Source organism: Nelumbo nucifera, chromosome 6 (genome assembly GCF_055504915.1).
Source record: "Nelumbo nucifera cultivar China Antique chromosome 6, China Antique-T2T, whole genome shotgun sequence".
Classification (NCBI taxonomy): Eukaryota; Viridiplantae; Streptophyta; class Magnoliopsida; order Proteales; family Nelumbonaceae; genus Nelumbo; species Nelumbo nucifera.
Window position 1 is genome coordinate 51,581,548 of NC_142654.1, and position 72,089 is coordinate 51,653,636.

At 38.2% G+C, this 72,089-nt stretch overlaps 1 protein-coding gene across 1 annotated transcript; it reads left to right on the forward strand.

The window, feature by feature from the left end:
• The first annotated feature begins 43,556 nt into the window (after positions 1-43,556).
• On the forward strand, positions 43,557-55,850 carry LOC104587713 (DnaJ/Hsp40 cysteine-rich domain superfamily protein). Its single transcript, XM_010245422.3, has 3 exons — positions 43,557-43,895; positions 54,586-54,847; positions 55,612-55,850. Exons 1-3 carry the CDS (start codon positions 43,737-43,739, stop codon positions 55,677-55,679), a joined length of 489 nt encoding a protein of 162 aa, XP_010243724.1. The 5' UTR covers positions 43,557-43,736; the 3' UTR covers positions 55,680-55,850.
• Positions 55,851-72,089: the final 16,239 nt, after the last annotated feature.

The following is a 72,089-nucleotide window of genomic DNA, read 5'->3' on the forward strand; positions in this document are numbered from 1 at the left end:
CATGCAAAACCAAGAACGTAACCTTATCCCCACTGGTCTTCCTATAAACACAGGGTTCATCTGGATTTTGCTCAAAATCAAACTGTTTGGCTGTAGAGTCAACCCGGATGTTCCAACTCCTAGAAGGCTGCTTCAGCCCATATATGGATCGGTTAAGTTTATATACCATGATTCCTAACCTATAGCAATGAATCCTTGCGGTTGTTGCATATAAATATCTTTAGTAAGATTGATAGCTATGAATATAACCCTAGCAAGTGCACTAGTTATCAAGTAGTATAAAAATATCGTTCCCACGAGGATTTAACAAAATAAGTATTAGAACTACAGCCTTCCTTAATATTTGGACAATCGAAATTCAGATTTAAGGCTAAGAACTAATGGAAAGCGGAAAAAGAAAACAAGAGCAGAACTAACCACTACTGAAGTATGTAATGATTGATTGAATTTGCTAAGACTTTTGGTCCACCTAACCATTCCAATGAATATTAATGTATGAGATTACCCAAGACAATTTGTCACTCCCATAAGCTGAAGTCTTTCCAATTTTATTTAATAATCTCTCTCGAGATATACTAAAACTACTTCTATCATGTAACCCCTCGATCTCTCGACTAGAGTTCTCAAGATAGAAGTGCATTAAGTTCAAGGAAAAACTATTATATTCAGATGAATCGTGTGTATATACCCCTATATACCATTCAATTCACACCATGAATTTTGTGGTCAGCTATATGAATTCCTCTCTCGATTCATTCACATACGCCTAATCAATTAAGAGATGGTCACTCCTAATATCATTAAGCAAGATAACTCATAGACTATATGGAAATCACGATCTTGGATAAATCAGAATAAAAATATATTCATTGTTATGATTAGGCTTTCCATAGTTCTAGCTACAAGTAAATCAGTTCATACAAGAGGAAATAAAATAAACAAGAGGAAAGAAAGAACTCATGGTGTCGCCCTTAGAACTGAGGTCTCCTCTTCTCCTTGCCGCCACCTTCTTCTTGCAGTCTTCTTGCTTTCTTGACTGATTGCTCCTCCGCTTCTTGATGCCTCTCTAGTCCGCCCCCCATCCCTTTATATAGCTTAAAGGGGAGGGGGTGGTCTCCAACTCCTTGGAGCTTATCTTTCAAAAATATAAAGTCCTAGTCTAATCCTACTCTTATCTCTTTATCTAGTGAACTCAATCTCTTTAACTTTCTAGGTTACATCACAAATTTAAATCTGGTAGGAATCTTCTCAGTTCCTTGTTCTTGCATTCGTATTAGGCTTCCTCTACGAATCGGGCTGCTGCAAGGCTTTTCTGCAAGTTGGGCTTCAGCTGCGAATTGGGCCTTCCTATGAATTTTCCCCGACTTCGGGCCCAGATTTGACTTTGATGCAGGCCGAATCTGTGAAAGCCCAAAACATGAAAGTTTTAGTTTTCTCTCTTACCTTTCCAGTGAGTCTTGAATAAGCCCAATCGGATCTCGGATACGAGAGTTAGGCCTAGATTACTGAACGGTGTCGAAACTATGAAAAATCATCCGATTTGCCTTGCTTTTCTCCTGATGCCTTCTTTCATGCCCTGAACCAAAATACAAGAAATATGAGTCCAAATAAGTACTAATTCAGTATAAAATACTGAATATTTAGGGATAAAAATATGATAAATTTTATTATCATCAAAGATCTCCATTCAGGAACGAGGTTTTCACATCCATTTGCCAAATCTCGTAGTTATGGTATGCTACTACAGCTAGCAAAATCCTAATAGACTTCAGCATAGCCACCGGCGAAAAGGTCTCCTCATAGTCGATTCCCTCTTTCTAAGTGTACCCTTTCGCTACAAGACGAGCTTTATAGGTCTCAACGTTACCATCTGGGCCCTTCTTCCTCTTGTAAATCCATTTGCAACCAATTGCTTTCACCTCAGGGGGTGGGTCTACAAGAGTCCAGACCTTGTTGGTCTCCATCGAGTCAATCTCGGATTTCGTGGCTTTCATGGCATCTACCCACTTCAGGGAATCTGTGTCCAACATAGTTTCCGTATAAGTCATGGGATCCTCTTCATTTGTCGTGGCTTCCACCAAGTAACTTTCTTGGTCATAGCCATAACGAAATGGAGGCCTGGATACCCGGGTAGACCTTTTAGGTTGAGTATTAACTGGAGCTTGTGGTACATCTCCCACTACTCCTAGGCTCTCCTCATCAAGAACAACTTCTTGCTGAAAATTCTCCAAGATGTAATCTTCTTCTAAGAAATAGGCATTTTGACTACAGAACACCTTTTGTTCTTTCGGATCATAGAATAGATAACCTACAAAGCCTTTTGGGTAACCTAAAAATAGGCAAACGATTAGTCTTAGATTCCAATTTGTCTGCACTTTTCTTTTAATGTGTGCAGGACAACCCCGAATCTTCAAGTGTCTCACACTTGGTATCTTACCGGTCCAAAGCTCATAGGGAGTCTTCAGAATGGACTTGGTTGGAACCAGGTTCAGCACGTAAATCACAGTCTCTAGTGCATATCCCCAAAAGGATGTAGGTAATTCTGAGTGGATGAGAAGTGATCGGACCATATCCAATAGGGTCAGGTTCCTCCTCTCCAATACACCGTTTAACTGTGGTGTAGCGGGAGGGGTTAATTGTGATACTATCCCATTGTCCTTTAAGTAGTCCCAGAATTCGTCAGAGAGATATTCACCAGCTCGATCTGATCGAAGGGCTTTAATTTTTCTCCCTAACTATTTCAAAGGATTCAGACTTATGTCTCATTAGGTACACGTAACCGTACCAAGAAAATCCAAATGACCATCATTTACGTGTCCTAACATTCAGGGGACCATATACATCAGTATGTATCATGTCAAGTGTGCATGTAGATATTTTAGGCTTACCGGTAAATGGTTGTTTCGTCATCTTACCCTAAAGGCAAGGTTCACAGGTTGGAAGATCTTCTATAGTTAGAAAATCCAAATGACCATCATTTACCAACCTTGTGATACGATCTATGTTAATGTGGCTAAATCAGTAATGCCACAGGCACATAGAACTAACTGTATCACGGATTCTTTTCTTAGGGTTTATTTTTTATGTAGTTTCGGTAATGTTGGTTTCCAGAGAGGGATAAAGAAAATAGAGACCATTCTCAAGTTCCCCATATGCTATGTTATTCCATTTAATAGTAATCACATTACTAAAAAAATAGAATAACCATCCATGCACAACTTTGAGAAAGAAATCAAGTTTCTTCTTAAATTAGGTACGAAAAGACAATCTTTCAGTACAATAATCCCTTCTCTGAAAACTAATTCTAAAGTGCCTATGGTCGTAGCTGCAACAGTTGCAGAAGTCCTCAAGTAAAGTGTCACTTCTCCATCACTTAGTCTTCTACTTATCTCGAACCCCTGTAGTGAGTTACACGCATGAGTCGAAGCCCCGGAGTCAATACACCAGGAAGCAGAAGTGACCAACAGATTGGTCTCTATGATGAAAGAACGAACATACCTTATTTCTTAGTCTCCAGGTATTGAGAACAATTCCTCTTCCAATGGCCGGTCTAGTTGCAGAAGTGACAGACATCTGATGCCCTGTCTTTCTTCTGCTTTTTGGTTTTGCTACCCTTCTTCTGAGCCTTCCTTTTAGCCTTCCGCTTTTTCTTGCCCGATTTGCCACCTTCAACAAGCATGGCTATGAGTTTATCCTTCTTAATTAGTTCTTCATCTCTCTGCAACATATTGCTGAGTTCCTGAAGGCTAACATTTAGCTTATTCATGTTGTAATTCACAATAAACTAATTGAAGGACGGAGGCAAGGAATTGAGAATAGCATCAATTTTGGTGTCATGATCTAGCCCTAACCCGAGAGCCTCTAGTTCATGATCAATTTTGGTGTCATGAACCAGTTGGTTCTTGGTCATTTGTGCGGTCATAAACAACTTTAAGACCTTCTGCCGAGTAAAACGATTCTGCTCTTCGTACATAGTCTTCAGACTATCCAATATATCCTTGGACACTTTGATTTTATCGAATTGTCATTGTATTGGATTGTCTAAAGAGGCTATAATATAACACTGGGCAAGAGAATTTTTCTCTTCCCATTCTTGATACTCTCTTCTTCAGGCCTCAGAAGCCCTGTCACTCAGACGATCTGGAGCAGGGTTCTTACCAATTTTGTCCAATTTCTCGGACGTCAGAACCAGCATAAGGTTTTAGAACCAATCAACATAATTAGGGCCCTTGAGTTTTTCATCATCCAACAACTTGGTGAAGTTTCCGTTTGCATTTCTACTAAAAGCAAAGCAGATTTATAAGTCCACAACCTAATTGATTCATGTCATCACATAGAAAAGGCTTTTAATCTATGCTCCATTTCCATTTTGGACATCTCTGGGATTCCCTCCAATCTTAGTGACGGAGACAGTTGTGTCTCTGAAAATGTGGGAAACCACATGGGGTGCATGGAGCCAACTGTTTCAACTATAAAACCCCACCACCTTCTGTGAAGGATCTCATCCACTCATCTTATGAGCTTTCCCTTTGGCCTCTGTCAGACAAGGTTCATAGTCATTTTAGGTCAAACCTTTCTGTCCAGTAAGTGCTCACTCATCATGTTCGTGAACGCCAAGGTACTATGAGAGAGTCTTCCATTTTAAGATAGGCCCCTCCCACATCGGTCTATGACACCCCTATCATCTTATGAAGCAATCCAGCCAACTACATTAGCAGATAGATAGCCCAATTTTATGGTGCATCTCCACCCACCAATACAGCCAACCTTCATACTAATGATGGAAGGCCTTTAGAGAATTCATCATATGAAATTCCCTATCACATGCACTTATATTTACTAGAGGGAACGAAAAGAATAACCCCCTAGATCTGATTTAGGTCAAACCAAAGTGGCTCCCGTTGACTTTCTCAAAGTCAGATTCAAAGTGGGCCCAAAACGGCTAGGGTTCAGGGATGTTCCTCTTGGGGAGAAATTAAAGTGGGCCCCACTGAGAAGGGAGATCATCCAATGATCTTTAAGGACACCATGGCAATGATGTGCATTCAGCCATGGTGTTCGAAAGAGCCACTATCGAATTGACATGGGCCAATTGCTTATGGCCCATGTATGTAGTACATCACATCACATACATTACATGCATGAACATCCACAATTGATACAATCAATTAAATAATTGTAAAACCCATAATTAAAATTTAAAACCTTTTCAGCCCATTTAAAGTCCATAATATTATCAAATAATATTATCTAGGTATATGGGCTAAACTGCAAAGAGTAGTTTAGCCCATATAGCACTTATGCTGAATTGGGCTAAAGCAGTTTTAACAAATTAAAACAGGGTTTAATAGAGGTGGGCCGAATTGCATCTTGCAATTAGTCATCAAACCCTTGGCCCATATATGGAATTTCATAACTGTGAACAGCCCATATTGAACCACAGATTTGGTCCAATCTAGATCGAATGGGTCTAGGGTTTGGCGTTTAATTCAAGATCCAATTCAAGAAGACGATCTGAAAACTAATCATGGATGATAAATGACAGTCAATAATCAGTAAATAAACATATCAGTGGTCTGTTCGTGTGGATCCAAACCTACAAGAAAAAGATTAGTCGTTGCTTGCATATTTGATTTCTGCAAATGGTAGATTGCAGATTTCTCATTTGCACAAGTGTCCTCTCCTCCACGTGAACCAGCTTCTTCTTCCAATGAAATAAAATAGAAAAAGCCTAGTTTTTCTATTAATTTACATCAGAATCAAATCATATACATTCCGTCTAAAAAATAAAAAATAAATTATTTACAGACCAAGAATGAATAGAATACAGCAATTGTGCAGATTTATTGTGCCCATTAAAGATTTCGATCTCCTCCGCACAAACAGCCCAAAATTTAAGAAATATAAATAGAACAATTCTAAATATATTGCAGAATAATAAAGATTTAATTTTTAGATCATTCGCCCAAAACTAGTAAACGATTTCCAAGTGAAACTACAAACTGCGCAAATCGGGTAGAACGATTTCTACCGATTTGTGCAGATCAGATCTGGTTTATTTTTGGTTCAAGAATTGAACCTGGCTCTGATACCACTTAAGGGATGGGAGATCCATCATATGGATGGCCAAACCCTGTAGGAAGGTTAGGCAAAATTTCAAAAATTTCTTTCGCTCCCATCCGGGAATCGTATTCCCGAATTTAGAAAACTGCATTTTCAATGTTCGTTCTTGAATCCAAAACCAGACCAGATCTGAAACCAATAAGAAGTGAGGGATATACCTGATACGAAGTAGAAGTAACCCCCAACGCAGGTGTTCACGCCCAAAGAAAAGACCAAAACCTACTTCCACTGAAGATGACACATTGTGGAATGAAACAGGATCAATAGGATGGTTCTTCAATAAGAACCCGAATTCTTTAGTAAGAGTCGAGCAAGGGCTGGTGAGCACGACTTCAGATTGGTTCCTTTACAAAGAAGCAAATTAAGAACTCTTCTTGATCAGATCCACAAGTGGAGATTGAACTGGATAGGGGCAGCAATAACTAGAAAGAACTCTGTAGTTTGTTGTTGTGTAAATCTAAGGAATTCACCCCCTATTATAGCCTTCTTGGATCAGCCTCCTAATCTAATTAGGAGAGAGTTTCCTAATCCAAATCTTATATTTGGATCTGGACTCTTAAATGGATAAGACTTATCTTATCTTTCAACTAATCCTAATAAGTTCAAAACTGAATTCGCCCCCTTTTAATTAACTAACTTAAGCCTAGTTCGAATTGGGCCTTAGGCCCATTAAGCTTATGTGCTCACTTACTCTTTAACATGCTGCCCAGTTGGCTCTCTTTGTATGGTGTGAGACCCTAACATTGATCTACACATCAGCCACATGGGTTCAGCCCAGCCTTTGTTATAAGGCCTGGCTGAATTCACTGTAGGAGACAGTGAACCCCCTGAGTCCATCACCATGGGCTCTTAATGGGCCCAACATTTACACTAAATGGTTCTTGGATCCAGCCACCTTATGAAAACCCAAGAACTATGGGCAGATGCAAGATTAGCCCATCAAGTATTACCCTCAATGATCTTACACTTAAGCTCTCAGCCATTAATGATCAAAACTGCCCGACAAGAGAGAACCACTCCCTCGGCTACAAGGTGCAGTGATTTACTCTCTACTCACATGGATCCCAGGAATTAAAACCTTTTGTAAATATTTTGAAACCATAATATATATATATGTATATATATGTATATCTCTATATGAATATATTTTGCAAAAACAAATTTCAACATTTGAAATCAACTGCCGGTAGTTTAGGTTTCCATCAAAGAGAGTGCATTACCCGATCATTCACTTTTTTCCGATAAAGGGGCTGATTTTGTCACTATGATCACCCACTTAGGTGAATTCTCAGACTGCCCCAACATACCCTGGTTTTGACCCCCTCTAAGGATCTCATTGCTTGGCATATCAAAGACAGCCCAATCTGACACCTAGTGCAATACTACAATCGAGTATAGGGGTCAGGTGTAACATTCCAGTTTTGCCCATCTATCTCCAAGGTAGAGGGCAATACTAGAATTTGGTCCGATTCAGGGTTTCAAGAAAACCCACACTACATGTCCCTCAGGTCTCACCCTGGCAGTTGAGACAAACCACCCCAACCAACTTGGCGGCACATCAGTGTCAGCCTTGGCAGGATAAATCTCCCCAGATCTATCCAATGGCTGTGAAGATTATAAACTAACACGAGTCTCATAAGTATCCAGTTTAAGAGTATTACATAGAAACACACCACAATGACTTGAATCAATTATGTACTTTATTCATTTAAATAAATGTCAAAAGATACATCAATATGATTGGAGCTAAGGGCAAAACTGTCTAACAATCATATGTTCAAAAAACACATTGACTGTGTTTTGGGCATCAGTCAGTTCTTCAAGGGTAACCTACTAACCCCTTTTCTTCTTTTTCAAAACTAGAGTGCGAGGAAGATTTATAAATTATCTTAAAATCCAAATAGATGCATTCGATAAGCTCTAAATCTTTGAAGCTGATCTCAACAGACCAAAAAGCTTTGAACTAGTAATCAATGGCTGCATAGGAGTCTTTCACAGCACATCCCATTGATTTGAAAAGGAAGACTCCACTAGACATTGTGCTTAAAACATCAGTAGAGGGAACACTAGGCATTCTCAAGGCGTGTCTAAATTGCAAGACGGTGAAAAGAGTCATTTACACTTCCTCTGTCTCAGCTGCTTTTACCATCAACAAGGACATCCAAGAAATTGATGAGATAGTGTGAAAAGATGTGACAAAATGATGCAAGCCTCTGATAGAATGACACAAGCTCAAGTTTGAATGAAAAATGATTTCGTATTCTCTCTAATTTCTGATTTACATATTTATATACATATTATGTCAGTGGTGTGATAACCACTTGCCAATTTGCTTGCCACGTGGGCAAGATTAGTTACAATGGACATGTTTGTCCTTTCCTAACACCCTCCCCTCAAGTTGGCGCATGGGTAATGCCCAACTTGCCTAAAAGAGATCGGAATTGGTTTGCTCCCAATGCCTTTGTTAACAAGTCAACAGGTTGCGAAGTAGTGGAGATGTGGCAAAGAGTAATGGTCTTGTGGAGGACATGTTCCCAAATTTAGTGACAGACGATGTCGATATGTTTGGTTCATTCATGGAAAATGGGATTGGTAGCAATGTGAATGGTTGCTTGACTTTCATAGAATAGCTGAACTGGTTATGGATGTTGAATTCCAAGATCTCGAAGTATTCACATCAACCAAATGACTTCGCTTGTGGCAAGGGCCATGGCATGATACTCGACCTCTATAGAAGATCTTGCTACTGTGACTTGTTTCTTTGTTTTCTATGAGATAAGGGAATGCCCTAACATGGTGAGGTAACCTATGGTTGAGTCACAAAAGGCTTGAAGTGAGAAATCATTTGAGGCAGGAAAAAAATTCCTTAATGTGGTGCATTCTTGATGTAGCAGATGACGCATTTGGCAGCTTGCATATGTTCTTCCCTGGGAGCACTGAGGTGTTGAGTAAGAACATGAATAGGGTAGCTTAATTCAGGTTTGGGATTGGTAGCAATGTGAATGGTTGCTTGACTATCAAAGAATAGCTGAACTGGTTATGGTTGTTGAATTCCAAGATCTCGAAGTATTCACATCAACCAAATGACTTCGCTTGTGGCGAGGGCCATGGCATGATACTCGACCTCTATAGAAGATCTTGCTACTGTGACTTGTTTCTTTGTTTTCTATGAGATAAGGGAATGCCCTAACATGGTGAGGTAACCTGTGGTTGAGTCACAAAAGGCTTGAAGTGAGAAATCATTTGAGGCAGGAAAAAAATTCCTTAATGTGGTGCATTCTTGATGTAGCAGATGACGCATTTGGCAGCTTGCATATGTTCTTCCCTGGGAGCACTGAGGTGTTGAGTAAGAACATGAATAGGGTAGCTTAATTCAGGTTGGGTGATGGTTAGATAAACTAATCGGATGTGAGACTGGTTTACAGTCGAGCATACCCGTTTCAGCCATTATGTCAATAGCATATTTGTGTTAGAAAACAGAAATTCCTGAAGAATTCCTTGTGATTTCCATGCCTAGGAAGTAGTGGAGAAATCCAAGGTCTGATGCGGAAGCATCCATGTAAATAGGATTTGATAGCTTGAATCCGAGAAGTGTCATTGCTGATGATGACTAGATCATCAACATACATGAGTATGGCTACAAAGGAACCCTTTTGATTGGATGTAAAAAGGGAATAGTCTGAAATGGACTGTGTAAAGCCAATCATTTGAGGGTGGAGGCAAATTTCTTGAACCAGCAACGAGAAGCTTGTTTCAACCCATATAATGACTTATGAATTTTACAAACTTTGTCTTTACCATGCTTGGGAAACCCTGGTTGAATATTCATGTAAACTTCTTCAGATGAGTCACCGTGTAAGAAGGCATTGTTGACATCAAGTTGATGCAATTCCCACCCTTTGACAGCTGAAATAGCAAGAAGGCATCTAAGAGTAACCAGCTTCGCTATGGGTGCATATGTACCATGGTAGTCATAACCTTCAATTTGAGTATGCCCTTTGGCAACTGGGCATGCCTTGTAGTGCTCAATGGTACCATCAGTTTTATATTTGAGCTTGTAAACCCATTTGGAGTCAATTGGGTGTTTACCTGGAGGAAGGTCAACAATAGACCATGTTTGATTACGTTCTAGAGCATCAATCTCTTCTTGCATGGCCTGACACCAATTTGGATCTTTACAAGTTGTGTGTCGTTATATTGATGTGTTGGGCCATGACATATGTAATCTCAAAGATAGCATGGTAACCTTCGAGTTTGAGTGGGCCTGATCTAAGTTAGCAAACTGGATTCATTTGATTCTTGAGCAGTAGTGGTATTAGAGTCATCATAGGCAGAGTTGATATCAGGTCCGTTTGTGGCTATTTCAACCATAATAGTAGGCTCAACTTCAAATTGTTGATTTTGTGTCATTAATGCCATCATCATTTTGTGGGAGGGGTATAACCAAGTCATTAGAATCATCCATTTGGTTTGACCTTGGTAGATCAGAAGATGCAAACGGGAATGTAGTCTCATAGAAAGTGACATCTCAAGAGGTAAATACCTGTCCTATGGCCAAATTGTATACACGGTAGCCCTTTTGACCATGTGGATAGCTAACAAAGAGACACCTAACTGCTATTGGTGCAAATTTGTCATTGGAAGGTCATTCTTGGGCATAACATAGGCATCCAAATGTTCAAAAATGACCATATGTTGGTTTCTTGCCAAAGAGTAATTCAAAGGGAGTTTTTCCATGCAATAGTGTAGATGGTAGGTAATTGATGATGTATGCTACTATAAACAAACATTCACCCCAGAACGAAATGGGTAAGGAAGCATGGAAATGTAGAGCCCGGGCCACCTTTAAAAGATGGCAATGCTTTCTCTCTACAATTCCATTTTGTTGGGGAGAATCAACACAAGAATGATTTTGAACAATGCCATGTGCAGGAAAAAAAAATTGTAGAAGTGGACCAGAGAAAAAATCTTTACCATTTTCCAATCTAACCTTCTTAATGTTGTAGTCAAACTGTGTAGATACCATGTTGTAAAATGATACAAGTATCTGGTATTCTCATATTTGTTTGTCATGAGAAATACCCAAGTACAGCGACTGAAATCATCAACGATGGTGAGAAAGAACCTAGCACAAGACAAGGATGGCCCATATGTCATAGTGTATGAGGTTGAATGGTGCTGATGCTCTGGAGGATCTTATTGGAAACGGAACATGTACATGCTTGGCTTGTTCACAAGCATCGCAAGAATCTTTTATTACAGGAGAGAGTTTGTCAAGAACAAGACTCAGTTGTTGAGCAAAAGCATGCCCGAGGTGGTTGTGCCATGTTTGATAGTCTCCACTAGTACAAGAAGAAAAGGTAGTAGTGGGAAAGTTGCAATGAGGTATCTGCAAACAGTAGATGTCGTTGTGCAATTCCCCTTTACTCATCAAATTGTGGAAGACTGGGTCATGTATCACCCAATATTCAAAAGAGAATGATACTATGCAATGTAGTTGAGATGCTAAGACGCTAATTTACTGACAGATAACAAATTGTGTTTGAATTTTGGCACATAAAGAACATCCATGATGATCGATCCGAGTTGAAGAAGCAAAAACCATACACGAAATCGTACTTGTTCTTTGCCTTCAAAGCATTTCTCATGGCTCGTTGCCATGTGGAGTAATTATCCCCTGTTAAGGGACAGGACACCAGAATTCCCCCAAGATTGTCTGAGGGATGCAGATAGTATATGGTGAACTTGGATCTTGATGATCAGACGTGATCAAAGATTCAAGTAGGAGTATGAAGCAGAGAGGTTAAAACCGGACATGCGATAAGTTCTTGAAGGAAAGAGGCCGGAAACTCAGACGCGCGATGAGTTCTTGAAATGTAGAAATTGCAGTGGGTTTGGCACCACTACAAAGTGCGATGAACTTGGTGCGATGAGGTGAAGGAACTTGGCATGGAGTGCAATGACAAATCAATTTGTGCGGGAGTGTGATGAGGTGAGGATCGCTTGCTCTGATACCATGACAGAACGACGCAAGCTCAAGTTTGAATGAAAAATGACTTTGTATTCTCTCTGATTTCTAATTTACATATTTATATACATATTATGTCAGTGGTGTGATAACCATTTGCCAATTTTCTTGCCATGTGGGCAAGATTAGTTACAACAGACAGGTTTGTCCTTTCCTAATAAGATGTGGATTTCTTCAGGGCATTTAATCTTTTTTTTTCGCTTCATTCAAGGCATTTAATCTTCCTGGCACTGCGTATGCCGACCATCACAGAAAGGGAAGTTCTTCAGTTTGCTGATGAACATGGATTAGATGTTATTACCGTGCTTCTTTTTGGGGTAAAATAGGCATTTGAAAAAATTTGTTTCTTTGGTTTAACGTTTTCCGTCTTGGTGATTGACGGAAGTGAGGTTTTTATTAATTTATTTAAAAATCTAGGAGAGGTTTTTGCTAAAATAAAAATATAGGGAAGGTTTTTATGATTGTCAAAAACTTTAGAGGAGGTTTTTGTATTTACCCTAAAGAAAGAAAATGGTACACGTTTAATTTTCCTCCTACTCGCAGCTACCCTTCGTGTTATGCTCTTATTTGAAATTCGTTATCCTCCATCGAACCAAAACCCAAATCACCCACCACCACCATCCTTCGTGTTATGGTTCACCTCAAGGTTTTTAAAACTGAATTAGACAACGGACTGGTCAAGGGTCTGGTTTTTGGGTTGAATGGTTCGACTGTTCGAACCGAATGGATAGCCTGCTCTAACAAAAAATTAAAAACTGTCAAACCGTTGAATGGTTCGAACGGTTCCATCGCTCGGGTCAGTGGTTTGCCAATCAAATCAACGGTTTTTAGGGAAATAATGGTTATGGGGTAAAATGGAATCTATCACCTGACCGGTTCCCGGTTTTTCCAGTCTAACCGATGGTCTGGTCCGATTTTGAAAACCATGGTTCACCTACTTTTTCGTTGGGCATCGGTCCCGGAATTCAGCTCAGCTTTCTATTGGAACAAGTTTGCTAGTTTCTTTTTACCATTTTTTTAAATAAATGAATAATAATAATAATAATAATAATAATAAATAAATAAGTAAATAAGCTCAAAAACAATAAATGATTAATTTCCCTCTCTTAACATAATAAAGCAGGATCTCTTAACATAATATGATTCTAAGAAAGCAAAAGATGCAAAGTTGCAAACAGACGCCAAAAAGAATAAATATGTAGATTAAAAATACAAAAAAAAAGAAACAAAACAAAAAAGAGGGGCAGGGGAGGGAAATAAAACACCTAGCGCAGTTCTAAAAATCTAGAGGTTTTCTTGATTAAAAATTTGCAAATATAAAAATCTGATAACTAGTTGATTATTACCTTTAACGGGCTTAAAAATGAACCACCAATGGTCGACAATAACTAAACAAATTAACATAATATGAAAAAATCACCACGGCGCACCCGAACCCAACGATCTTGTTTGTCCACCGTTAACACTTAAATGTTTAAACCAAAAATAAATAAATTAAAATAAATACTAGCGGGGACCTGTGTGATGTACAGGATTTATTAAGCGAAATTTAAATAATAGAAAATGGTCATTTACTAAAACACCCCTTATAGTTTCATGGATTTACTAAAATCTACCCTATAGTTAGCATTTTACTAAAATACCACTTATAATTTGCAATGGATTTAATCAATATTCCATTAGATGATAGTGGAAAATGACACTGTTGATCCTAATGATCATTTAAATACATTTAGTCAAAAGAAAATAAAAATAAAAGTACCTTTTTTTCCTTAGAAAGACACGTACAGCCACTCTATTGGTTATATTTGGTCAATTTTGTTTTCTATAAAAAAAAATGTTAAGGGTATACACTCCATAATGAAAGATTGATTAAGTAAATAAGTTGTAAAATATATGGGGTGTTTTAGTAAAATGAAAACTATAAGGTTGGTTTAAGTAAATATGTAAAACTATAAGGTGTGTGATAATGGCAACGGGGCGGGGATCATATTCCCCATCCCCGACCCCGATTCTGAAATTAACCCCCATCCCCTATCCCCAACGAAGCTGGGTTCCCCGTGGGGACCCGAATCCCCAAAATGTTTTCAGATAATAGTTTTTTAAATAAATTTATTTAAAATAAATAAAAAATTTAAATTATAAATAATGTTTTAAATATGTTTTGATATATATATAATATAAATAATATAATAGTATATTTAATATAAATAACATTTAATATATATATATATAATTAGGGTCGGGGTAGGGCGGGGATCTCAGTCCTCATCCTCGACCCCGATCGGGGATTCCTATTAATCCTTGTCCCCACCCCCGCCCCTTCAAGACAATCCCCATCCCCAGCCCCATCGGGTTGGGGAAGTCAGGTCCCCGTCGGGGATGGGAAAATTTGTCATCCCTAAAAGTGTGTTCTAGTAAATGCCCCTAATAGAAGCACATAAGAGTATACAATTGTTTTATATTTTCAACTTTTTCAATAATTAATAATTATTCATATTTTATAAACTACTTTTAAAAAAAATTATAATACAAAAATAACAATAATTAATTTTAGTTAGGTTTATTCATCAAACTGATGAAATTGACCAACCCGATTAACTTGACTCGAGTTGGTCGGTTTTCTAGTATTTTAGGTTGGCTTTGGTTCAAAAATTTCCCAATTTGACCAAGTTGGATCAATTTCACTTTGGCTATTTGTAAATCGACCAAAATTGAATGACCTAACCATGGATATATATTTATATTTTATATTTTAAATATAATTTTTAAAATGGAAAAGTGGGAAATTTCTCATATTTCTTAGTCTAAAATGTTTTATATCATAAATCTAATTTGTTAATTTATTTTTTAATAATTGCATTGTAATTTTTAAAATTTAATTTATTTATTTTAAATCTTTTGAACCGACTGACTAAACCAAAAAATCAACCCAAACCAATACAACTTGAATGGGTTGGTTTTCATAAAAGGTTAGTCGGTTTCAGCTGACCAACTCCCTAACCTGACCAAGTCAATTTGGTTAGACAAATAGCCAATGACCGAACTGAACCTACTCATGAACACTCATAATTTCAACTAAATTAATAAATAACAATAGTTTAATCTCCAATAATTATTGAAAAATTATAGCAAAAACACACAATTATTGAAAATATATTGATAATGAAAAATACAATGATTATAGAAATTACAAAAATACAATAAGTACTAAAAATATATTAACTTAGTCAATAAATAGTATAATTTCAAATAATAGTTTAATCTCTAATAAATATTAATCAATAACTTATAACAAAATTAAAATAAATACAATAAGTACAATAAATTAAATTTAAAAATTTCAACAATAGTAATTTAATCTCCAATAACTATTGAAAGTTTTTTTGTTAAATAACAAAACAAAAAAAATTATACATAATTATTGAAAATACATTTATCACAAAAAACAATAAATAATTACTAAAATACAATAAATATAAATTTCAGTATATACAATTATATAATAAATACAGATTAAGAGTTTAAAATTATTATTATTAAATATTAATTTTTTTGAAATTTATTTTCTAGAATTATTACTTGATATAAGTGAAATTAATTATTTACAATATTATGTAAAAAATTTTAAATTATTATTAATTTCAATATTATGTTATAATTAATTTTCTACTTTTTAGAGACTTTTTAAATTTATTACATAATTTCTTTAATTTAACTACTTAAATAATATGTAAAATATTTAATTATTTAATTATTAATTATTTTATGAATTTAATTATCCATAAAATCATGATTTATACTATTATTACATAATTTTATTATTAATTTTTTAATATATTAAATTATTATTAATTTCAATATTGTGTTATAATTATTTTTCTACTTTGAATTTTTTTTAATTTATTACATAATTTCGTTATTTTAACTATTTAAAATCTAGTTTTGATAAATATTTAGTTATTTAAATAATTTATAAAATATTTTAAATTTTTTGTTATTTGAATTTTATATTTTAAAGCTATTACATATTATTAAATATTTGAAAAACATTTAAATTGATAATCTATAAAAAAACAAAATTTAAATTGTTAGTACATAATTTCGTGATATATTTTGTAAAAACATAAATTTATATTTTGTGTTTTGTATAAATATTTTAAAGTTATTATATAATTTTATTAGAAAATTTAAATAATTCTTAAACTTTTTAATCCAAACTTTCTTTAGATAGATATAGATAAAAAGTTGGGGAGAGGATAAATAGGAATTAGAGATAATTTAGGAGAGAAACTCTCTACTAAATTAGAGATAATTTTGGAGATAAAAAGAAATTATAGATAATTTAGAAGATAAGTAGGAATTAGAGATAATTTTGGAGAAAGTGGGGAATAGTGGGGGAGGTAGTTTAGGAGAAATTTTAGGAGAAGAGATTATTTAGGTTATTGGGAAAGTGCATCAAATTGGTTGTTTCAAAAATGACATGGAATTAAAAAAATCAAAAGAAAATAAGAAAAAATGCAAAAAAAACGGAGAAAATAGATAAATAGCTTCTCTCAAAGGAGAGGATACTGACATGGACAGACCAATTTTAATATATACTAGTAGGGACATGTGCAATGCACGGGAAAAATCTGAAAGATTTAATAATTTTATTTTCCATTTAATGTTGATTTATAAAAAATAATAATTGTTAATTGAATATGAATAAATATTTTTTAATAAATTTAGTTTTATTAATAAGTTGTATTAATTTTAATGATTTTTATTCTTTTTTTATTTTTAAATGAAACTTTGATTACTTTTAAAATAAATAAAAATAATTATAAAAGCTAACATTTTTATTAAATCCACTAATAATTAACAATTATATAGGAATGACAATGGGGTGGATTCAGGGTAGGGAACCCCGTCCCCAATGTCACTCAGGTTCAGGGCAAGGTAACCACTCCTCAATGTCGAGCGAGTTCAGGGGCAAGGCACCCCACTCTTCATCAAGGATGGAGAATCCTTGAATTTCCCTGCCTCGTCCCTAGTATTGGGCGGGTTCAAGTAGAGGTGTAAATTGTGTCGTGTAGGTTCGGCACGACACCACCCGCATGTAGCCCACACAAAGTGTGGGTCGTGTTGTGTTGGCCCACAAGGTGTCCCGGGCCATGCCTCCCTCCTCTAGGATAATTTGGGGGGTCAGTTCGGCACGACCCACACCTCGAGCCCGCACGGGCCCGTGCCATGCCGTGGGTCGGGCTAGTTCATGGGCCAGGCCTTGGGTTAGGCCATGCCGTACACCAAGCCAATCTCAAGGCAAGGCACCCACTCCCTGTCCAAGGTTTCTAAAATTGGATTGAATAGGGAACCATTCAGAGGTCGAACGGTCTGTTTGTCAAACGGATGACTCGCTCTAACAAAAAAAATAAAAAATTAGACAAACAAAAAAAGGCCAAAAACTTTTGTCTAGGTTGACGGTTTGACCGCCTAGGTTAGCGATTCGCTAACTAAATAAACAGTTTTTGGACAAAAAGAGGTTTTGAGGAGAAAAGGTGTATGGTTCCAAATTTTTCGCTCTAACCATCTAGTTTGATCCAGTTTTGAAAACATTGTCCTTGTTAACCCAATATTCAATTTGATGACAGAAATGATCAAAATGATATATTGAGTATCAACCACATGGTAAATTTCTAAAAGTACACTAAATTGTCTTTAATATTCAAAAATGTAATTTTATGAATATTTTGGAAAATTTATTGTATTTGTGTAATTTTGAAAATTTATTTAAATTTTTATTAAATAATTTATTTTCTTTTTAAATGGTTTACTTACATAATTATACTAATTTATCTTATAATTTCTAATATAAACTAACCAATAATTTCCTTTTTCCAATATTATACTAATTTATCTTAATAATTTGTGTAATTATTTGTTCAAATTATAGTTTTTCATTTCCCATAGTCATTTATCTTTAATAATTTTCAATAATTTGCAATGAAAATCACATAATTTTTCAATGATTTTCCAAAATCTATCAAATGTAATAAATTTTCCTAAAATTTCCAAAATATTCTAATAATTTTCAATAATTATTTAATGCATTTTAAATAAACTTTCAAATACTTTATATCTTTTAATTTCAAAAATGTTATTTTATGAAAATGTAGTTTTATGAAAATTTTTGAAAACTTTTATTACATTTTTGTAACTATGGGGATTTATTGAAATTTTTTTAAATTGTTATTAAACATATATTTTTATTTGGTAGTTTACTAACAAAATTACACTAATTTATCTTTTATTTTTCAATATAAATTAATTAATAGTTTCATTTTCTAACAATATAATATTTTGCTCCCCCATTTGTATTTTGTTATTAATTATAATAATAACAATAACTAAAATTTTATACTTGTTGATAATTGTTAAATATAATTCTCAATTTTATAGAAATTAGTTAAAGAGTTTTCAATTTCTATTAAATGTTGTTAATGAGTTAATTAATAACAATATTTATTAATTTTTGGTAGTTTACTAACAGTATTTATTAACTTTTGGTAAGAACACTATGTAATACTCATTGAATATGGGTGGAATTAAATATTAACCGTATTTAACTATTTATTAATTAATTTGAATATTTTAAATGAGGGAGTGAGGCAACATGATACTTTCCTATTGGTTTAAATGAGATATCTTAGGAGAGAGATTATATGAATATTTTTAGGTAGTTGGGTGACATGGCTTAATAGGAGTGGATCAAACTCAACCCGAGTTAGTCGGTTTTCTAGTATTCCAGATTGGCTTTGGTTTAATAAATATATATTAATATTTTATATTTTAAATTTAATTTTTTAATATGGGAAAGTAGGAAATTTCCCATATTTATTACTCTAAAATATTTTATATCATAGATTTAATTTTTTGTAATTTATTTTTTGATAATATCATTGTAATTTATGAAATTTAAAGTTAATTTTTTAAGTTTAAATCTTTTGGACAAACAAACTAAACCGAAAATATACCCAAATCGATACAACCCGAGTTGGTGGGTTTTCGCTAATGGTTAATCGGTTTCGAGTGACAAACTACGGACTTGACCAGATCGATTTGGTTGGAAAAACAGCCTGCAACTGAACTGAACCAATCATTGAACACGCTTAATTTCAACTAAATTTATAGTTTAATCTCTAATAAATAACAATAGCTTAATCTCAATAATTATTGAAAATTTATAGCAAACGTAAGCAACCATTGAAAATAAGTTTATAATAAAAATATAATAGATATATAATAATAATACAATAATTACAAAAATATAATAAATACTGGAAATATACTAAATTTGTCAATAAATAGTGTAATCTTAAATAATAGTTTAATCTCTAATAAACATTAATCTATAAATTATAAAAAATATATAATTACTAAAAATAAATTTATAACAAAAATGCAATAAATACGATAAATTAAATTTCAAAAGTTAAATAATAGTTTTTTAATCTCCAATAATTATTGATAATTTTCTGTTAAATAAAAAAAATACATTTAAAAATAATTATTGAAAGCATATTTATTAAAAACAATAAATAATTACTGAGAATAAAATAAATATCAATTATAGTAAATATAAGTATATAATGAATATACACTATTATTGTAAAATTATTACTAATACATATAATTTTGTTGATAGTTATTTTCTATAATTATTAATTGATATAAGTGAAATTAGTTATTTACAATATTATTTACTTATTTAGATAATATTGTTATTTAAGTTCTTAAAATATTAATTATTTATTGAATTTAATAATCCATAAAATTATAATTGTACTATTATTACATAAATTGTTATTAATTTTGTAAAGTTATTATTATTAATATGAATATTATGAATTCTATTATAATTATCTTTCTACTTTTAAGAATTTTTTTCTAAATTTATTACATAATTTCGTTATTTTAACTATTTAAAATTTTGTCATGTTAAATATTTTGTTATTTAAATATTTAAATAATATGTAAAATATTAAAATTTTTCATTATTTGAATTTTATTTATTTTAATGTAAAATATTGAATTATTAATAATATGAATATTATTAAATCTATTAATTTTTGTGTTTTGAATAAATAATCTAAATTTAGTATATAATTTTGTTATAACATTTAAATAGTTCTAAATTGTTTTTATTTGAAACTTTCTTTAGATAGATATAGATAAAAAGTGGGGGAGAGGATAAATAGGAATTAGAGATATAGCTTAGGAGAGAATCTCTCTACTAAATTAGAGATATTTTAAGAGATAAATAGGAGTTAGTGATAATTTAGGAGATAAATAGGAATTAGAGACAATTTAGGAGTAAGTGGGGGAAAGTTGTGCCACTTGGCTAAACATTAGAAAAGCTTTATGGTTGTTAGAAATAGTTAGGTATATGTGATTTCCTTATTAGTTTAATGGGTAATTATGTGGAATTAAAAAAAAAAAAACAGAAAATTAGGAAGGGGGTTTCTTGCAAGGAGAGCTATGTTGACATGGCACCAGTTTTAATATATATATATATATAGAGAGAGAGAGAGAGAGAGAGAGAGATTTTTTAAATACAATATAATTGTAATTAATATATTGTTTTTTAAATAAACCAAACATTTTAAATATAGTATTTATTAATTGTACTATTAATTGTTAATAATACTGAAATTATTCAAAATACTGTAATATATTATTTCAATAAATAATATTGCCTAATTAAATAAATTTAATAAATTAATATTTTTAAAAATTATTTACTATTAATAAATAAAATTATAAATAATTATATACATATATTGTTTTTTAAATACAATATAATTATAATTAACAATAATTATAATTAATATATTGTTTTTTTAAATAAACCAAACATTTTAAATACAATGTTTATTAATTATACTGTTAATTTCTTAATAATACTGTAATATTCAAAATACAGTAATATATTATTTCAATAAATAATGTTATCTAATTAAATAAAATAAATAGACTGATAATATTATTATAATAAATAATATCATCTATATTTTTAATTAATTTTTGGAAATTTCAATATAATTCAGCAATTTTCAATAATTAGTAATAATTTTAAAATTAATATTCTTTACTATTAATAATTAAAAATTATTAATAACTAAAAATTATTAATAAATAAAATTTATTTTTTAATTAGTAATAAAAATCGTGTGCTACACGGTTTACACAAACCGTGTAGCACACGGTTTTTATTACTAATTAAAAATTAATTTTTTATTCTGAAAAGCTAATTAAAAATTATTATTTTTATTCTAAAAACTAAATAAAAATTAATTTTTATTTATTAATAATTTTTAGTTATTAATCATTTTTAACTATTAATAATAAAGAATATTAATTTTAAAATTATGACTAATAATTATATTAATTATTAATATAATTAATATTTAATTTATATAATTAATAGTAAATAGTTATAATTATTAATTATTAACAGTAAATAATATTAATTTTTAATGATATATTTTTTTAATTATTACAGTATTTATTAATTATTTTTAGTAATTATAATTATTTATTATTACATAAAAAAATAATTAATTATATTAATAATTAATATAATTATTAATTATAGAAAATTTATTAATAATTAAAAATTATTAATGAGTAAAAAATTAATATTAATTTTAAAATTATAACTAATAATTATATTAATTATTAATTTTAATAATAGTAAATAATTATACTTAATTATTATTAATAGTAAATAATATTAATTTTTAATTATAGATTTCTTTAATTTTTATTCATATTAAAAAATATTAGAAATTAAAAATTAATTTTTAATTATATTTCAGTTTTAAAAAATATTTTTTAATTAATAACCCGTGAGACACACGGGTGGTATACCGTCCTCACACGGTTTGGGCAAACCGTGTGGTATACGGGTCAACCCTGACCCGTATCGAAATCGGGTGACGCGGGACCCGTTTCTTCGTCTTCTTCGCCCGATCGTTAAAACGGGTCCTGCGTCTACCCGAATGCGTTATTTTTTTTCCTTTTCTCATTTTTTTCTTTTTTAATACACTTTTTTCGTAAGGGTTCTCAGCGTTATATTTCACCAGTACGTTTTAATCAGAAAAAGGAAAAAATAAACTAATACATACCTATTTCATGGTAGTTGCAGTACGGGAAGAAGACGTAGTTGCAGAAGAACGGGAAGAGAGTCCAGATGAACCGCAGTACCGAAAGAGAAATCAAGAGAGTTCAATGAACCTATGAGAGCACTACGGGAAGAGAGAGCAGTAGTATTTCAGAATCACCAATACGTTTTAATCACAAAAAAGAAAAAATATAAAACTACATACCTAGTTCAGGGCAGTTGCATTACGGGAAGAGCGAGCTGTTGCTGTAGAACGGGAAGAGAGACCAGATGAACCAATGAGAGAAATATCGGAAGAGAGAGAAAGAGAGTTCAATGAAGCTATAAGAGCAGTACGGGAAGAGAGAGTGGAAGAGAGTCTAGTTTTAGAAATCAACTATGAGAGTCCAGTACGGGAAGAGAAAATGGAAGAGAGTCCAGCTTTAGAAATCAACTATGAGAGTCCAATTTTAGGAAGGGGGTATCTTGGAAGGAGAGTTATGGTGATACGGCAGAACCAGTTTTAATATATATATATATATATATAATATGGCTCAATAGCCATTCGATTTACAACATTCTTTTTTGGAATTATAGTCCATTACTCTATCCCAATCCCTTATGACAAGTTTGAATCTCCATTCACGTCTTCCCACCAACGAGCCCTAATCAAAAGTAAACATATATAAATATACATATGTAAATAAATAAAAGGGAAAAAATAAATAACAGCAATAGTAAATAGTAATAATAAATATGTAATAAACTAGTTGACTCGGATGGTAGGACCGTTCGGCTCGGGAACCATCCAGACAACCAGTTTCATTTTACCCCAAACCCGATTTCTAGCAAAAAATTGTTGAATCAATCAACGATTCATTGACTCGAGCGGTTGAACCATCAACCCGTTGACCCGTTTAACGGTTTTTTGCCATTTTATATTTTTAATTTTTTAATTTTTATTGTCATAATGGGTCATCCATTCGAACCAGACGGTCATGGGAAGGGTGGACATTGCAAGGGATTCCAAAATCTTTAAAGATAAATCCAAAGTGACCTTAAACACAGAAAAAAAAAATGGTGATAAATCCACCAAACTAGAAAAAAATCAGAAAATCAAGTCCAAAGTTCCGCTTTGAGATGGAGTTAAACATACATGCAATCAAAGAAAGAGACAAAATAGATTGTCTTGTAAGAAAATAAAAAAAAAAAAACATTGCACAAGAATACCCAAAGAAAAAACAAAGGGGAAGAAATAAAATGGTGGTAAACCCTAGACTATTTTGGAGGATCTTGAAGAGGAAAACCAAACACAAAAAAAAGGCATAAAATGAAAAAAGATGAACATACCGCACACGCTCGAATAAAGCCCATAGTAGAAGAAACCTTTGAATAATGAAAATCCAAAAGCATAAAAAATCATGATTTTCGAACCGCCGTTGACTCGGACCAATGTTCAAAGTATCGAAACGCAAGGTGTATCAGAAAGACAATTTTAAGAGACGTATCAGGATGCATATGGATACAGATGAAAAATCAATATACGCATAAATATGGTAAAAATTCAAATAAATCTTAAAAAATATATTAGTAAGTATGTTTACAAATTCTATATGATTGTAAATAAGTAATTTGAAAGTAAAAAACCATAATTTAATGATTTATATAAAGTGTGACATATAGGGACACAATTAGTAACAATTGAAAAAATGATGGAATAACTAAGATGTAAAAAAACAAAAAAAAATAAAACTAAAATGTGAATGTCAATTTTCAAAAACCAATATAACTGATATTAATATTTATTAGTATATAAATATTAATAATTAATTCTAGAATTTATTATAAAAACTTGTCACTCATTAAGAAAAGTGAAAATTTACTTAAAATTAAAAATACATATAATCATAGCAAACAAATATGTGTGGCTCATTGGCGAACTTGTGGTTATTAAAACTTAAAATAAAGTTACTAAGGTTTGAATCTTGCTATAGCTAAAATTTGAAATTTTTACATAACAGTTTTGGCCACCAGTTTTCGGGTCAATAGTTCGACTGTCTGGTTCAAACGGACAACCCGTTCTGACAACAAAAATTACAAGAAAAAAAAACGAGTGTGTGAGGTCTATTAATCAGTATCATACGTGTTATGTCATTCGAGCGTGTAACTCATACGACCCAAAAATAGAACCGTTATGGCCACCAGTTTTTGGGTCGACGGTTCGACCATCCGGTCCAAACTATATCAGACTGTATCGGGCTCATATCGGCCGATACATACAAAAAAAAATGGAACAATTGATTTATACGCATTCCGTGTATCGAGTTCTTGTCAAAACGATACATATCGGCCAATACGTTGTGATATTTTAAACCTTGACCTGGATAGACGAACATCTTGGCCCAGGAACCGTCCCAGCAACCAGTTCCTTTTCACCCCAATCCTAGTCCCTAGCAAAAAACCGTTGAATCGACCAATTACCCATTGACCCGGGCGGTCGAACCGTCGACCCGTTGACCCGTTCAATGTTTTTTTGCCATTTTTTATTTTTTTATTGGGGACTGCCCAGGCAACCGGTTCTGTTTTATCCCGATCCCTGGCCAAAAAACCGTTGAATCGGTCAACAACCCATTGACCCGAGCAGTCAAACCATCGACCTGTTAACCCATTCAATGGTTTTTGGCTGTTTTTTATTTTTTAATTTTTGTTGTTAGAGTGGGTTGTCTATTCGAACCGGATGGTCGAACCGTCGACCTAAAAACCGGTGGCCAGAACAGTTCTATTTTTGGGTCATATGAGTCACACGCTCAAATGACATAACACGTATGATATTGGTTAATGGACCTCACACATTCAATTTTTTTTCTTGTAATTTTTGTTGTCAAAATGGATCATTCGTTCGAACCGTCGACCCAAAAACCGGTTGCCATAACGGTTCTGTAATTTTTGCTTATAATTTTTGTTGTCAAAACAGGCCATCTGTTCAAATAGGAAGGTCGAACCGTCAACCCGAAAACCAGTGGTAGATAAGGTATATAAAATTCCTTATGTTTGTTTCTTGTAATTTGAGATTTTTTCAATGAAGAATCTTATATATCTATATATTAAAGGGAAATCTACTGCCATTTGGTGAAAGGGGAGAAATGGGGGTGGTAGGACAAGAAGAGAGGGAGTGGTAGGACAGGAAGAGATACAAGGGTGGGCATAGGAATGACAACAGGGCAGGGCCCTTGTCCCCGTGAAAATCCCCATCCCTGTCTATGTCCCCGTCCCCAACCCCGCTAACGGGGACAAGGTTATCCCCATCCCCGCGAGGATCCCCATTCCCCATGATTTTTTATAATGTTAACCATTTTGTTTTTGTTTTTTATTTTATTTAAAAAAATAAAAACAAAATAATTAAAATTTACAATCCTATTAGAGAAGATTCAAACATATTCAACCATATTTTTAAAAATATCAATGTATAGATGTATGCTATCGGGGATGAAAATTTCCGCATCCCCATCTGGGGGGAGGGGGGGGGGATCATCCCTATCCCTGCCCCATTTAGGGCAGATCCCCATGGGTATCGGGGAAATGGGGAAAATTGTCAATCCTAGGTGGGGAGTACTAGGATAGGAAAGAGAAATTGAATGTCAAGGCTTACACACAATCCATGTTTTGTATTAATAGATATACTAGCGGGGACCTGTGCAATGCATGGGAAAATCTGAAAGATTTAATAATTTTATTTACTATTAATTAATATTAAATTAATAATCAAAGTTTGTTGTTAATTAACTAAAAGTATTCAAAGATATTGTTAATATCTAACATTTTAATAATTTTATTTTTCATTTAATGTTGATTTATAGAAAATAATTATTGTTAATTGAATACGAACAAAATTTTTTTAATAAATTTAGTTTTATTAATAATTTGTAGTAATTTTAATAATTTTTATTATTTTTAAATGAAATTTTGATTAACTTTAAATAAATAAAAATAATTATAAAAGCTAACATTTTTATTAATTCCACTAACAATTAACAATTATGTAGGAATGACAATAGGGTGGGTTTAGGGCAAGGCATCCCATCCTTGTCTCTTCCCATAGTCAAGACACTCTACCCCATCCCCGCCCCGTCCCCAATGTCACGCGAGTTCAGGAGCAAGGCAACCACTCATTAATGTTGGGTGAGTTCAAGGGCAAGGCACCCCACTCCTCATCAAGGATGGAGAATCCTCGTATTTCCCCGCCCCGTCCCCAGTATCGAGCGTATTCAATTAGAGGTGTAAATTGGGTCGTGTTGGGCCAGCATGACACGACCTGCATGTAGCCCGCACAAAGTGCAAGCCGTGCTATGCTGGCCCACGAGGTGTCTCAGGCCATGCTTCCCTCCTCTAGGATAATTTGGGGGTTGGTTCGACACGACCCAAGGTCCGAGCCTGCACGGGCCCGTGCCGTGCCGTGCCGTGCCGTGGGTCAGGTTGGTCTATGGTTCGAACCTTGTGCTAGGCCAGGCTAGGCCACAGGCCAAGCCAAGCTATGAGAAGTCCATTGTAAAAAAAAAACTGAAAGAAGATGTTTACATTTTTATTTCATATGATTTTTGATGTATACAATTAGACCTATTCATGGGTCAGGTAGCTCGATAGTCCATCCCGGCCTAACTCGTTATTTTTCAGGCTTGGACAAAATTTTACGCCCATGGGCTCGAGTTCGAGCCCAGCCCGTAGACTTCATTAATGCAATTTCTATGCAAAAAAAAAAAAACTACTTTAAACTCTCCACATTATATAATTATTGTGAATTACAATTTAAAAAGAATTACTATTAATTATATTTCTATTAATTAATAAATATATTACTTCTAAAAATATTATATTTAATAATACTACTTTTCCATAAATACTGTAATTTATAAAATATTGAGTTATTAATAATACTGTAATTATTAAATTATTGTATTTATTGAAAAAATTATAATTACTATTAAATACAGTTGAAAAATAATTTAGTTATAGTTAAAAAATAATTACTATTATTTAACTAATAAATATATTATACTATATGATGCAATGTTAATTAACACTGTTTTTTAATAAATATTGTTAATTATTTAAAAATACTGTAATTATTAAAAATACTATTAATTTGTAAACACATTACTGTTAAATACTGTTAAGTGTAATATATTGCTGTATTTATTAATTAAATAAAATCTTGAAAATAATATTGTTAAATAATAAATATTGTATTTATTAATTAACTAAAATCCTGTAATTAATACTATTAATTAATAAATACTGTAATTATTAAAAATTATGAAAAATACTGTATTTATTAATTAAATACTGTAATAAATATTGTTAATTAATGAATACAGTATTTTTAAATTCTGTTAATTATTAAACATATGAAAAATATTGCAATTATAAATACTTTTAATTAAATACTGTAATTAATAATGTTAATTAATTAATATTGAATTTTTCCAATACTGTTAATTAATAAATACTATATTTTTCAATAAATATAGTACTTTTTTAATACAATTAATTAATAAATATTGTAATTATTTAAAATACTGAGATTATTGAAAATAATATAATTATTAAAATACTGTAATTATTGAAAAAATACTTTAATTAATAATTAGTGTTAATTAATTGCTGTTAATTAATGTTAAATGAAATTAAATGTAATTTTCTATTAATTAAATGTAATTTTATGCTATTTATAGCTTAACTTATAATTACTGTTAATTACAGTCTAAAAATCATTTATATCTTGTAATAAATACAGTATTTTTTAAAATTCTGTTAATTATTAAACATTATGAAAAATACTGCAATTATAAATACTTTTAATTAAATACTGTAATTAATAATGTTAATTAATTAATACTGAATTTTTCCAATACTCTTAATTAATAAATACTATATTTTCAATAATTACAATATTTTTATACTATTAATTAATAAATACTATAATTATTCAAAATACTGTAATTATTGAAAAGAATGTAATTGTTAAATACTTTAATTATTGAAAAAATACTGTTAATTAATACTTAGTGTTAATTAATTACTGTTAATTAATGTTAAATATAATTAAACGTAATTTTCTAGTAATTTTCTAGTAATTAAATGTAATTTTATGTTATTTATAGCTTAACATATAATTACTGTTAATTACAGTTTAAAAATCATTTATAGCTTGTAATTTTATGCTATTTATAGCATAATAGACATCACTAATGTATTTTACATTATTTATACCATAATATCATAAATATACATTTAATTACAGTTTCAATATTTTGAAAGATTAACAGTATTCAAAAAATACAGTATTAATTACATCAGTAATGCTATTTATGCTAAATTATATCACTAAATTGCATTTAATACTGCATTTCAGTAAATACAGTAATTGTTAAAATACTAAATTATGAATAATAGTATAATTATTAAATTACTGTATTCATTGAAAAAATATAATTACCATTAAATACAATTGAAAAATAATTATTTAGTTAAAGTTGAAAATAAATACTGTATTTATCGTGAATACTGTTGATTAATAAAATACTTTATTTATTGAGAATACTGTTAATTATTAAAAATACTGTAATTACGAAAAGTACTATTAATTAATAATACTATTTTCAATAAATACCGTAATTATTATATTACTGTATTTATTTAAAATACATTAATTTCCGGAAATTATCATATTTTCAGAAATATATTGGTAATTTCTTGTCTAAAACTAATTTAATGTAATTTTCTGATAATTACAGTTTGAAAATAATTTAGTTACAGCTTAAAAATAAATATTGTGAATTATATTATTGTTAATTAATAATTAGTGTTAATTAATTACTGTTATTTAATGTTAAATGTAATTAAATGTAATTTTCTGCTAATTAATTAGTGTTAATTACTTACATTATTTATACCATAATATCATAAAATTACATTTAATTACAGTTTCAATATTTTGAAAGATTAACAGTATTCAAAAAATACAGTATTAATTACATCAGTAATGCTATTTATGCTAAATTATATCACTAAATTGCATTTAATACTGCATTTCAGTAAATACAGTAATTGTTAAAATACTAAATTATTAATAATACTATAATTATTAAATTACTGTATTCATTGAAAAAAGATAATTACCGTTAAATACAATTGAAAAATAATTATTTAGTTAAAGTTGAAAATAAATACTGTATTTATTGTGAATACTGTTGATTAATAAAATACTGTATCTATTGAGAATATTGTTAATTATTAAAAATACTGTAATTATGAAAAATACTATTAACTAATAATACTATTTTCAATAAATACCGTAATTATTATATTACTGTATTTATTTAAAATACATTAATTTCCGGAAATTATCATATTTTCAGAAATATATTGGTAATTTCTTGGCTAAAACTAATTAAATGTAATTTTCTGATAATTACAGTTTGAAAATAATTTAGTTACAGCTTAAAAATAAATATTGTGAATTATATTATTGTTAATTAATAATTAGTGTTAATTAATTAGTGTTAATTAATGTTAAATGTAATTAAATGTAATTTTCTGGTAATTAAATGTAATTTTATGCTATTTTAAATATAATTAAAAATAATTTGTGTTAATTACTATTAACTAAAAAATATATTATTTTTTAAAAATTAATGTATTTATTAATTACTGTTAAATGTAATTAAATGTAATTACTGAGAGTTACAATTTAAAAGTAATTACAATTAATTACATTACCATTAATTAATAAATACATTATTTAGAAAATATTTATTAATATTGCTTTTCAGTAAATATTGTAATTATTAATAATAATGTAATTATTAAATTACTGCATTTATTGAAAAATATAATTACTGTTAAATACTGTTGAAAAATAACTATTTAGTTACAGTTAAAAATAATTACTGTTAATTAATACTGTATGATAAGTTTGTGTAATTTTATGCTATTTATAACTTAAATTATAATTACTATTAATTACAATTTAAAAGTAATTTAATTACATCTTAAAAATAAATTCTATGAATTATATTACTGTTAATTAGTACTATCTTAAATTATTATGTTAATTAATTAATACTGTTATTTTTAAAAAATACTATAATTATGAAAAATACTATTAATTAATAATATTGTCTTTCAATAAATACTATAATTATGAAAAACTCTTACTATTAATTAATAATATTGTTTTTCAATAAATACTGTAATTATTATATTACTGTATTTATTTAAATACATTAATTTCTTTAATTTATATTCATAATTTCTTGGGTAAAACTAATTAAATGAAATTTTTTGTTAATTATAGCTTAAATTATATTTATAGTTTGAAAATATTTAATTACAGCTTAAAATAAATATTGTGAATTATCTTACTGTTAATTAATAAGTAGTATTAATCAATTTCTCTTAATTACTCTTAATTAATAAAATATTGTTTTTAATAATTAGTGTTATTTATTGTTAATTAATAATTAGTGTTAATAAAATAATGTTAATTAATAAAATATTATATTTATGTAAAATACTATAATTTTTAAAACATTGTGAATTATATTACTATTAATTAATAAGTAGTGTTAATCAATTTCTGTTAAATGTTGTTATTAATAATTAGTGTGAATTAGTGGTCATTATTGTTAATTAATAATTATTACTGTTAATTAATAATTAGTGTTAATAAAGTACAATTAATTAATAAAATGCTGTAATTTTTAAAATACTATTATTATTATTATTATTATTATTATTATTATTATTATTATTATTATTATTATTATTATTATTATTATTATTATTATTGATGGTGTGCGATTTGGATGCCTTTAGCTAGAGGGTAGCTCGAATGTCAGTCCGCTTATTGGTTGGTTGAATTGCAAGAAGAAGAATACTTAGAGGACTTGGGGTGGTTTATCCGGCGTTGGCACTCCGATGCTTAAGTTAGTGAGCTGGTGTGCGAGCTGAAAGTTTGGATGGAAGTAGGCTAGTGAGCAATAAATCGCGTGTACCTTGTGTCGTTGGGGTTGATGCCCTTATACAAATGAGTTGTTGTATGCTTTACGAAACACCTACAAGATCCTCGGTCCGTGCTACTAGGAATCAGTTATGCTCGAGGAAGTGGGCTTCGTGTGAGCTGATAAGGCTTATCGAGTTCGCTCGATCCGGGCGGGATGAGGATAAGGCTCACGGGCGTGTGGCGTGATCCGGTAGAGGTCAGAGACAGTTGGCTAGCTTCTAGAAGTTGGCTACATGTCACCTCGGCAGGTCGAGCCATCGCGAGCTGCTCGGACCTCGATCTTGGCCGAGGTGACTGAGGTACCTGAGTTGACCTGGCCCGCTGAGCTGGTAGGAAATGCCAAGTTGTCATCCAGTCAGTAGGTCGCTTCCACGTGTTTGGGTGTTGATAGGTCGGGCCAAATTACCCCTCATCAATTGCCCCCCCCCCCCACTTCTCGTGCTAGGGGTCCTGACCTGGTGCGGGAGTTCATGATGAGCCTAGGTAGATTTGGCTTGGTCTCTGTCCTGGCCGAGGTCCGGTCTAGAGGTTAGACCTTAATGACCCAACCGGCTCAACCACAAAATTAGATCGCGTATCGGGGACGTACAGACGCGAATTAAAAATTCTGCGGACGTCAAAATGCGTGCTCAACCAATTTCAACCTCGAAAGTCATGTGACCGGTTTTCATGGGAGTCATCATATCAATTTGATCTGAGTTGTCCGTGATCGACTACGATAGCTATAAATAGGGGCCTTGGGGTCCCATTCATTTTGTCTCAATTCGAATTCTCGCATTCTGGAGGTCGCGTGCTAGCTTCCAGGTCAGTTGTCTTTCTCCCATCTTCGAGGTCATTTCCCTTTTCTAGGTAAGTTGTCTTTCCTTGCCTTAGTTTCTTATTCTTCTTTCCAGCATGTCTTGTAGTGATAGTGATAGTCTTTTTAATGAGAGTGGGGAGTCCAGTCGAGCCGAGGAGGGCACCTTGGCTCAAGACATAGAGTTCAAGCCGACCGAGATGGTCACTTCGCCCTAGAACTTAGACTCTAGTTTGGCCGAGATGGACACCTCGGTTCAGGAATGGAAGGCTTCCAGGAATGGAAGGCCGAGATGGACACCTTCGGTCCTTCTACCTTGACTCCTGAGAAGATTAGTGCTCTAGCTGCTCGCTACAAATTTCCTGACCATTATGGTTATTAACTACCCTTGGAGGGGTTCCCCTGGGAGCACAATCACAAGGAGATCACAGTATTTGAGGAGCAACTGATCGTTGGGCTTTGTTTCCCTCTTCATCCTTTCATTGTCAAAGTCGTTAAATTTTTTGACATCATCATTGACCAGCTTCACCCAAACTCGGTTCCTACTATGGTCAGTACCATTTCCTTCTTCCATGACTTCAATCTTCCCTTAAACATCAAAATTTTCAGCTCGCTCTATTCCATCAAGAAAAATCTAGCCAATCCCAAGGGAGTGGACAAATATAGCTACTACATAGTTTACCAACCTGGATATAAGCTTCTTCATGAGTATCCCTCTAAGGTCCCAGCCTGGAAGAGTAGGTACTTCACCCTTGTTGTCGATGGGAATGGCCTTTCCCAAATCACTGGAGAAAAGGCATCAGTGACCCCGAGGATCGGTTAACTAGGAAGATGAAAAAGAAGATGTGATCCATGGCAGAGCTCAACATGAGATTGGAAGACTACTTGGCCAATATAAGCTTGTTAAGGCCGGGCTAAGTCCTTCGAGGTAGGTCATTACTTTGGGTGCATGTGCTTTCTTTTCATGCATACTTTATTTTGTATTGCTTTAGCTGATCTTCTGCTCATCTTTCACAGGTATCATGGCTGATATTCCGATGTCTGATCTATTTACTAACATGAAGAAGAGAAAGAAGAGGAAGGCATCCCGAGGCGACTCCTCTCAAAAACTAGCAGCCGAAGTGGCTACTCCTTCTACACCCACTACGGACGAGGAGGTCCCCGTCATCGACATGGTCAAGGAAGACTAAAGGACAAAGTCACCGCCTCACTAACCCGAGGTGACCTAGACTCCAGAACCTCGGTCTAATCATCCTGAGGCCAACACTCCATGCACGAGCCACTAGGGGTGGCAATGAGCCGAGCTTTTCATAAGCTGCTTGAGCACGAATTGACTCGATTTCAACCGAGCTCGAGCTCGAGTCCAATTCAATGGCTCGATTATTAAATGAGCCGAGCTTGAGCCTACTAGAGCTCGGCTCGTGAGGCTCGCGAGCCGGCTCAAATATATATATATATATATATTTGATATTTAATATATAATAATATAAAGAAAGTTATAGAAAGTAATATGTATATAATAAAAATATTATAATTCTTAATTTTTTAAATATTAAATAAAAAATATTTATATATATAATTTTTTATTTTTATAAAATATTTTTTCTCAAAATCGAGCTTGAGCTCAAGGTTCTAGCTCGAACTGAGCTCGAGCTCGAGCTTGAGCCTTGTAGAACAGTCTCAAACCGAGCTCAAGCCTCATACTATTTGGCTCAGCTCGGCTCGAATCCACCCCTATGGGCCACAAGGAGGTTCGAAGCGTACTGAATTTTCGAGTCGCTCTCAACAAGAGTAAGGAGGCAGTTTTCTCTGAGGAAGTGTCCAAGTATGCTAATCTGTAGCTTGTCGAGGTGGCTGCCAAGGCTGTAGGTCACCTCATGGTGGTATATCTCCGATCTCAACACCATGTCTTCATTTATCTCTCCTTTTGTACTTAACAAAATCTGCTCTTCTTGTAGACGAACTCCATGGTGCATTCATTGCTTAAGTAGTTCAAGTAGTATGCGAAGGCACAAGCTACCGATGCGAAGGCACAAGCCACTGAGGCAATGGCCGTGGAGTGTCGAACTAAGCTGGTAAAGGTTGTAGACGCCATTAAAAAGTTGGAGGCTGAGGTGGTGGTGAAGAGGGAGCGCGTTAAAGAACTGGTGAAGGAGGCCGAGGAGTAGAGGACTGCTTTTGCTGAGCGTGAAGCTGCTCTTACTCAGGGGATCAAGGACGTCGATGTCCTTGCTGTCAAGACTTATAAAGACTCCTTGGAATTTAATCAGCTTAAGTAGGACGTTGCCATAGCAGCCTTCTGGAAGGGCTTCAAGCTATGTCGCTAGTTGGCCAGGCGTTCATTCTCCTATCTCGACCTCGGAGCCATCACCACTGTCGGGGTCACTACGGAGCAGGTGCTCGAGGCAGACAAGGACCTTGACTTTGAGGAAGAAAGTGATGACAACATCTATGAGGGGACCGTCTAGAAGGACAGCCCGGATGCTACCACTGAGCAAGTCATGGAGACCGAGGAAGCTGCCACTGCTGAGGATGCTATGGAGACCGAGGAAGCAAAAGTAACTCCGGGATTGTTGAAGGTGGGGGTGAGGAGCCTTGTGATGATTGAACTTTGCCTCTTTTCTTGGACCTCCCTGCACAAATCATCATTAACTGAGCCTCTGTACTTGGCTTAGTAGACTTTTTTTTTTAATGTACAAATCAATGCTTTTTGAAGTAATGAAATGTGATTCTTCTTTTTATCACTTTGCATATAACAACTTTTCTTAAAAATCAATATTTTCTAAGTGTAGGTTGCCCCGAGGTGCCTAGCTTCTAAAACGGCTAGGCATGGTAAGGGGTGATCCGAAATAACTGTGAGCTGAGGTGAAGAGGCATAGTAGGGTATATGACCCAAACTGTTTGTACACTAGTGAGGCATAGATGAAGTTTACCCGTGGTTTCCATATGCTTAAAAAACGACTGGGTCTTATTCAACTTTGGTATTGAGGTCACTATAAGCTCAGCATTGTGGCCCTTGGGCTTTAGAATGACTTGTGGTCCATTCCTCGATATATAACTTAGCCAATTTATACTTGGAAAAATTCTTTGATAATGCAGATGCTTGAACCTCGAGCTCATAAGTAATACTTCTTCAAATTGTCGATGTTCTAGGCATGGGGCACTTACCTCCCTTCCAATGGATCAAGTTCATATGTCCCTTCACCAAACACCCATCTTACCCTATAGGAACCCTCCCAGTTCGGTCTGAGCTTACCTACACTGGGCTCAGCTACCATCACTTTCCGAAGTACAAGGTCGCCAACTCAAAACTAGTGTCGCTTGACTCGGGCGTTGTAATACTGAGCTACTCGTTGCTGGTAAACCGTAGTCCAGATGTAGGCCAAATCGTGTACTTGTTCGATCAGGTTGAGGTTGGTCCATAGATCATCGTCATTGGCCTCCTCGTCATACGCCTCAAGCCACAAGGTCGGTACTTCGACCTCAAATGGGATGACGAACTCCGTACCGTGTCAGATTGAATGGGGTCTCACCTGTTGCCATCTTGATGGTTGTCCAGTAGGCCCATAGGACACTGGGCAGCTCGTCAACCCACAAACCCTTAGCCCGCACTACCTGAGATTTTAGTCTACGGAAAATCGCCCTATTCGTTACCTCGGCCTAACCGTTTACTTGTGGATGTGCCCCCGATGTGAAGTTTTTTTGGATCCCCATCTTGGTACACCAATTCTGAAACTTCATCTCTTCAAACTGCTTCTCGTTGTTGGAGATCAACACCTTTGGCAGTCCAAATCTGCACACTATGTTTCTTTAGAAGAAGTTTTGTACATTTCGGGTTGTGATGGTCACCGACGGCTTGGCTTCCACCCACTTCATAAAGTAGTCAACCGCCACGACCAGGAATCTTCTCTGCCCGATTGCAGGTGGGAATGGACCAAGGATGTCTATCCCCTACTAGGCAAAAGGCCATGGGCTGGTCAAATACTTTAGGTCGGCAGTGGGTTGGTAAAGTATGTTGGCATGCCTTTGGCAGTTGTCACACTTCCAGATGAGCTCGAGTGCATACGCTTTCATAGTAGGCCAATAGTATCCTTGCCTTAGTGCTTTTTGGGCAAGCACCCTGCCCCCCAAGTGTCCTCCACAAAGACCTTCCTAGATCTCGTGTAGCACCTGGCTCGGCTCTGAAGGTCGTAAGTAGTGCAGGTAGGGGAGCATAAAGGACTCATATACAACTACCCATTAATGAGGACATAATAGGCTGACTAACACTCTACCCTCCGAGCTGCATTACTTTCTGCTGGTAGGGTCCCGTAGAGCAGATAATTGACAAGCGGATCAATCCATCTCAGTTCGACTTGCAACACGGGAGCAACCTCTTCTGCCAGCCTAACAATGATAGGTTGAGGCAGGTCTTCGATGTACACCGTCCTCATCATAATGTCGTTAGTGCTAGCCAACCTTGATAGTGCGTCGGCCTTTGCATTTTCTGACCTTGGTATTTTTCGGATGAACCAATAGTGGAAGCTGGGTAGGAGTTCCCTCACTTTGGCCAGGTAGGCCATCATGGCAGGTTCCCGAGCCTCGTATTTGCCATTCACTTGGTTCACAACCAACTGAGAGTTGTTGCATACCATGATGTTCTTTGTGTCAACCTCCTTAGCCAATGCCAACCCAGCTATTAGTGCCTCGTACTCCACTTCGTTGTTCGATGCTTCGAATCCGAACCGGCGAGCATACTCCAGCTTCACCTCACTTGGCCCATACAGTATGAGTCCGGCTTCGCTTCCTCATTGATTAGATGAGCCATTGACGTGGAGGATCCAGTGCTCCTCGGGGTTTCCCTAGCCAGAACAGTTAGCAGGCTAGTTGGTGCCTCCGTCGTGAAGGTTAGCTCAGCCACCTCAGGGGTCAGCGTGCTGAATGTGCATTCAATGACGAAACCCACCAAGACTTGAGCTTTGATGGCTAGGTGCAGCTCGAACTAGATGTTGTATTCTTTCAACTCGATGGCCCACTTTGTCAATCTGCCTAAGACCTTAGGCTTCTGTAGGGCATGCTTCAACGGTCTATCAGTTAGGACGACGATGGTGTGGGCTTGGAAGTAAGGCTGTAGTTTTCGAGCTGCAATGACTAGAGCGAAGGCTAGCTTTTCAATGTCGGAGTACCTAGTCTCAACTGCCTATAAAACCTTACTGATATAGTAGATGGGCCTTTGGACTTGGTCTACTTATCTATATAGTACTGAGCTGACTACCTCGTCGCTCACTGAGAGGTATAGTCTTAGAGGTCGGGTTAAAACCAGTGGGGTACTTAGGTACTTTTTGAGCTCGTCAAACGTGAGCTGGCACTCCTCAGACCACTCAAATTCCTCATTCTTTTTTAAGGCCTTGAGAAAGGGTAAACACCGACCAACCAATTTAGACATAAATCAGTTTAGGGCAGCAATTTGACCAGTTAACCTTTGCACTTTTTTTATTGTTTGGGGCGGCCTCATATTTAAGATTGCTTGAATTTTATCTGGGTTGGCTTCGATGCCACGTCGGTTCACTATGTAACTGAGGAATTTGCTCAATGTGACACGAAGACACACTTGTTCAGGCTGACTTTCATGTTAAATTTTCTTAAAATTTGGAAAACACAGTTTAAATTGTCAATTAAAGAAGAGGAAAACTAGGTCTTCACGACCATGTCATCTACATAACATTCCACTTTATTGCCTATCAAAAGGCTCAAAATTTTATTTACAAGTCGCTAGAAGGTCGCTCTAACATTTTTCAATCCGAAGGGCATGACTTTATTACAATACAACCTAACTCAGTTACAAATGCAGTATTGTCCTGGTCGGCTAGGTCCATCCGAATTTAATTGTACTCGGAGTATGCATCCATGAAGCTTAGCAACTCGTGCACCGAGGTCGCATCCACCAAGCGATCTATTCTAGGAAGAGGGAAGCTATCCTTTGGGCAAGCTCTATTGAGGTTGGTGTAGTCGACGTACATGCACCACTTGCCATTGGCCTTGTTCATGAGGATTGGATTTGCTACCTAACTTGGGTACTGGACCTCCTTAACAAAGCCTGCTACGAGGAGCTTCCCGAGCTCCTCATCTATTATCCTCCACCTCTCTAGGGCGAGGTTCCTTTTCCTTTGTCTAACTGGCATGACTAAAGGGTCCACATTAAGTTTATGAGTTATTTACTAGGGTCAATGTTGGGCATCTCTGCTGCCGACCAAGCAAAAACATCTAAATGATTTAACAAAAAACTTACCAATTGCGACTGAAGTAGTTCATTTAGGTGAGCGCCGATCTGGAGAGTCTTCATGGGCTTGGTATCTAAGACCAGGACCTGGACCGTATCCTCCATTAGTGCAGCTCACTCATCGGTGTGCTGGGGGGTGGCTCTAGCTCAACGTCATCTGCTAGCTTTGTTTTTCCCTTTAGCGCAGTGACGTAGCACTTTCGCGATTCCAACTGGTTGCCCCGTACTATCCCTACTCTGTAGTTTGTTGGAAACTTCATTGAGAGGTAATAGGTCGACTCCATCGCATGAAATACATGCATGATGGGTCATCCTAAAATGGCATTGTAGGGGAATGGGATGAAAACCACAAGGAAAGTGTGCTCAAATCGGACGGTGTTGGGCTTCTTTCCCGCTGCTACTGACACTGTGACCCTGCCAAGAGACTTTACCACATCTCCGCCGAAACCGACTAGAGGTGTGTCTACTGGCTGGAGGTCCTTCCACTCTAATTCCATCTTCTCAAAGGCTTCCAGGAAAAGGATATCCACGGAGTTGCCAGAATCGACCAGAATCCGCTTCACCTCGAAGTCGTTGATGACCATCTTGACTACGAACACATCATCGTGCGAATACTGGATCCCGTGAGCATCGTCCTCGATGAAGTAAATCACTTCCTCCACCCAAGGGCACTTCGACGGGTTCTCGTCCTCATGCTCTAACTCCTAGATAGCTGTCTTGCCCGCTATTTGTGCTGCAACCAGCTATGATTGACCCATCGGTAATCATATTGATTACCTCGCAGACCAGTCTCTCTTCTACCAGCGGACTCTGAGGTGGCTGGTCGCGGTCATTCCACCTACTCTACTTTGGTACATCTTTTCATAGCTCGGTAGGTCGGTTGTCTATGTCTTCATACTTGATGAACTTCTTGAGATAGCCACGGTGGATCATCTCCTCGATCTTGTCTTTCAGGTTATGGCAACTTTCAGTGTCGTGTCCAATATCTCGGTGGAAGTGGCAGTACCGGTTCGAGTTATAATTTGCTAGATCTCCTCTCATCCTGGGTGACCACTTAACATAGCTGGCTTCTTTGATGGACATCAAAATATCGTCTTGCTTTGCATTCAAGGTGGTGTAGTTTGTTCTTTAGACTGGGGGGTCGTAGATCACCGACCTGATCTAGAACCCCAAGGTGGTGACTGGCTTTTTAGTGGCGACCTGCTTCACCTGCTACGCGGTGACCTGCTTCTCTTTGCCGACTTGCTTTTTTAACGTTGATGCTTGTTGCTACTTGCCTCTTCCTTTTCCCGGCCTGGTGCAGCTCTAACCGGAACCCAAGAGCCTCTTCCGCCTTGATGAACTTGTCTGCCTCAGTGAGGAATGCCTCCATGGAAGTAGGTGGCTCAACTTGAGCTGTCAGCGAAAATCTAGGTGGCGGACTCCTTTATGGGCTATAGTGAGCTGCACGACGCAGTCAAGGTTGGGTACCTATAATCTTTTCGAGTTGAACCTTTTAATATAGTTCCTTAAGGACTCGTTCTCCCATTGGACCACATTCATAAGGCTAGTCACAGACTTCAGGAACTTCTTATTTGTAACAAAGTGTGTTGTAAAAAGGTCCACAAACTGCTTCCAACTTTTGATCGAGATTGGGGGTAGATTTCGGTACCACCATCTTGTTGTTTCTCTAAAAGTCGTGGAAAAGGCCATATAGAGGCTAGCTTCATCTGCCCCAGCGAGCAACATCAAGGACTGGAAACTGTCGACATGGTCATTCGGGTCAATGTTTCCATCATAAGTTTCCAGGGTAGGCGTCTTGAAGTTCTTTGCCATGGGGCCGAGAGGATTTCAAGTGCTAGGGGGGAAGGCCGGCTCAATGCAATTGAAGCTGGTTGTGCAGCAACCGAGCTCACTTCTTCCCTTCTTTTCTCTACTTTTGCTGTCAAGGCAGCACTACTTTTACTTGAGGTGCGGCGTGCGCGTTGGCAGCGTCGCTTCTTAGTCACCTTTGTTTGTGCTATTCACTTCTGTGTTGGCTGGAGCCTCGGCCCTAGTATTCTCCTGGTCTCTAACATGGTCACGTACTAGGGGCTGGTCCCTGTGGCCGACATTCTTGTGAATGAGGGCTAGGTTCTGGTCACTGAGGTGATAGGATGGGTCTTGGGCTAGATCCTCACCCCTCACTCTGAGCTTCTGGTTGCTAGGCTGTCTATCGTCTTGCCGACGATGCTACTGGTCATGCTGCTCATGACGGTGTTGTTCATTCTATGATTGTTGCTGCTGATCGCTCTGTCGGTTACGTTGAGGCTGGTTCCACGAGTCAACTGCAAGGTGCCTGGGTGGCGATGGACGCCGAATTGGTGTTGGACCCTAAGGTGGAGTCGAGCCCTGAGGTGGGGTTGGGACCCGAGGTGGTGTCAGCCTTCGAGGAGGTGACGATGTCTATTCTACTAGTTATGGTTCTGTTGGAGAGGCGGGAACTGATGCTGGTACTGATATTGCTGGGGAGGCAGTGGCATGCATGCTCCAAATCTTTGCTCCCAAGATTGCAGATGCAAATGCATGATTCGAACACTCTACACGAGCTCATGGAATTGTCGTGCTTCTATCCCAGTAGGAACCACAGAGGGCTCTACCACTGGGAGAGCGGCGCTCACATGAGACAGGGGTGTGTTGACTTGTTGGAGTGGGAATGCAGGGTTCTGTGGTGTTGACACTCCTGGAAGAGTGAGACCGTGATCAGTCCAATGGTCACAAAGGAGGCTTCTGTGTTGACTGCATGTAGATCTTGCCCCTCGGTGATGGTCATCTCGACGTTCTTTCCAGTGCTTGAGGATGCCATTGAAATTTTGTAGAAAGTAAGAGGTAGGGATTTAGCTTTTATGTTGTGTTTCCCATAGACGACGCCAATTGATGGCGCGATCTAGAAGCTCTTAGCTGGAGGGCAGCTTGGATGTCAGTTCGCTTAGTTGGCCGGTCGAATTGCAAGAAGAAGAATACTCAGAGGACCCGGGGTGGCTTACCCGACGTGGGCACTCCAATGCTTAAGTTAGTGAACTAGTGTGCGAGCTAAAAGTTTGAACGCAAGTAGGCTAGTGAGCAATAAATCGTGTGTACCTTGTGTCGTTGGGGTTGATGCCCTTATATAGATGAGTTGTTGTATGCTTTATGAAATACCTCCGAGATCCCTGATCCATGGTACTAGGAATCTGTTCTGCTCAAGGAGGTGGACTTCATGTGAGCTTATAAGGCTTATTGAGTCCATCCGATTCGGGCGGGATGAGGATAAGGCTCGCGGATGTGCGGCATGATCCAATAGAGGTTGGAGACATCTAGCTAACTTCTAGAAGTTGGCTATGTGTCACCTTGGTAGGTCGGGCTCTATCCGTATAATACACGGATTGCTCTACCCGTGTAATACATGGAATGCTTTACCTGTGTACTACACGGATATTTGAACCCGCACCGTAATTCGAAGGAAGATGACCTGATTAGATCGTCTTCTTCACATGCACGCTAAAACGGGTCCTACAATGGCCCGCTTATTTTTTTACCATTTTTTCGTTTTTTTACAGATTTTTGACATTTTAATGAGTTGGTTTGAGTGTCATTTACAATAGGAAATGATTGAACCGACTTGAAAGAAGTTTAATCATACTTGTTTATTGTTGCTATTTCTTTAAGCTTTCAAAGGCCAGAACCGACTTGAATGAAGTGTTTCTTGGTGGAAAGTGCGCCTGAAAACCAACCTGAAATGGAGAAGAGTTACCGAAGTCGCATTTCAGAATCCAAGGAAGAAGAAAAACGAAAAACAAAGAAAAACCAACCTAAAATGGAAAAACGATGCATTTCAGAAGAAAAACGAAAAACAAAGAAAAATGAAACTTATCTCCACAACTTACTACAAGATGAAAAATGGAAAACAAAGAAAAAATTACTAACCTAAAACTTATCTCCTGCATTCTCACTACTAATCTGTAAATCTCTTCGAAACTTTATTTCCAACGTACTGACAACATTGAAATAGGATATCTCCAACGTTGTCACAGAGTTTACTTTCTATGAACACAATACAGAATGATAAAAAACTAAAGAATGATATAGAGTTTACTTTCAAAAAATAGGATTTAACACTCCAAAAAAATAGAAAGCATAATCTAAAACATACATGATATGTGTTCACTGAAGAACGATAAAAAACTAGAGGATGTAGCTTTATTCTTCTATGTTCACTATATATATATATGGTGATGAGGCACAAAATATGTCCACCAATGGATGAAGTATAGGGTTTGTTCACTCCCTCATGTCTGATGAGGTGGTTCGGACCGGGTTCAATCTACAGTGAGCCGAGTTGAGGATCCGAGCTGAGATCTGTAGAAACAAAAGAGAGGTTAGAGTGCCTGGGTAAATTTTACCCAGGAGGACACTTTGATGCTTAAGTCAGTGAGTGGTTCTATCAAAGAAATTGGGAGAAAGTGAAATCTTATGTGTGCCTACCTTTTGGAGTGGTCTTGGGGTCTTTTTATAGCTACTTGAGGTTCAGGTGTTGTTGGGTAATGTCTCTAAGCCTTGTATAGAGTTGTTTCTTAAATTCTGGGGTGTACTGGTTAATTGATTGCTAGATCTGTGCGGCGGTTACATGTTGCCCGCGAGTCCTGCGGCGTACGGTTCGGTGAACTATTCCTGTAGTCACGATAATGGTGTTCGAACAGGACGGTTTCGGGCGAACTCACTCCAGCTCAGGTGCGTACCTGATGCTGACTTTCACATATCACTTTGGCGAGCTGCTCTTCTATGTTGGACGCTATGGATTGAGCTCGCCCTAACTCGGCTGTGCTGATGCTGGCTGCCACGTGTCGAGTTGGCGAATTGTCTTGCTGAGTGAGACGTTGTGTTGTTGACAACGTCTACATGTCCACCATCAATAGATAAGATTGTAGAATATATAATATATTATTAATATAGTATAAATTAATTATCTAATCGATCATTTGGTTTTGGTCTCGGACCTGGTCATTTTCTATTTATAAAAAGAAAAAGCCCGGCTCGAACCCGGCCCGGCCCGTTAACAGGTGTAAGATTACGGAGACAGAGTGTGTGAAAAGCAAGTTGACCCGAAGTTAACTAACGTGTCATCTGAGGTTTGCCTTTCACGAACACTACGGGCTTCATCCGGTCGTCAAATGATGGGCGTGTGGGGTGGAAAGGGACAGACAAGAGAAAGAGAGCGGCTGGCGATACATTCAAATCTCTTCGGAATGAATTTTCATTTTTCACCCTTGTTTTGCCGGTTACAGAAACTATAATCAGAGCAATTAGAACACGTTATCAATCTTCAGAATGGAGGCTACGTTCAGGATTTCTTCAATGGAGCCGATTCCCTCATTCGGTTCTTTTGTCGTTAAGAATTCAAGGTTTTCGTTCAAAGGAAGAGAATCCATCAGAAAGCTCAGTGCCATCTCCCACGACGGCTCGATTCCTTGCAACAGTGCGAATCTGGTTCGCCTTTCTTTCTCTCTTTTTTTTTTTTGTTTTTTCCTTTTTAACTCGTCTTTCGTTACTCTTCTTTACCATAAAAAATGTTTCTTTTTTAAGTCCTTCGAAAATTTGGGATTATTTTTTGGATAAACAAACCCTTCGTTGATCAGAACAAAATTATGCACAAAAGGAGCTAACCAGTCAGGCGGATCATTCCACCATATGCAAACATCATTTAAAAAATTTGCTTTCTGAACCAACAATGAGCCGCTAGAATAAACTTCCTAGACCTATAGATACGGTTAATTTAATTAAAATGTTTAGAAAGAGAAACTATTTGGTCCACAGTGCCATTAGATTTCCAAGAAAAATCTAGAAATTGATTTTGGATCTTCTGCAAAACAGCTTTAGCATCTGAAACTATATAAAGAGAACTCCAACCCTTTTCATTAGCAAAAGCCATAGCTTTCAGGATATCTCCGAGTTCAGATTTTAGGCCAACGGACCTTCTGCAGCCAAAAGAAATTGTTTACTATAATCATACTACACAGAAACCAAAGTGTCTCTTACCACTTCCATCCATCCTCTATCACATTGAATAAGAAAAGCAGACTGAATCACAGGAGTAGCACAATCCCCAGGATTTTGTAAAAAACGTTACATTCGAATTCTGATTCACAACTTGCAGGTTTCCATAATAAATACTCTTTGTTTTTTGATACTCTGAGTACAGGTCAGAACCGACCTAATTGATCGATGGGTACTTATAAAAACATGATTGTTTCTTTCCTTCCAAATGAAATAATAAGAAATAGCCAAACAAGAGAGCATTTTGTTTATCACAGTTTTTAACAGGTTTGAATTTAACACAACCAACAGGAAATCAGTGAAATTATTGCACCTATCTGCAGGAAAAACTAGATTCCAAGGGCTAGAAAACAAAACAGCATTCGTAAAGGGACAATAGCAGAAAAGATGCACAACAGAGGAACAGACTCATTATATTGGCAAAACATACCATACAAAGGGTGAAGAAAATGCTAAAATAATTCCTAATATTGTTAGAATATTCATGAGTAAAAAGTCTCAGCAAATGGTTCACGTCTTCGCAAGATTAAAAGGACATTATGGTGTTGGGCCTAGCAAGAAGGTGAAGAATGCAAGGAGGGGGTACTTGAGGAACAAAGTCTATCCGGTTGAGAGTATGTAGTAGTAGAGTTTTAAAGCAAATGTTGAGAAGTTTCATTGGAGTGTGGTGAGGGTATGGAATCTAATGGCTGAGGTTGTAGTGGTATTGTTAATAGTGGGTTTGAGTGTTTCTTTGGTGGGTGTTGTTATGTCCTTTCTTTGAGTTTTAGGGGTGTGTTTCTTTCTTTCTTGTTTTTTTCTCGTTGAGATGTTGATGGGATTAGTTGGGTATAAGTTTGAGGGTAGTTGGTGCTTTCTTTTATGTGTGGGTGCATCATTTGTTTTCACCTATATGTATTTTCTTCTTTCCTTCTAATAAAATTTTCTTTTAAGAAAAAACTTAATGAATCCTTCTTTAGGTGGCGCCCAACACATTTGAACCACTGTCTTTTTAGAGGAGGTGGCTGCCACTTCCCCCAACTTTCTTATGCTATCATTAGTTAAGTTAGAAGAGAAAATATCTACAGATTTGGTTTAGTGTATCACCCTAATCTTAATACATTCAATAAAGACCCTCTTGCTCCTTTTATTCTCTTCAAAGATTCTTGTGTTTCTTTCCACCCAAAATGTATAGATTGTTGCTCTAGTGCATCTCCACATGATTCTTCCTCCTTTCTTTGGCCACATGAGAGTCGCTGAGCAAAATAAGCTAGTTGTGCCCATTGGAGGATTCTATTTGCACGGTTGCACCCAAATAATGAGAGAAATCACTCCCAACTGTGAGTAACAAAAAAAAAAAAAACAGGAAATTAGTAAATGGTGACACACCTCATCGGCATTTTTCCAAAAAAATGCATCAATTTGGGGATAAACACCAATTAGACCTTTTTCTTTTGTAAAAGATCCACAGTATTAATTTTATTATGAAACACATCCAAACAAAAAGCTCCAATCTTGATATGAACATGCTTGTTAGTAGTGGGTTTGAGTGTTTCTCTGGTGGGTATTGCTATGTCCTTTCTTTGAGTTTTAGGGGTGTGTTTCTTTCTTTCTTTCTTTTTTTTTTTTTTCTCTTGTTGAGATGTTGATGGGGTGAGTTGGGTATAAGTTTGAGGGTAGTTGGTGCTTTCTTTTATGTGTGGGTGCATGATATCTTTTCAAAGGAGGAACTGATTGAAGCCATAACAGTAAGAACAGCACATTGGGTAAAAACTTTAGACCTTTCAGGACCAATTGATTTTGGAGTTTCAGTCCAGGCTGAAATCCTCTCTCTCTTACAAGGATTGAGGCTTGCAGTACAGCTCGGAGTAAGGGAATTGGAAGTTGAAGGAGATTCTCAGTTAGTCATTTCTTGGTCCAAGAATTTCAATTCAGCTCCTTGGAAATACAGACATGTTTTCAGGGAAATTGATATCCTAGCAAGGAGGTTTAATTATAGTTTTAGTTTTAGCTGTATAAGGACTGCAAATGGGTTCACAGATATTTTGGCAAAGAAAGGAGTAGGCAGACCTAGTTTGTTTTGGGCAAAGTTGTAATCTGATGCACTTTGTGCTGTTGGGATGACCTATTAACTGTTGTTGGGCTTCTATGTAACTGTGGCCTGAAAGCTTTGGGGATGACATTCCTGTCATCAAATTGTATTAACTACTTCCTTAATTAATTCTAATAAATAAATTATTTCTGCTGATAAAGAAATAAAAATAAAAAAGGGTATAACCAGCTAATGTATAAATCTTCAAGAGAATATTTATCAGGAAGAAAAGATGCAGAAGAAATCTTGAATTCTTATATAAACATATAAATGCAGTCCGTACTCATGATTAACTACAAATAGGGGAACTACCTAACCCACTTAAATGACGCATTTTTCTTATTAGTATTTGAATTATGTAATGCCACCCACAGTAAACAAAAAATAACCAGCTAGAGTTCCAAATTGCAACTGTTCATCAAGAATATTTCAAATTTCAACATTGTAACTATTATGTGTCTTGTCTATTAACTTCCCCACAAGGATTCAGCCTTTGGGACCCTAAGATCAGCTGCTTGTGTATGATCTACCTAGCACCTACTTAAATGATATCTTATTTTTCTTATCAGTGACTAAATTCTATATTGTAAGCCACAGTAAACAAAGTATGACCAGCTAATATTTCAAATTCCAACCTTGTAACTGTTGGATGTCATGTGAATAAAATCTCTCATTTATCAAAAAAAAAAAAAAGACGTGAATAAAGAAAATAAACTAGCCATGTTTTTAAAAGCTCTAAAGTCAATGGTCCAAGAGCAAGATGGACACTAAGGGCAGAAGCAATACTTTGTGAATGAGGAAGTGGAAAAGGAGTTTCAGTCAAGGCATAGCCTGATTTAGGATGGCTACTCTTTAGTTGTGAAGCCAGGGAAACTGCTAGTGGGAGTAGTGATCTGTCCCAAATGAGGAGCACTAATGGAGGTGCACTTTTTCCACCACATTAGTGTTAGACAGTGTATGCCCTTAGCTCCAATCAGAATGATGTATCTTATGACATTTATTGTAAATGAATACCCTTAAACTGGTGTGTTTCTTATGATGTATCTTATGACATTTATTTGATTCATGTTATTGTGGAGTGTTTCTTTATAATACCCTTAAACTGGACAGATATGAGACACGTGTTAGTTTAGAATGTTCACAGCCGTTGGATAGATCTGGGGAGATTTATCCTGTTAAGGTTGACACTGATGTGCCGCCAAGTTGGTTGGGGTGGCTTGTCTCAGCTGCCAGGGTGAGACCTGAGGTATAGGCACGCTTGACCTTATATATACTGATGTATGTGGTCCCATGAGTGTTAGGACTTGTAATCAGCACGTTTATTTTATTACATTCACCGATGATTATTCTCGGTATGGTTACGTTTACCTAATGAGACATAAGTCTGAATCATTTGAAAAGTTCAAAGAGTTTAGACAAGAGGTTGAGAAGCAGTTAGGGAGAGAAATTAAGACCCTTTGATCGGATCGAGCTGGCGAGTATCTCTCTGACGAATTCAGGGACTACTTGAAGGTCAACGGGATAGTATCGCAGTTAGCTCCTCCTGCTACACCACAGCTAAACGGTGTTTCAGAGAGGAGGAATAGGACCTTATTGGATATGGTCCGGTTATTTCTCGTGCACTCAGAGTTACCCACATCTTTTTGGGGTTTTGCATTGGAGATTGCGATATACGTGCTAAACCGGGTTCCAACCAAATCGATTCCGAAGACTCCCTATGAGCTTTGGACCGGAAAGATGCCAAATGTGAGACACTTGAAGATTTGGGGTTGTCCGGCACATGTTAAAAGAACGAGTGCGGACAAATTGGAATCCAAGACCAGCCGTTGCCTATTCGTAGGCTACCCCAAGGGCTCTGTCGGTTACCTATTTTATGACTCGGGAGAACAGAAGGTGCTCTGTAGCCGGAATGCCCATTTCTTGGAGGATGATTACATCCTGAACAATCATCATCAGGAAGTTGTTATTGATGAGGAGAGCTCAGGGTCAGTGGGAGATGTCCCACAAGTTCCAGGTAATGGCCAACCTAGAAGATCTACCCGGGTTTCCAGTGATGAGGATCCCGTGACTTATACGGAAGTTATGTTGGACATAGATTCTTTGAAGTGGGTAGAAACTACGACCAGTGAGGAGGATCCCGTGACTTATATGGAAGCTATGTTGGACATAGATTCTTTGAAGTGGGTAGATGCCATGAGAGCTGAGATTGACTCAATGGAGACCATTGGAGTCTGGATTCTAGTAGATCCGCCCCTAGGGTAAAAGTAATTGGTTGCAAATGGATCTATAAGAGGAAGAAGGGCCCCGATTGTAAGGTTGAGACCTACAAGGCTCGTCTTGTGGCAAAAGGGTACACTCAGAAAGAGGGCATCGATTATGAGGAAACCTTTTCGCCGGTGGCCATGCTTAAATCCATTAGGATCCTGCTAGCTGTAGCAGCATACCATGACCACGAGATTTGGCAGATGGATGTCAAAACTGTGTTCCTAAATGGAGATCTTATTGAAAATATCTATATGCAACAACCGCAAGGTTTCATAGCTGCGGGTCAGGAACATATGGTATGTAAATTAAATAGATCCATATATAGACTTAAGCAAGATTCTAGGAGTTGGAACATCCGGTTTGACTCTACTGTCAAAAAGTTTGACTTTGAGTAGAACCCGGATGAGCCTTGTGTTTACGACATTCTACTCATTAGGAATGATGTAGGAATGTTGACTACGGTGAAAGTGTGGCTTTTGCAACAATTATCCATGAAAGATCTTGGAGAAGCCTCCTATATACTGGGTCTTCGACTCTATAGAGATAAATCGAAGATGATAATAGGATTATCCCAATCTGCTTATATTGACAAAATAGTCAAGTGATATAGCATGGAGAACTCCAAGAAAGGAAATGTTCCTTTCAGGCATGGAGTCACTTTCTCCAAGGGCATGTCTTCCAAGACTCCCGAGGAGATTGAGGGCATGAAGGACGTTCCCTATGCCTCGGCCGTGGGGAGCATCATGTATGCCATGCTGTGCACTCGTCTTGACATTGCCCAGGCAGTGAGTGTGGTAAACAGATTCCAGGCCAACCCAAGGCAGGAGCACTGGACCGTTGTGAAAAACATACTTAAGTACCTTCGAAGGACAAAAGAGTTTTGTCTGGTATTCGATGGTAGCTCACTATAGATCCAGGGGTATACTGATGCCGATTTCCAGTCAGATCCAGATGATAGAAAGTCTACATTTGGGTATGTTTTCACGATAGGATCGTGTGCTATTTGCTGGAAAAGCAGCAAACAGGGGTCCATGGCGGATTCCACAACCGAAGCCGAATACATTGCCGCAAGTGAAGTTGCTAAAGAAGCCGTATGGATGAAGAAGTTCATTCATGAATTGGGAGTAGTTCCATCTAGCACATCACCCATTCCACTGTTGTGTGACAACACTGAGCTATTGCTTAGGCTAAGGAGCCACGAGCCCACTCAAAGTCGAAGCACATCGAGAGGAAGTACCATTTACTGCGGGAGATAGTTGGAAGAGGGGACGCCCTGATTCAGAAGGTAGCATCAGCGGAGAATGTAGCAGACCCATTGACTAAGCCACTGACATAGAAAGTGTTTGAGAAACACGTGGAAAGTATGGAACTCCGGCTTATACCAGATTGGACCTAAGTGCAAGTGGGAGCTGTTAGACATTGTATGCCCTTAACTCCAATCAGAATGATGTACCTTATGACATTTATTGTAAATGAATAAAGTACATATTTGATTCATGTTATTGTGGTGTATTTCTGTGTAATACCCTTAAATTGAACACATATGAGACTCGTGTTAGTTTAGAATGTTCATAGCCGTTGGATAGATCTGGGGAGATTTATCTTGCCAAAGTCGACACTGATGTGCCGCCAAGTTGGTTGGGGTGGCTTGTCTCAGCTGCCAAGGTGAGACCTGAGGTACATGCAGTGTGGGCTTTCTTGAAACCCTGAACCGAACCAAAATTCCAGTATTGCCCTGGACCTTGGAGATTGATGGGCAAAACTAGAATGTTGCACCTGACCCCAAGATTCTATTATGATACTGCACTAGGTGTTGGATTGGGCTGTCTTTGATATGCCAATCAGTGAGATCCTTAGAGGGGGTCAAAACCTGGGTATGTTGGGACAGTCCGAGAATTCATCTGAGTGGGTGATCATAGTGACAGGATCAGTCCCTTTGTCAGACAAAGGTAATGATCGGGGATGCACTCTCTCTGATGGAAACCAAAGCTGCCGGCAGCCGATTTCAATCGTTGAAATTTGTTTTTGCAAAATATATTTATATAGAGATATACATATATATATTATGGTTTTAAAATGTTTGCAAAATGTTTTAATTCTCGGGATCCATGTGAGTAGAGAGTGCAGCACTGTTCCTTGCAGCCGAGGGAGAGGTCCTCTCTTGTCGGGCAGTGTTTGATCATTATGGGCTGAGAGGCTAAGTGTAAGACCATTGAGGGTAATGCCTGATGGGCTAATCTTGCATCTGCCCACAGTTCTTGGGTTTTTATAAGGTGGCTTGACCCAGGGACCACTTAGTGTAAGTGTTGGGCCCATTAAGAGCCCATGGTGATGGGCTCAGGGGTTCACTGTCTTTTACAGTGAATTCGGCTAGGCCTTGTAACAGAGGCTAGGCTGAACCCATGTGGCTAATGTGTAGATCAATGTTTGGGTCCCACGCCATACAAGGATACCCAACTGGGCAGCAGTTTGGAGGCTGAATGAGCACATGGACTTAATGGGCCTAAAGCCCAAATCGAACTGATTTAATTAGATTAATTAAAGAGGGGTGGTTCTGGGATTTGGATTAGCAGATAGGATAGGGAGTTATCCCTATCCACTCAGAGAGTCCAGATCCAAATAATGATTTGGATTAGGAAACTCCTAATTAGATTAGGAGGGCTGATCTTAATTTGCAGATAAGATAAGGGTTTATCCTTATCTCTTAAAGAGAGTCCATATCCAAATACATATTTGGATTAGGAAACTCTAATGAGATTAGGAGCTGCTCTCTTTAAGACTATAAATAGAGGAGGAGGGCGAACCCTACTTCACTCAAGCTGATTATAGATTCAAGAGAGAAGACAGCCCCAGTCAGATTGACGCCATCTTCTGCTCTTGTCTTCCTCTATTGCTGCCGCCATTGCCAGTTCGTTTTCCACCAGTAGAAGTGATCAAGAAGTGTTCTTGATATCAGTTTTTGGAGAAAAACTGATCTGAAGTCGTGCTCACTCGCCCTCCATCGGATTTTTGGTGAAGAATCAGGTTCTTGCAGAAGGACCACCCTGCTGATTCTGCTCCACCCTACACTGTGTCATCTTCAGTGGGAGCAGTCTTTGGAGATCTCCTTGGGCGTGAACACCTTCATTGGGAGTTACTACTACTCTGTATCAGGTATATCCCTCTCATACCTTTTGGTTTCAGATCTGGTTCGGTTTAGGGTTCAAGACTGATCATTGAAAATGCAGTTTTCTAAAACAGGGAATATGATTACCACATGGGAGAGAAAGAAATTTTTGAAATTTCGCCCTACCTTTCTGCAGGGTTCGGCTATCCATATGATGGATCTCTCATCCCTTCAATTAGAACTAGCTACATGTCCAAAAGCATCTGGATCCTTGTGAGGTTTCTTCTCCTTTCTTAAAGTGGCTGGTTTCAAAATGGGATGCAAAATCCAACATGTTTTCCTTGTATGTTTCTAGTGGAACTCTTCAGATTCTTCCTATCTACCTCTTTTCCTCCTTTTGAGGTAGCAAAAACAAGAGCAGATTGCTCATTAGGCTGAATATGGACATCAGTCCTCATCTCTATCCTCCTTATTTTAGTAGTACAAAAGTTGCAAATTAGGTAGCCTGTTTCTCCCCAAAATTTGTGCTTTTATACAAGATCAAGGCCAGAAAGAAACTTGAAAACCGTCCCTTCTTCAACATATTTATCATGCTTCTCTTTTTCTGTAGACTCTGTACAGCAGTCCCAATCTATGATTACATGGTGGTCAAGCTCCTCTAGAGATCATCCAAAGTAGCAAAATAAGTTGAAATTGACATGTCCCTTTTAATTAAGGCTGCAAGGTCTTGGGTCAACTTATAGATATTAGACAATTTTTCCACGTCTTGTACGTTGTAGGATAGTATTAAACTGTCTGAGCTATTTTGGGTTTCACAAAGGAAAGCAACCAAGACATAATAGTTGTGTTTTCTCTGCACCAAATCTTGTACTCTGGTTCCTCCTTGGGTTCTTTAATCTTCCCATTGATTTATCCTAGCAGCCCACATCCAGAAATAATGAGCTTAGCTGAAATGGCCCATTCTCTGAATTGTACTCATCCAACTTCACATTGGTGATCTGTAGCTGGATAAATTAGGGTTCTCTATGTTAGAGATACCTTTAGCTAATTTGGAATCTCTAGGCGTGACCTCACTTGTGCTGGAATCCTGGAAGACATCTCAATCTTTCACAAACTAACAAGTGAGTGAAGAAAAGAACAACCAGAAAAATCTTCATGTAACCTTGAAAACTCCCACTTGAAAGGTCACAAGAATCTTTAGTGTCCCTTCTTGACAATCCAGTCCGAAAAAAACTCAGGTCTCTTTAGTAGTCTGAGGACTATTACAACTTGTCTACCTTAGTTGGGTATAACAGAACCAGTTATGGACCTCCTTGGAGTTTTCCCAAGAAAAACCCTAGAACTTGCTACAATAAACCATGACCAGAGGGTATCTTCACGAGATAGCAATGGAGTACAAACACTCGAGAAAAATTAAAAAAAAAGCAAGAAAAGGTCCAATCAGATTCTATAACAGTATTGATTGATTTGATACCATGTAAACAGTCAGATTTAGAGAAGAAAAGAAAAGTATTTATGAAGAAAAGGAGAAGTTAGAAATTCAGCGGCAGATTGTTCTATCTGACTAGCCCTAACATTATCATTTATATGAAATTCTAATAAGCATAGTTGTCAAGGCAACACCTAGTTCCTTAGGCGACAAAGCACCCTTGGAGGCTCGCCAAGCAGTTTTGTATTCTGTGTTATAAAATGCTTTTGTATTGTTAATTTTTTGAGATCATAATTATAAAATAGACATTATTAAACTAAAATATTCATTTTGTGTGTTTATATACTAATTTCTTTTTATTATTTTCTTATTCGTTAGGGTTTAATCAACACAAACATTGCTAATTGCTGTATTGAACCCTCAAAGACTTCAAAACCTGAACCAATAAGTAAGGAAGAACTTAAAATTCTTCTTTTCCTATAACAAAAATAGGGGTTCAGCCCCTATATTTTTAAAATTTTCTTTTCTTTATTTTTCTTCTCATAAATTTGTTGATTTTGTAGACTTTAACATGAACTTTGTACTTTTATTATGAAAATTGTGGATAATTATTAAGGAAATATGGTTATGGAACCTAGGGAACAATAGTAATATAAATACATAAGAAAGACTTGTGGCCCAGACCATTCAGCCCAAAGAAAAGAAAAGAAATAAAAACCATTACAGCCCATGCCCACCAAAGAAACACTCAAACCCACTATTAACAATACCACTACAACCTCAGCCATTAGATTCCATTCCTTCACCATGCTCCAATGAAACTTCTCAACATTTGCTTTAGATCATTAGATTCCATACCCTTCCTGGATTATCCAATGAGCTACCAACAACGTTCAACTTTAGCTTATTTGTAGCTTGAGGTTTCCAATCCACTCTTACACTTTCTGCAGGTCTGACTGTGCCACTTCAGTCCAGGATCTTATTATGTCATTTGTTGAAAATTCTTGAGAAAGGTCTAAAGTTTTTACCCAATGTGATGTTTTTACTGTTATTGGCTTCAATCAGTTCCTCCTTTGATTTGCTCCTCATTAAAGATTTTCTGATTTCTTTCTTCCCATACAGTCCATACCAATGCTACTATTACTGCCGTCCACATAACTCTTCCTCTCTTCTTCTGATGCCTTAAGAAACTGTTATACCCTTTTTTATTGATAAAAGGAATTAACAGGGAATACTTCATACTTGTTTTCAGGCCAAGTCAAGTTCAGCAGTAAAGGTGCATAAAATAAGAAGCAGTCTTGAATCTTTATTTTGCTATGATAAGACTATACCAGAGGAAATAATTGAAAAGCCAGTTGGTTTGCCTCTGTCAGAAAGAAAAATTGGAGACAGTCCCCGTTGCTATCATTGTGAAGCCAAAGGTGTTGTTCTTTGCACAACTTGCTCTGGGTCGGGCTTATATGTTGACTCTATATTGGAAAGCCAAGGAATCATTGTCAAAGTTCGATGTCTAGGTAACATTGTTAATATGGTTCCTGTCATTTGTTTCTTCTATTAGTTAGATTATTGACAGATATGTTATAAGACTTCGATTGGACCAGATGGTCGGACTGTAAAACTGGGAACCTGTTTCTGGTTTTCTGGAACACTGGTTTTCAAATTTCTGAAAAAGAGGATGACCTGCCAGAAACCCATGAGAACCTTTGAAAACTGACTTGTTTCAATGGCCTGCTTGGTTCTCTGATTTATTACAAACCATAAAATGGAAATGATGAGATTTAAACCTGTGACCTCTCCCTTGCATAAATTAACGCACTACCATTCATCCATCATGGTATTTGTGTCTGTTCTTGTTTCTTTATCTATATTGTTCAAATATGTAACTGGCAGCCTTTTCGGTTTTGTGAATGGTCCAAGTCTTACAACATTGATTAACAGCTTCACAGCACAGGTGAAATGATTTAATGACTACCTTTTCAATTTATGTCTCTTTCTTTTAATCTAGTACTGATAAGGGTCCTTTGGGGCACCTAATTAATCAAGTGCATAACAGCAGCATAGTTGAAATGGTTAAATGACTATCCTTCTAATTTATCTCTTTCTTTTCTCCTGCATATTACCACCAACACCTGTTACCACTGATACATGGTAGAGTCCAAGATCGATTTCTTTTACATATATGACTATATTTATGTACGTGTATATGCATGTGCATATGTACACATAATTGATTGGGTCAGGTCATTAATAGTTGCTCTTTGTACTCATTGTGATATAGGTTGTGGAGGCGGTGGCAACATTATGTGTTCAGAATGTGGAGGCCGAGGTCACCTTGGAATGAAATGAGTTTTAATGTTTGCCTCTTTTCTTAGTTTTGCTATTTAATTCTGAAAAGGATAGCATGTAGGATGGATACATTGAAGTCGCGGTTATTCATTTGGGCTGCAACTGGTAATGGTATCGTTTGTCCAAACTTGAATTTGATTTTCAATCCAATTTAGATGATTCATAGCTTTATATTGGAATGCATATGAAGTTGGGTTCTGCATTAGGGCTGCAAAAGGTATCCACTTCAAATTTAAATTCAATCTCATTAAGACAATCTCAATTCAATCTATTTATAATTTGAAGAAATCTTTGTCGTCAGACTTGGACAACGTAGTACTGAAAAGTTCACCGGGTCATGGTTTTACCAATTAAACTATTAGTTCAGCCCGTGAGGATTGTCAATTAATCGGGACCCAAAAGAATCACCTTGTTACCGGTCAACTGTCCAGTCTAGTCCGAGTCTATCAACACTTAATAAATATGGATCTACTTGTAATCTAACTCAGAGTCTTGGAAGGGAGAGTTTGGCTTCGGTCAGGGCAAGCCTGTGCTCACTCTGGTCAGGGAGAGTTTGGCTTCTTGTAACCTTGCATTGGGAATATCTATCTATGAACTCAAGGTTCAAAGTATTGATACGTATTGGCCCGTATGGGTTGATATGTATCGTACTGATGGCTTCTTGATACTTCCCTCTAGGTGTTGTATCGGATTAAGACCATGGTTCAGAGAGTAGTCGGGGTTTAAATTGACCCCTCTAAACTGGTTTTGAAAAAAAAAAGTAAATAAAACCTAAAAAAAAAGTACTGATACAGGCCGGGTGTATTGGCCTGTGTCGACATTTTGAACCTTGCATGAAATAAAGCACATAAGTAGGGAGATATTCAGCTGTAAAGGTTGTTCAAACGGGCTTTGCCCTGGTTGAGCCGGACTCACAAGTTGTGAAATTCTTAAGCCTCAACTGTGGTTAAGGATGCAGATCCTGTATTTTCTCTCTCCCCTAAGAACATCCGTCTCTAGGGACCACATAATTGTTAGAGCATGTTCTTGAGACCTAAGAAAGTGGCATGTGTTGGTATGATCTAGGTATTTAAAACCGAATTGGATAACGAACCAATTAGGGGGTTCGGTTCCTAGGTCGAAGGTCCAACAATTCGAACCGAACAGATGGCTCGTTTTGACAAAAAAAATAAAAAATAAAATGGCCGAACCGTTGAATAGTTCGAATGGCTTGACTGCCCGGGTTAGCGGTTTGTTGACAAAATCAATAATTTTTGGGGAAATAATGATTTTGGGGTAAAACGGAACTAGTCACTTGACCGGTTCCTGATTTTTTGGTCCGACTGTCCAGTTCAGTCTGATTTTGAAAACCATGGGTATGATTACCATGTATAGTCAATCGTTGTTTCGATCATGCATCTTACATTTCCAAATTGTCTAATAAGAATTCAAACCAGCCCCCCACAACATTTCACAGTACATCCCCACCGTGTACTAGTAACATCTTTCGATGATGACATAATCATTTATGATATTATCATCCGGAGATGTTTCTAATACACAGCGGGAATGATATTATCATTTATGATATTATCATCCGGAGGTTTTTTGAGTTTTGGACCTTGCAATGTCGTTTGCTTTCGGCCTTAATCATTTTTACCCTCGCCAGGTCTTGCTCTAATAATATCGTCGCAAAGCATTGATGTTGACTATATGCTTTCAACTATGAATTTACTTTTTAATCCTATGATGTATATATCCATTCTCATACATTAGCCCCCCTAGTTAACGATTGAAGGCCATTTTAGCAGAACATAGGTTGCGCATTTTAGCCCCTGTATTTGAGTATTAGCCCCCATTTTGGAGGCAAGGTCAAAGAACGATGCTTCCAAAATTAAATATAATGTTGAAAAATTTTGTTACTAGATTAGCCCTGCAAAACTATGAAATAATTCCCTTGTAAGGATCTTTTGAAATGATAATTCTGAGGAAATTTCTTAAAATATTAGTCCCAAAATTCTAAAGAAGTTTCTTAAAAGATTAGCCCCTCAAAATTTTCAAGGAATTTCTTGTGCTAGTAAGGATTATTTTGAGAAGCAAATTTGTTGGGGATTTTTGCGAGACTGAATTAGTTAAAGACTATTAGGTAAAGACTATTCTGAAATCTTCTTTGCCACCGTTTTGAGTATCTAAGTGCATATTGCAATATTTTTGTTTTTGTGTACACTTTGCTCTGTTGAATCTATTTTCCTTGTTAATCTTCTTCCTGTAATCATGGTGCAACATCTCTTTGTTGGATGCAGAAACCTTGAATAAATATTCTTGGATAATTATGGTGCAACATCTATTTTACTCTTGATGTATCAGGATCCAACATTTCTTCATTGAACCTTATTAATATTGTTGAAACCTTGCATAAATTTGGATTATGTGATAATGTCCGCTATTAATATCCGATTTTTGCTTAGTCACGAGTCACTTCACAAGGATAATGTGAGCGTCGGAAAATAGTTAACTTGGATTGACTTGGAATCGCTACCCATCATTTAAAAAAATTGGAGATAATTAATAGAAAAGGAAAGAGATTAGACATCTCTCTCCCATATCTAGACCCGGCAAAAAGTTGACCCAATTCACGAAGCTGACCCGACCCAACCCGAAAAAACAGAGTTATGGTCTCATACTTAGCTACCTGAATGTGAGAATGACCCGACACGACTGACCCGACCCGAAAAAATTGGGTTGGGTCATGGGTCAACCCGCTGACCCGATTGTCAAATCTAATTGGGACTATTTATGCATTGTTAGAAGTTTCCACTCTTTAATTTTTTCTATTTAGTCTTTACTCTTTATTGTTTACTCTTTTAATTGTTAAATGTTCAAGTTTTTTTTTTTATTTTGTATTTTGAATTTTAAGGTTAATTCCTTTAATTTTAGCATTTTTTATGTAGTTTTTCTTTATTTTTTTAAATTTCAGTTATTTTTTTGGGATGACCCGAATTGACCCATGGGTCAACCCTAGCTCGAACATTTAGGGTTAGGGTCTAGCATTTGATAGCCCAACCCGAAATTCAACCTGACCCCAAATTAACCCAAAGTGTTTTGACCCAACCCACCCAATCCAATTGCTAGGTCTACCCATATCCGATAAGTGGAACCCACACGGAGAATACATGCATGGAGTTCGGCTTCGGTCAGGGCAAAGCCCATTCAGGCAACTTTTACTGCCTTGGATTGAGAATATCTTCGAGATATTCCCAATACAAAATTACAAAAGGCTATTAAAATGATGTGGGCATAGATTTGCCCTGATAGAAGCCGATCTCACATGCATGAGAGCAATAACAAGAATTAACGATATGACAAGATTAACAATCAACAAAAATGTAACAAGCATTTAAAAGCTTAATAAAGGAGAGAGACTAACTATCCCTACCAACGATGGACTATGTTGATAGTGGCCTAAGATCGTTTATCATGATATCAAGGACCAACATTTCATGAATTATTTATAAAATAATAAAAAGCAAAGTAAGAAAGAAGAAAAATAAATCTTTAGCAATAGAATTAGCTAGTTGAAACACCTTAGCTTAAATACTAATTTATTGTACCGGATCTAACAAACCTTAGACCAAATAATAAATAGTAATTGAATAAGTGTATCCTCACTCTTTGAAAATTAATTAATGCTACCCCCTTTTGGTTTTGACAATTGATTAATCTTATCCTTACTGTTAACATCCGTTATTATTTCATGAAAAATAGAATTCATCATCTCTTCCAACGGTGAAGGGAGATCGATGAATCGAAAAAACACTGTTCATCATCGGAATCAGTTTGGGGAGTGGATTCTTGAGAAAGATCAATGAAGGGAGATCGGATTGAATTTTGCCGCTGCCGCCCTGGTTTCAGATTGCTGCTTTGCGGTGGCGGTGATGCAATGAAAAAGAGAGTACGAAAGGGGAAGAAGAAGGAGAACTTTTGAAGGTTTAAGAGGGTTGGATTTCTTTTGGATTCTTAGCGTTGGATTATTTGAAAATGGAAGCAATGATGCAGGGGAGGTTTACTCTGGGCAAGCAGTCGTCACTTACGCCACCGAAGGTGAGGAATTGTCTGAATTTTTGGAAGGTGAGGAAAGATTGGTGGGCTGGAGTTGGGATGCTAAGCTAAAGCTTTTCTCGCTCCAGTTTGTGGTTCAGTTGGTGCAAGTTGAAATGATTGATTTGCAAACCGAAACTCTTTAACAATCCTACAACGATTATTTGGATGCCGCCTTGATGAATTTCCGAGCCATGGAAGAAGTTCTCTTGGTCCTTTATTGTGGTTCTAGAGGTTCTATGACGTATTCCAATCACATGGATAACAGAAGCTCCAAGATCTCTGTACGTTTTCTATTTATCTCTTACTTTTGCCATGTCATCCAATGTTGAGAAGCCATGATTGAACTTGAACACCTTGTTATAGAGCCACCGATCCCATCTAGGGTTCCCAGTTATAGTAGTGACCTTCGAAGGATTATGCCAGGCATCATATTGGGTTCTTAATAGGATTTATTTGTGCCGTTGTTTTTGCTTGCTCGGTATGATTTCTCATTAGGTACTTGTACAGAACCCCAATTCTCAAAGGTCAGGTTGTCTTTTCCCCAAAAAATGCTCCAATAACACTCCAATTGGCCCTCTCCAATGAAATTTAGTTAGTTGCATAGGTAGAGTTTTAATGGAAATTACTACAAAACAGTTCTTGATAATGGGCTTACCATCACGGTCAAAAGGCTAGCTTGAACCCTTCGAAAACCCTTCTTCAGAGATTCTAAGCAAGTCCGTCAAAAGACGGATATAGCTAGCGAGAGCTAGAATTGCAAGCCAGCCTAAGGCACTGGGATTTGATGAGTCTTTGAGCTTACATTCATGATGCAGCGCGATCCAGACACTCTTAGTTGGCAGACGCTTGGCTCCTGGTTGGCGATGGACGGTACCTGAGAAGAGGAAGGTGAAGGATTCCCGGGGAGCTCGCCTGGTGGGAATACTCCAATGCTTAAGTTAGAACACTTGAGGGAGCTATAAAGGATGCAAAGAAAGCTAAGAATGCAGATAGCACTAGATCAGTTCAAGTTCAGTTTTAATTCAAGATACCTTTGCCCCTTCGACACTGGGGCCTTTAAATACATATGTCCTTGTCAAATCGGGCGTAACCGCCACTGGCCCTCTAGCGTAGCCGTTATTTGTCAGGGCTGCGCAGGTAACCGTTGCAGAGTATTGCCCAATTGGATGAAAGACACGACCCGGAAAGGACAGATACGCCACCACCTGTTGAGAGACGTGGGTGTAGCCTGCTAGGCTGGCAGGGACTGCACCGTCAGTCAGGAGACGTGGTGCAGTCTGACGGGTACGGTCTCGTTAGATAAGAAGCTTCCTGAAAATGCCGCATCGCTTAGTAGCGAGCTGCCTTGTAGCGAGCTCCTAGAGGTATCCCGAGGTGGTTCCACCTGAGGTTGCCTTTGGGGCAGTCCTCTTGCCAAAGTATTAGAGCGAGTTGGTTATCCCAGCTCGCGAGCTGGGATAGACTTGACTTGGAGTATTCCCTTTTAGTACACTGGGGTCCTTGAGCTCGCGCTGTAGCGAGCTCGTTCTGTGGCGAGCTATAATGTAGCAAGCTATAATGTAGCAAGCTATCCCGCGAGGACCTTAACGAGCTCGTTACTCAGTTGTAGCCAGACTGTCGTGCTGAGCTGTTGCTTATGCTGAGTCGCGTCCACGTGTCGCCTTCTTAGGAGGTTGGGTCAAATCACCCTCCATCAATTGCCCCCCACTCCTTGGGCTAAGGATTCTACCTTGGTGCGAGGAGTTCATGGAGTGTGACAGGTGGATTTGACCCGAAATTCAAATTTGATTGACTGATCACATTAAATACACACGGATGTCAGGCGATTTCTGGACTTTTCGAATGCCAAAAAATGTGCCAAAATGGCTCTCAGTTCCAGAAGACGTGTAGCCGGCATTACCTTAATCATGGAAGACGTGTAGCCAGTCACATTTCGGTTTTAGAAGACGTGCGGTTAGCTTGATTGCGAACCGTCAGATTCGCCTTAATCTAAGTCATCAATTTGTGGGCACCGTTGCTATAAATAGGAGGGCCCCAAGCCTCATTTCCTTTACGCCAACTTGCCTTGCTTTCGGATTTGAGGTCACGCCTTCACCTAGCTGCTCGAGCTCTTCTCCTGCTCACACCATCTTTTTGGTTCAGCTTTTTCCTGGTGAGTCTTATCGCTTTGTTAGTAATGTCTGGGTACCCGTACAACGTCTTTCCTCGAGGCGGTAACCAGGATGACGCCCCTTCGAGCTCAGGGGGAGCTTGGGGGCAAGCTCTGAAGGCTCGAGAGGCCTTCGGCGAAATGGCTTCCACCTCCCGGGGTAGGGAGCCGGACAGCTTTGGTCCTTCCTCCATGTTGATGGAGAGACTCAGGACCTTGGTCCTCCAATTCAACCTTCCCAAAAACCTCATCTACAGTCTCCCCTCCAGTGCCTACCCTAGGGAACACGGTCACGATGAGATCGTGATCTTCCAGGAATAGCTCATTGCTGGCCTTCGTCTTCCTCTGCATCCTTTGATAGTGGAGGTTTTAAACCACTTTAACGTTACCATAGACCAACTTCACCCCAACTCAATCCGAAATGTAGTTGGGACAATTTCTTTGTTTTATGAATACTATCTTCCTCTTGACCTCGACATCTTTTCCACCATCATTTCTATCAAAAATGCTTCCCCTGGAGCGCCTCCAGAAAGGCATTCCTATTACTTTTCTCCCCGTCCCGGCTTCAAGCTCTTACACGAGCTGCCGAACAGGATCCCGGCTTGGAAGCGGGATTATTTTGTAGTTCGCAACCCCGAAGGGTGACCCTTCCCAACCCATTGGAGGGCTGCCATCCAGGATTTGGGGGCTGACTTGGATCCAAAAGTTTAGGAAACGTTGCAATCCTGGGCAGCGGTTGGCTTCCATTGGTCGGATTACTTGACCGAGGACAAGCTCACACAGGCCGGCCTGAGCTCCGGTAGGTTGCCTTTTGCGTTGCGCAATGCCTTGTGATTTTTTTTTAATTGGACTAATGTCTTGTGATTTTTGGTAGCCAACATGTCTAGTGTAGATGTGTGCCGCCTTCTGTCAAGCAACCAAAAGCGCAGGGCGAAGAGGTCGCGCCCTGACCGAGCTTCCACTTCTAGGAGTGCTGAGTTCGAGGCTACTGATCCAGCCTTTGTTCCACCACCGCTTGAGGTCCCACCGGTCCCATTCGAGGGAGTAGCCACGGAGGGTGGCGCAAAAGAACGCGAGGTCCCGGCGCAAGGGCAGTACCCTCCGTTTGAGCAGTCCCATCCCTTCACCTTCCCGCAATTCCCTATCGGCGGGTGGGAAAGTGTCACTGATTTCACCGTGGCTTCGCGAAGGAGTCGGAAGGCGGTCACCCATGAGGAGGTCGCCAGTTGGGGAGGGATGGACCCTAAGTAGCTCGCCAGGCTGGCCTCAGCCCACTGCATGGTGGTAAGTGGCGGCTTTTTCCTTCTTTTCCCTTCTTCTCCTTTTTTATTTTTTGACCTCGGCCTTTTGTTGGTAGGTGAACTCCGTGATGTGTGATCATTGTGACACTAGCAAGTGCACTAGCCGTTCAAGTAATAAAGTAGTGAATAAAGTTGTTCCCATGGGGATTTAGGAAACAATTACCAATACTAAATTGGTCACTTCTTATCTGATCAACAATAAATCAAAACTTTATTCAAAATCTAAAAATCCTAAACTAAAACCTATCTAAATTATTGGCTCAATTGCCTTCAATCAGGTTAGAAGAGTAAGCAGTTAATGCCAATCTCAGAATTCAGCAATCAATCAAATTGAACCATTTGAATAGATCATGATTGAGCCTTGGTTTGGTGAAACCCCAAGGTCATGAACAACCTCTCTCAAGCGCATGTTCATCTTATGCACGAGTGATGGTTATTCTATCTCTAACAAGAATCTAATCCCCATGCATGCATTTCTTCAAACACTTCTAAGGCACCAATTCAAATCTGAATTGATCACCAACTGAATTGTGCAAGTTATCTCTGACCTTGCATCCAATTTAGTTCTTGAATAGTAGATCTGAATTCTTAGAGTCTTTCTCAAGCACTCTAAGAAATTCCAAGCTTAGATCTATTCGGCCAATCTGAAAAAAATTGTAGATTTGAATTCTCTTTCAAGCAATTCAGATCTTGCAATCTCAGATCTGAGAATTCAGATATGAGTTTTGGAAGTTTAATTGGCTGAATTGATCTACAATTAACCTTTATTCAAGAAACTTCAAGAACAATTCACACCCATTCGAATGAATAAAAAAGAAATTGATTGTTGATCTGAAATTTTACAAACTTAATTGCATCAAGAAAGAATGGAAGAAGGAGAAAGAAAAACAAAATTACAACAAGGAAGTTGAATTCGAATAAAAGGAAAATGAAACTAGAATGGAAATGTTACAATAGATCTCTGAATAAAAAACCCCCAATTTCGAACTCACCTTCTCTTCTTGCTAGCTTGACTTGAACTCCTTCAGCCTTTCTTCTTCTCTTCCTTGCGCCTAGCCCTTCTTCTCTTCTCTTCTCTTCAAGGTATTCGAACCTCTAGGAGTGGGAGAGCCATTCTCTCAAGCAATTGAACACCTTCCCCGCTTCTAGAGGCCTCCTTATATAGATTTTTAAGGGGGCTCTTGCCCCTTCTTGAATTCTCTAGAATGGGGTGTATTACACCCCCTTCTTGAACTTTCTAGAGTTCTCTTGAAAGCCTTCTAAGAGTTGCCGCCCCTAGCTCTTTGGGCTGCTATTTGGGCTGCACTTAGGCTCCCTCATAGCACATGATAGCTACACTCTAGGCTTCTCTTTTGGGCTGAGAATGGGCCTTCTCTACTGGGCTGAATTTTATTCTTTGCTAGGCTTTATTTTCTTGGGTTTTTTTTCAAGGAATCAACTTGTTCTTCTTGGGCCGAAGTGCTCTCTCTTGCTTTTACAACCGGGCTAGGCTGAAATTGGTCTTTTTGAACCTACTTTTCTTGCCTTTTTTTTTTCTTTTTCTTGGATTAATTACCCCTGAAATCTTTTCTTATCATTAAACTAAATTAAGGCAAAATTAAATAAAAACGGCATAATAATCCATGCAAAGACCTCATAAATTATAGATAAATTGCATGTTCATCACTCCGCCATCCACGCCATAGCCCTCCAGACCAACATTCACTTCGGCGATGCTCTCACTTAGAGGTCAACTGTGCAGAAACTCCATGGCGAGCTCGACCGGGCCCGAGGTGAAGTCCTTCAGGCTCGAAAGGGGAGCGAGGCCTAGGAACTGCTCGTCCGGGACCAAGAGGCGCAGATTGCCCAACTGTCTGAGGAGAGCGCTCGCTACCGGGAGGAGTCATCGAGGGTGGTAGCGGAGAGGGAGCTTCTTCGCCAGCAGGTCCAGGACTTGGAATCCACGCTTCAGGATCGGACTCGGAACTTCGACGCCTTGGTGGAGGCTGAGCGAGCTAAGGCGGTGTGGGACTTCAAGGACTCCCAGGAGTACCACGACCTCCAAGTGGAGTATGGCTCGAGCTCCTACCGTTATGGATTCAAACTCTACCGTTGGCTGGTCCGGAAGAAGTTCTTCGGGCTCAACCTTGAGGGCATAACGATGAAGGGTCTGGATCCAGAGACGACGGACTTGGCGGAGGAGGAGGAGCCTGACTCTCTAGAGGATGACGAGGACGTGGAGGCGGCGGATCCTTGAGGCTGCTTGCTCTTGTTTTTCTTTTCTCTGAATGACTTTCTGAAGTGGTTGTTCCCGGGTGTTTGAACCCGGTTTTAAATATTTATTCTTTTGATGAACTCTCTTAGGCGGTTGGGTCTGGTTTTTTCTTTCTTTGATGAACTTCTCTAGGGCTGTTAAGCCCGATTTTTTGTTTATTAAGAACTAGTAATGAGATGTTTTTTCTTTTCGCTAAGTGTTATATGCTCTTTACTTTCTATCGAAGCGACTTTATCACTCAAGCTGTTAGAGCTACATACCCGAAGTAGGGTCTTTCGGTATTTGTTACCCCGAACTGTTCCCTGGTACTTGGGGTAGTTTTATGGTATACCCCGAAGTGGTTATCATAGTAAGCCCGAGTTGTATGCACCTGGGTTAAGTTGACGTAGGTTGTCCCTTATTGGGTTCAACTAGTATACCGAGGTGAGCTACGCTTCATAGGGTTCCCGCCCGAGCTGCCTATGCCTTCGGTATTAATACTTAGCCTTTGCTGATGAAACGGTTAGGTCTTACATAGTGCCGAAGTCTTGGTTAGCTTGGCGTTTTAGCCCTTAGGCTAAGGGAGCGACTTATAGTCTACTCTTGGAGTTCGCCCATGCCATGGAGGCGACTGGGTCTTATCGCGCTGAGGCCTTCATTAGCTCGGCATTTTGGCCCTTAGGCTGAGGGAGTGACTTATAGTCTACTCTTAGAGTTCCCCCATGCCATAGAGGCGACTGGGTCTTATCACGCCGAGGTCTTCGTTAGCTCGGCATTTTGGCCCTTAGGCTGAGGGAGTGACTCATGGTCTACTCAGTAATTTATGAGTAATATTGCCTTAAGTTGACAATATTCCATGCCCGAGGTACTTATTTCCCTTCTAGGGTTTCGAGCTCGTATGTTCCTTCCCCGAGCACCCACTTTACTCGATAGGGCCCTTACCAATTTGGCCTGAGCTTACCAACACCGGGCTCAGGCACCATAACTTTACGAAGGACCAGGTCACCGACGCGGAGGTTCCACTTCTTGACCCTGGCGTTATAGTACCGAGCTACTCTCTGCTGGTAGGCCGCGGTCCTAATATATGCGAGGTCCCATACTTCGTCAAGCAGGTCGAGGTTGGTGCGTAGCTCATCTTCATTTGCGTTGTCATCATATGCTTCTAGTCGTAGCGAGGGAACCTCGATCTCGGCTGGGATGACTGCTTCAATGCCGTAGGTGAGGTTGAAGGGGGTCTCGCCTGTAGCGGTCTTCACTGTGGTCCGATAAGCCCATAGAACACTGGGTAGCTCGTCTGCCCATAGTCCTTTAGCTTGGTCTAGGTGTGCCTTCAGTCCGTAGAGGATAGCTCTGTTTGTGACTTTCGCTTGACCATTTACTTGAGGGTGTACTACTGACGTAAAGTTCTATCGAATTCCCATGTCTTGGCACCAGTTCTGGAATTTAATGTCCTCGAACTATTTACCGTTGTCAGAGATCAGTACCCGAGGTGGCACACTATACTTTTCCAAAAGAAGTTCTGTACGTTCCAAGCTGTGATTGTTACGAGAGGTTCATCTTGTACCCACTTAGTGAAATAATCAACTGCTACCACTAAGAACCTCCTCTGGCCTGTCGCTGGTGGAAACGGTCCGAGTATATCGATCCCCCACTCTGCAAAAGGCCACGGGCTGGTGAGATACTTCAGGTCGGCGGTAGGTTGATGGTGGATATTGGCATGCTTCTGGCACTTGTCACACTTTCTAACGAGCTTGATTGCATCTGCTTTCATTGTTGGCTAGTAGTACCCCTGTCGTAGCGCTTTTTGGGCGAGGGCCCTGCCCCCCAAGTGTCCGCCACACAGGCCCTCATGAGTGTTGCGGAGCACGAGCTCGGCTTCGGAAGGTCGTAGGCAGCGCAGGTTGGGAAGCATGTAAGATCTTCAGTACAACCATTCGTCTATCATGACGTATTTGGCTGCCTGACACTCTACCCTTCTGGTGGCATTGCGGTCTACAGGGAGGGTCCCGTGTAGAAGGAAGCTCGCAAGCGGATCAATCCAGCTCGACACTACTTGAACAACAGGAGCGACCTCCTCTACCCCCCCAAGAATGCTAGGCCGAGGCAGGTTCTCTATGTACACGGTTCTCATGGTATTATCACTGGTCATGGCTAACCGGGACAGGGCGTCAGACTCAGCGTTCTTCGATCTCGGGATTTGCTTGATGAAGTGTGATTGGAAGTTGAGCAGAGCCTCTCTCACTTTGGCTAAGTAGGCGATCATGGTTGGTTCGCGAGCTTCGTATTCGCTTGTGACTTGATTGACCACGAGCTGGGAATCGCTATAGATGACGATATGCTTGGCTTTCACTTCTTTGGCTAGAGCCAGCCCGGCTATTAATGCCTCGTACTCCGCTTCATTGTTGGATGCTGCGAACTCGAAGCATAGTGCATACTCCAGTTTTGTGCCGCTTAGGCCGTACAGAACGATTCCGGCTCCGCTGCCCTGCTGGTTTGACGAGTCATCTACGTGAAGGATCCAAGGCTCCTCATCCCAGTTCGCGCTTGGCCTAACTAGGAGAGATGCCGCACTGGTTACTACCTCACGGTGCTCGAGCTTAACCGGCCTGGGAGCTTCGGGCTCGCCCGTGCTGGGGGCCTTGTGCTCGACCGGCCTGGGGACTTCGGAGCTGAAAGTGCATTCCGCGACGAAGTCTGCTAAGGCTTGGGCCTTGATAGCAATTCACGGCTTGTATTGAAGGTCGTACTCGCTGAGCTCAACAACCCACCTCGTCAGTCTGCCAGAGACCTCAGGCTTGAGCAGAACTTGCCTCAAAGGTTTGTTGGTGAGGACGATGACAGTGTGAGCTTGGAAGTACGGGCGAATCTTCCGGGCTGCAATAACTAGTGCATAGGCCAACTTTTCTATCTCTGGATATCTCGTCTCTGCTCTCTGCAACACTTTACTAACATAGTAGATAGGTCATTGGACCCAATCTACCTCTTTTATCAGTACCGAGCTGACCACCTCGTCACTTGTCGAGAGGTACAACTCTAAAACATCGCCCTCCTTGGGCCGGGTTAAGACCGGTATACTAGCGAGGTACCTTTTGAGCTCGTCGAACGCGAGCTGGCACTTTTCAGTCCATTCAAAGCTTTTGCTTTTAATTTCTTTAAAGAAAGGTAGGTAGCAGTCTGCCGACTTGGACATGAAGCGGCTTAGAGCGGCTATTCAGCCATTCAGCCTCTGAACCTCTTTCAATTTTCGGGGTGGTCTCATTGTCTAGGATGGCCTTTATTTTATCCGGGTTAGCCTCAATGCCGCGCCGGTTAATGATGTACCCCCGGAACTTACTCGAGGTGACACCAAAGACACACTTATTCGGGTTCAATTTCATGTTAAACTTACGCAGAATTTCAAAAACTGAATGCAAGTCTTGTATTAAATCATGCGAAAACTGGGTTTTGATGACCATGTCGTCCACATAACATTCTATTTTTCTACCAATCAATGGCTCAAATAATTTATTTACAAGTCTCTGAAAGGTTGCCCCGGCATTTTTTAGCCCAAAGGGCATGACCTTGTAACAGTACAGGCCAAGCTCGGTTATGAAGGCAGTCTTTTCTTCATTAGTTGGGTCCATCCTAATCTGGTTGAAACCCGAATAGGCGTCTAGAAAACTCAGCAACTCATGCCCTGAGGTCGCGTCCACCAGACAATCGATCCTGGGGAGTGGGAAGCAGTCCTTTGGGCAAGCTCGATTCAGGTCGGTGTAGTCAACGCACATGCGCCATTTACCGTTAGCCTTTTTTACCAGAACAGGGTTGGCCACCCAGCTCTGGTAATGGACTTCCTTGATAAAATCGGTTGCGAGGAGCTTCCCGACCTCCTCGTCGACTGCCCTCCATCGCTCTAGGGCTAAGTTGCATTTCTTTTGTCTAACGGGCCTAACTACAGGATCAGTATTAAGCTTATGAGTTATGATGCTAGGGTCTATGCCGGGCATCTCTGTCGTAGACCATGCAAAAACATCTAAATTTTCAAGTAGGAAGCGTACCAGTTGAGATCGCAGAGGCTCCTTAATGGAAGCGCCGATTTGAAGTGTCCAAGTTGGGTCCTCCATCAATGCCGGGATGGAGACAGTCTCTTCTGTGGGCGCTACTCGCTCCTCGCACTGCTCCGTAGGTCGCTCCAGCTCGAGGTCATCGGCCACCTTGGCTTTCCCCTTGAGGGCGGCGACGTAGCAATTGCGAGACTCAAGCTAGTCACCTCGTGCTATCCCGATTCTGAAGTCTGTGGGGAAATTCATTACCAAATAGTAAGTGGAGACCACAACTCGTAGGGCATGGGTGATCGGCCGACCTACTATGGCATTGTATGGGGAGGGGGTTGCGACCACTAAGAAATCGTGGCTGAGCCTCACTATGCTAGGCCAGGTTTCGATTTCCACAGGTACTGTAATCCTTCCTAGGGCCTGACTTCCGCTCCGCTGAAGCCTACCAGGGGAGTACTTGCAGGCTTCAGGTCGCTTTCTTGGAGCTGAAGTTGGTCGAAGGCTACTTTGAAGAGGATATCTACTGAGTTTCCCGAGTCGACGAGGACACGCCTGACTTCAAAGTCATTAATCTTTATTTTTATGACGAGCGTGTCATCATGGGGTAGTAGACCCCGCGCTTGTCGTCCTTGGCCGCTTCGAAGGATTCTGCTCTTCCCTAGTGGCCTTGCGAGCTGATGCCCGAGCTACAGCTAGCAACAATCGAACCTCCGACGATCAAGTGGATTGTCCCCCGAACTAGTCTCTCTTCAGAGGGCTGCCTTTGCGGTTGCTCCGCCTGCCTGCTGGATTCGGGAGCATCTCTACTCTGCTCCCCCTGCCGACCTGCTTTATTATTATTATTATTTTGTACAAAATTTCTCAAGTATCCGCGACGGATGAGTTCCTCTATCTCGTCGCGGAGGTTTTTACAATTTTCAGTGCTATGACCGTGATCTTTATGGAAACTACAATACAAATTTTTATTTCTTACACTAGGATCTGCCTTCAGCCGAGGTGGCTACAATACAAATTTTTATTTCAGTGCTATAAGGATCTCGGCCCGCTTCGCGTTCAGGGGTGTGTAGTCCGTTCTTTCGGATGCTGGAGCTCGGAAAGGCTGACTCGGCCTTGCCCCCCGAGCTTGGTCCTTCTTCTTCTTGCTATCGCCCTGAGTTGAGGGCTCTATTTCCCTTTTTTTCTTCTCGAGGGCCTGTTCACCTTTCTGGTTGATCTCCTCCTTCATCCCTATAAACCGATCTGCGAGTTTGAGGAACTCGGTCACAGTCTTGGGCTGATTGACAACCACATGCAACTTGAATTCTTTATGGGTAATGCCTCGCTTGGTCGCGGTGAGACAAATTGCGGGGTCCAGATCGGGTATTTGTAAAAAAGCGTCATTGAACCGCTTGATGTAACTCCGCTTGGGCACCTCTTGCTGGTGAAAAAATGGGAAACAAAGACTTGCACGAACTGCGCCCAACTTCTTATCGATCCGGGCGCGAGGTTCCAGTACCATGTGCGGGCCACTCCTTTGAAGGTGGTGGAGAAAGCCACACACATACAGGATTCACTAGCCCTTGCCAGGTGCATCTGGGACTAGAATCAGATCTGAATTGAATTAGGGCTGGGGTCCAGATCAAAGTTCCAATATTCATATTTTATTCCAAGTACTCACATCTATCATAAATAATCAGGCTGAGATCAAGTCTGCTAACCGTAGGGCTTCAAGGTTTTATGCTATGCAATTGTATAGCTCATAATCTCAGACCTGAAATCAGGTCTGCAATGCATACAACCTGTATATGCTGCTGCAATCAGGATTAATGGCAACAGTTCAGCCCTGATTCAGCCTATGTTTTGCTTCAGATCTTACAAGTTCATACAAGTGCGTATCAATCCACATCAACCATATCAACCCCATTGCTTCTTAGTTTATGTAAACCAAACCACACAACTTTTGCAGAAACCTGAAATCAGGTCTGCATTATTGGCATTGCTACTGCTGCAAATTAGCAAGTTGCAGAGTAGATCTGAGTTCAAGTTCAGATCAGACCTCATATCCATTCTCAATAGACATCAGAGCTGGCCACCATAGAAGAAAAAAAAAATTGAAATTTTGCAAGGAACATCCAAGAGTGTGCGGGTGTTTGAAAGCACAAACCTGACCTGAAATCAGGTCTGCTAACTGTTGTACTGTAGCAGTCCTGTTACAGATTTGAATGCTAGTAGAATGCACTGTTGCTTTTTATTGAATATTTGAGGCATCACAATTATTCAATCCAAACACGCATCCTCAGATAATTTAGATTGGGTACAAGTGGATAAAGCCAAGAATTCAGTCCACCCAGAATTCATAATATGCTCTGTATCAGTTCAGTCCTTTCATCATATCAATTGTAGTTCAGATCTGAATTTTTCTCCTTCTTTGCTATCCATTCACCCTTGAAGCAGGTTGGATGTGTCATAGGATGAATTGGGATAGGGATGGCACCCAATTCACCTCAATCTTGCATAGGTTCAGGTAGTTCAGATGAACTCAGATCTGAACCGAGCAGTTCTACAACAGTAAAATTCAGATCTGAACTCAAATCTGAGTTCGGATCTAAATTCTCAATTACCCTTCTTTCATTC

Coding starts and splice junctions, on each gene's coding strand:
- LOC104587713 (XM_010245422.3), top strand. CDS start 43,737: ATGGAGGCTACGTTCAGGATTTCTTCAATGGAGCCGATTCCCTCATTC. Junction 43,896..54,585: donor CTTGCAACAGTGCGAATCTG/GTTCGCCTTTCT, acceptor ACTTGTTTTCAG/GCCAAGTCAAGTTCAGCAGT. Junction 54,848..55,611: donor TGTCAAAGTTCGATGTCTAG/GTAACATTGTTA, acceptor ATTGTGATATAG/GTTGTGGAGGCGGTGGCAAC.